The 72,089-nt window shown below is 36.4% G+C and overlaps 1 protein-coding gene across 1 annotated transcript; it reads left to right on the forward strand.

Moving 5' to 3' along the window:
• The first annotated feature begins 1,831 nt into the window (after positions 1 to 1,831).
• LOC129274285 (E3 ubiquitin-protein ligase HECW2-like) lies at positions 1,832 to 50,232 on the forward strand. The gene is made up of 24 exons (XM_064108274.1): positions 1,832 to 1,841; positions 2,715 to 2,935; positions 17,819 to 17,961; positions 19,499 to 19,593; positions 20,030 to 21,360; positions 24,617 to 24,794; positions 27,663 to 27,791; positions 29,020 to 29,173; positions 30,006 to 30,085; positions 31,931 to 32,049; positions 32,792 to 32,977; positions 33,725 to 33,886; positions 34,539 to 34,653; positions 34,803 to 34,899; positions 35,474 to 35,557; positions 35,957 to 36,081; positions 36,290 to 36,410; positions 37,796 to 37,909; positions 38,527 to 38,679; positions 39,122 to 39,350; positions 39,858 to 40,004; positions 41,700 to 41,814; positions 43,601 to 43,799; positions 47,141 to 50,232. Exons 1-24 carry the CDS (start codon positions 1,832 to 1,834, stop codon positions 47,250 to 47,252), a joined length of 4,419 nt encoding a protein of 1,472 aa, XP_063964344.1. The 3' UTR covers positions 47,253 to 50,232.
• The last annotated feature ends 21,857 nt before the right edge of the window (positions 50,233 to 72,089 follow it).

Below are 72,089 nucleotides of genomic sequence, written 5' to 3' on the forward strand. Positions count from 1 at the left end.
ACTGATAGAAATTAATAGTCGCGATTGTTCAGTTATGAGCTCATAGGAAAATGAGAGACAATAAATCACTCAGTGGATCTAGCATTCTAAGGAAGTGATTAATTGTTGCCGGGCTTTTCCATTTTATTCTATTTATGTATGGTCCTGATTGATTATGACTTGTACATCAGGGGCCCATCTTTCAAAGTGGAAAATGAATAAGTTGGAACAATTTGGAAAGTGATAAAATCAAACCTGGCATATTTACATTCATGAAAATAACAAAGGAACATGAAATAGCATTAGGAAATTGTGAATTCTATGCATTGAAGATTTGATATAGTCTCATATATTATTAAATTTTAAAAATGAAAGAATATAATAGGGGCATTGATTATTTAGTGAAAAATATCAAGTGCAACCAAATGAAAAAGTCAGGCAGATCTATATTTGAAATGAATAATTATCTCAATTAGTGATAGTGGGGTTGTGATGCAGGAAAATTCAAAGAAAAATATTCAAAAAGCAAACAAATATCTTGTATCAATATCTGAGTTCAATGTCCACTTCCTGCAACTTAATGTAATGCGTAGATAACCAGTGAAGATAAATTTTGTAGTTGATATGAAAAATAAATAGTTTTACCATTATGGAAAATTCCAATCATCTTGTTCATGTTTGGGTGCAAAGTGTGTCAACGTGAATATCATGAGGATTAATTTTGATGACAGACAAAAGAAATTAAATGAAGTAGAGGGAAGCCATAATAATTACTTTAGTCTGGCAAGTGGTATTGTCGTACGCAGGATATATTTGACTTGGTATGGTATTCTTCATGTGTCTGAGTGTAGGAGGAAATTTTGCGAATCGTGTATATTGTATTGGAGATGGACAAAAAATAAAGTTAAAATGATGGAGACTTCTAATGTTTTTGCATGATCAAAAGGGATTTACCGGGCAAACTTGTGAGCAGGATTTCTCTTTCAACTTTGTATGATGATAGTCATCTCGTGTCTTGATTGTAGGAAAACATTTTATGATATGGAGACCTAGTTTCTTTTAAAATAAAATGGACAGGTGTTAGTTCATGACTTGGAAACAAGATAGGATTAGCTTGTTACATCTGTAATCTGTATAACTAAACCGAAATGTCACTATTTTTCTGTAAACTGTATGAAATGATTGCATATAAGGTAATATTCTTAGTCTCTTTAGTCTCTTTTCTTCTCCCTTTTTTTTTTTGGGGGGGGGGGGGTTGGTACAGAATTATGGGAAATATTCACAAGTTGTACAAATATTCTTTTACTATTTTTCTTTTACAATTTTTGAATGTCACAGTGATCCCAAATCACAAATGAGACCGAAGAGAATACATTAAAACAATCATCTGTTAGTATGAATGCAAATTTTTATCCAAATAATTTTGTAAAACAATGGATAACTGCTGAGTTATGAGCAAAATACTGATGGTATTCCGCCATCTACATGTAGCAATGCATTGCAGACTATCTGACCCAACAAAAGCTGTTTATACACAACATTGTCCTCAACTCGATACAATTCAAAAATTCAACTACATCTTGTTACAAATGCAGCACATTAGCAGAGGGATAAATGTGGAGAAGTGTCCATATTTGCAGAGCTCTCCGAGAGCATGCGCAGAAAGTAAAAAATGCCAAGAGCGTGCTTCTTTGAGCCGCCGGCAATGTGTGTGCTTACCACGTCAAATATGTGTGTATTCAACAGGGATTTTCACCGATACATCCATTACCACGGTTAGATCTGGGTGGTTTAGTCAAGTTTGGGGATATCGTGTTTGATACGGCTCCAGGTCGTTGTCTCCGAGTAAGAGATGCCGACAAGTAGCCCAAAACAGTGAATGCTCTTGGGATTTGTTTACATCGCATTTGCACTCTTTGTTTATGAGTGTGTTCAGAATACAAGGAATTTCTGTAAAGCTTGTAGAAATTGGCATCCGGGTATACAGACTTATGGACCCATGATATACTGCTACTGACGATGGTGGTATTGATGATGATAGCTATGAAATATGATGGTATAATGGTGGTATTGGTGATGATGATGACGATGATGACGACAACAACAATTATATTGATGATGATGATAATTATATTATAGTCACAATGATAAATATACTCTGGAATTTCAACTCATCTGCTAGCACAGGCCCAAATTGGCTCTCCAATCAATCAATGGGTCGTGACAGAAATCTAGCTCAAGTTCCAACTTGCTGCCATTTAAGTCCTGGTTCCACTGGCCGACGGACACAAAACCTATTCGTAACGGACACAGCGGACAAGCAAAATGTTGGGGTGGCTCTATCCGTTTTCATCCGCTCCAGACAATGGACAAAATGGGCGAACAATGAAATCATGGTGGACGGATTGCTCGATGGATATAGAGCGTATGCAAAGAGTACACAACGGATACATAACGTTTTCCAATGGATGGCAAGATTCTTTTCCGTTTTACATCCTCTCTGCATCTGTAAGTGCAGTGGGACCAAGCCTTCAGAGAAGCTAAAACATACAATACCCATTCAGCCTTCATATTCTATTAATTCAGACCATTTTTGCATGTTGCAGGAAAAGGGGGTTTACTCATTCAAACCCATCATAGCTTTTAAACCCTTTACGCAAATCCTTGTGAAATCTTGTGTGTCTCTGTCTCTCACTCTGATTCTCTTTTTTGTTCTTTCTTTATGATCTCCACAGGAGTGAAAGCAGAAGGCTTGAAGAAGGGAATCATCTTCAACCCCCATCCTTACATCAAATTCAGCATCCAGACTAGAAGACCGGCCAAAGACCAGCAACAACAGCAACGTACCAACAACCACCACCACCACAACAACAGCCATCACAGCAACACCCAACAACACCAGCAGCAACGCACAACAATAGCAGAGAATACCGTCATGCCGGCCTGGCAGGGCCAGGTAAGTTTTTAAAAAAATGGTCCTGTTTCATAAAACTGGTGATAATAATACATTTGAAATAGTAGTTTAAAGCTACTGAAATCATTCAATTTGATTGGTTGATAGTAAACTTGTAATAGAAATTCTGCATTTGTTTGTCTTGAAATATTACCCTGTAATATCTTGCTTGTCTTTCTCACTCTCTTTTCTTGCTATCTCTCTCTCTCTCTCTCTCTCTCTCTCTATTTCCCCTCTCTCATTATCTGTCTCCTTATCTATCTACCTTTCTTCTTCACTCGATTTATCTTTCTATATCTCTCTGTATCTTTCTATATATCTCTCTGTGTGTCTATCTATCTCTCTATCACTCTCTCTCTTCCTTTTCTACCTTTTCCTCTCTATCTTTCTGTTTGTTTCTCATTTTATCTCTTCATTTCTCTGCAAGCGTCTCTTTCTCCCAGTATTGCTGTATATATGTCTGTCTCTCGCTCCCTACTTATATGCACATTGGTTTGGTGACTTTCACCAGTGCCGCTATGAGTTGTTGATAAGGTCACATGAGATCCCTGCAGTGGAGAGTCTCTTGACTTTTAGAGGATCCAGTCTTTGCCTCCTCTCTCTCCTTCCTCTTCATCTTCTTACCCCAACCAGGGAATTCCTAGCAGTACATCCATGCCCTTCTAAGGAATCCTGACAATCTTTTGAGCTTGTACCACTTTCACATCTACAAACTGCTTAAGATTTTGCGTAGCCAACAGCATTGTACCTTTTCCATCAGAGTTAGTTTGACCCTGAACCTCCTCTTGTCCTTGCCAATATTTTTGTTGCTAACCTAGTAAGAGGCTCTAGATAAGAAAGGGGTTTGATATGACAGGGCACTGGAAGAAAAAGTTGTTCATTAGGATGCACAATATAACATCAAGTCAAACTATATTTGGCATCCTCATATTCTGTTAGTAGGCTTTGCCACTATTATGAATGGTCAGGTGAAAGAAGGTTACCATGACAACTGACTGGTATCTCTCACATGACATATTACGCAACGTTTTCTGGAAAAATCGCCTCAACAAAATGCATTGGCTGACAACGTGCGACATCTTAAGTATCCTTAAAAGATGGATAGATTCTGATATCAAAACCGTTGCTCAAGTGTATATTGCTACTTATCGAGCCGTCCAGTACAGGGCTCGGCTATCATTTCCAAACCATTGTGTAACTCCCACCGTCCGAAATCCAATTTCATTGCTCCCGACAACGTACCTCCGGGGCGCTTTTCCATCCACGAGTTGTCCCTTGCGTGAACGCAATTTACAAATTCATGAAATGCATCAGGGTGGATGTATGTTTCACTATGCTGCCCTCGCTTGGTTCCGACCTGCTTTTCTTCATCATGGCAGCGTGACGTTGTAAGTCATCCGTCGCCCAGACAACAGTCAATCCATAGCAGGATAATGAGGCCTTGATGAGAAGATTTAATGTTTGTGTTACATCTTGTATGATTTAGATCTCTCCCCTCATATCCCATTCTCTATTCATGGTTATTCTTGTACTTACAATTTTTTTTAGAGCCCTCGCTAAAAAGTTATCAAATGAAATTGCAAAATGTGATCATGTTGTCCTAAATGGGTTATACTACCATACCTGGCTGACTAATTTGTGCAGTATATCCCAGGTTTTGGTGAGCTCCCCCCCCCTTCCTTCCTCCCTCTTCTCTTTTTCTACTCATGTGACTATAAAAGGACATGATGATATAATCAAGATGTCATCTTAGATTAGATAAAACAATTTGATCAGGTTGATTATGACCTTAGTGAGAAGCGGGGTGTTGCTCACACAAAAGAAATCATGAGGGACTAAGTGAAAGTGATTCCTCAACAGGGAAATCACCGGTTCCTGCGGACATGGATGTTCGCTATCCTCGAATCGTTCCCTTCTCCTATCACAAACCCATTTCTCGATTTGGCACCATTTTGGGGAGAGGGGGAGAGAGGGAGGAAGTCCGATTAAGGAAATGACAAACCGTGTAGAGCAAATTGTGTCATGGTACGGTGTGTCAGATATCCATTTAACCGTTCTTCCTCCCCTGGTTTCCCCGTCTTATTTTGCCAAGACTTGTCTTGAATGGTCCATTCAAGCAAGTGGACTTGCATTCGCCAAACACTTTGTAAGGCTTCCCACCTACTCAAACACATAACATTAATAATGAGATGTCTCACTTGGGTCATTGATATTCTGGAACAACAATGTTGTCAGCATACCTCGATTCACCTTCAAAGGAGAGTCTCTCTGCTGTTACCATATTATCTCGATGGATGCTAGTATCATTATTGGATCAATCTATGGCAGATGAAATATTAAACAGAGCTTATTGTTTGTCTACTGTAATTGGTGTGATCATCGTAAATACATGTAGGAAGATTTCATGTTGCAGAATGTACTTGTGAGTATCTGATGGTATCGTTGAAATTGTTCATTTTTAAATTTCATCCTCTTAAATTAACACAGAAATCTAAGAGATTTTTTATTTTTAGAGAGAGAGTACAGCACATTAATAGTCACTCAGCATGAATTGCAGACTATCGATAGTTGATGTCTGGTTATTTCTGCTTAAGGCTATCTGTATTGTATGTTGATCACTCATCATTAGATTAATTGGCTATCAGGCCAATTACAAAACCATTCGATGAGGGAAGGAATATCATCATTAGGGGCATTGGCATGGTGTTAATCATGCAGTTAACATCATTTAATTTATGGAAGGATGGTTAAAATATTGAGTGAGTTTTAATTCATTTTTTTTTCACTTTCCTTGGGATCAACATGGCAGAGATCGTTTTCTATGGTTTGAAATGAGTTTCTTAAGAGTTTTCGAATAGGAAGAGCAAATTGAATTTTCTCAATTTTCCCTGAGACCAATGTTAGAGGTCTTTTGTAGGGGAGTATTTATTCCTTGTATCAAAGAATGCTTATTTGAAAGAATTTGTTTTTTCACTTTCCAACAATTTGGTTTATTTGTTCATATTACATAGAGAGAAGGGTGAAACTTTATTTTGTTATGGGGGCTTATTATTAGGCACCTAATTCTTAAAAGATAAATGCCAGTTGTGGTGATGATTTCAAATGAGTTCGTACAGGATCCAATTCCAATGAAATGACCACCAAAATGTCTGTTTGTATAAATAAAAAACATGTGCCAAAGGATTCTGGAAGAAATTGTGTAATTGCTGAGAAATTAGCAAATAAGCACGGGATTTGGGTCAAGCGTCAGGCAGACATTCAAAGCAATAATAATACACTGTCCCATGTGTGCTTATCTGTGTTGGTGATCTTCAGTGTGAACATTTTTCAGCGTAGATTTCAAGATTTCACAAAGTTCAGTTTATGTAACTGTACCAGATCTAGATCCTCAATGATATACTGACAATTGAGCCTGGTTTTGCTGACTTTCTCTTGAAATCAGTGTTTACTGCAACTACTTTCATTTATCTTTAAAAGTAAAATCAGCGTCTTTTCACTCAGGAATCCAGCAAGCATTTATTCATTACCTATAGACAATGGAAAATGTGGATAACCCTCTCTGAGGCCTTTGTAGCAGAATTCAAAAGCACCCTGCATCTTTCACAACGGTTGAACAACATTCACCATTATTTATTTTTGACGAATGTGAAGATTAACGATGAGGTGCTTACAGGGTTCCGGACTTTCAGTTCATGATATTTAGACATACTGATCCAAAATTCTTATTGGTACTTGTCGCACACCCATACATCTATAATATACTTAATGATAGATTTGTATTAAGAAGGTCTGGAAGGAAAGTAGATGGAGGAGGAAGATGGGAATTAGGTGAGGAGGGAGTATTGATTTTTTTTATTTGGGGACCTCATGTTTAATTCACATGATTTTTGTTAACCATATCATAAGAAAAGAGCTAGGTAACCTTGCATTTTTTGTTTGGATCAGTTCAATAATACTCTAGTTTTCAAAGATTTAGAATGAATCTCGAGCAGCACCAGATTTCGATTTAAACCATTTTTATTTTAATGTAAAGCTAAGAGATTTGAATATAAATCCTTTGAGGTTTGAAGATAAATCGTATGGATTCAAAACAAATCTAACTTTTGGCTGGTTTCTACAAATATCCACTCTGGATTGATTTCAAATCCTTGAAAATTACAATGTAACAGGAACTTATTGGTGTGGCAAATTTGGTGATACAAATGGGTATAATTACAAACAGAAAGAGGATGAAATGAAAATATACCTCAGGATGAATCGAATAAGAGAGCTTATTCCTTTCACTATTATACTTTTCACACTGCATTTCCTTAAACCCCATACTATCCTTAACCATACTATCCTTAACCCCATACTATCTTTTTTGGTTTCACACTTCCTTTCTTAACCCATACTATTTGCTTAGCCAAGGTTAACGCCTGAACCCCAGACTATCACACAGCTCATGAATATTGATGATTTGCCACACAGAGCGTGATTTACGTGCAATTTTGACTTCTGTGATTGGCTACTGCTTAACCCCACTTTTCCTTTAATAGCCCAGTTCTGTTTCACACTGCATCTCTTAGCACCGCAATAAGCTGGCTAACCCTGCTTTTTTGCAGGGCCAGATAATATCGTACTATTTACCGTGCTAGCCCACTTTGCTAAAAACGTAGTGTGAAACCGAAGTGGACTTAGCTTAACCCCGGGTTAAGGAAAATATGTGCAGTGTGAAAAGCATACAGCTGTCCTAAGTTGAAGTGAGTGATATACACCTTAAACTGCTAACACCTTCACTTCCACCTTCTTAACGAACTAAGGAAATTAATTTACCCCATCTCCCACCTCCATTACATTAAGATGGTTATCGGTGAGAAAGCGAAGAAAGATCCGTTTTATGGGGTGATATGTTAGAAATAAACCATGGTGCCTGTGTGTCACAATTTTTTGTGTTTCATGTAACTACTCGCTTTGTTTTAGTTCAGTTTATCAAGAATTTTTTTTTTTTTTCATTTGTATATTAATTTGGTAACTTGATTCTGGGTAGCCATTCATTAGCTACCTGATGGGTGTTTCATAAAGCTGTTCGTAAGTTAAGAGCGACTGTAAGAACGACTGGTGATCCCTTCGTGTAGTAAATGGTATATTAATTGACGATGGTCTAGCATGTAAGAAAGATCACCAGTCGTTCTTAAAGTCGCTCTTAACTTTATACGAACAGCTTTATGAAACGGCCCCCTGGTCAGTGTAAATAAAACAGATTTGCTTCCATTCCATGTGATTTGAGGATTTCAGACACTTGTAATGGTCAATTGATAACTGCTGCCAAATGTTCTTATTAAATGCTTCCACTGTTATGTGCCACTGAGTGTTCTTGTTTGTTTATTGAAGGCTGATCAGGTTAATAATACGTTAAGATTTGTGAGGATTAAGGATTTTTAATTGTTGAAATTATAAGAAATTCCCCAATCTGTGATCATACACAAAAATAGGTTTATGTTAAAATGTAGAAAATGTTGTTGATATATTCTATCACTTTGTACCCAATTGTTGAAATAATAATAACATAAAATACCCTTGATAAAAACAGGTATTATCAAATTAGATATGATCTAGATATTATTTCTGATGCAAGAGAAACTTACAGAGTTGGTATTATGCACATTTCAGTCGAGTTTGCACTTGCTAACTTCATCAGGGGAGCGTTTCATGAAAGGACTTGTCGGACGTTTTATCCGACAAGTCCCATTTTATCCGACAGTTACTATAGTAACAGTGCCTCTCAGCCAATCAGAATCAAGGAAAGATGTCAAATCTGACAACTTGTCAGACAAAAATGTTGATGAAACGGTCCCCAGATTGTAAGTTTTTACGATTGAAATGTATTTACACTAGACACAAACAGATTTTTCATGAAAATTCCATCATAGATACAGATTGCATTTCGATTGCATTTCTTTCGGGGGGATACCGGTTTCCTAATTGTATAGAACGTTCCCTTGGCATAGCTGCCGATAATCGGTGTTTAATCTTGTTTGCGTATGATTGCTCATTTCCCTGTGTCCTGCTCGGTATGTCATGCCAACGCTTTTCCCTCAAATAGAACGAACCAATCTTCAGAATGACAGCTCGTTCCTGCTTCAACTCCCATGCATTTTGTATTTAATAACACCATCACGTTTTATCCCCTTTCTATATGAATACAATCAAACACCACCCATAAAGTTTGAAATATTCCTGCTCCCTCCACAAAATTCCTAAAATTTTCATTTGCTTGAGCCCCTGGTTATATTTTAAGGATATCACCCCCTCAAAAAAGGAAAAAATACATGATTGGTGACTTGCAAAATATGTTGTTGGAAGACAGCATAAACATTATAACATGACATGCTTGTGCGAGGCAAAAATTATATTTGTATTATTCTTGAATGATAAAAACCCAAAATATCATTCAACTTTATAAGTTTTCATTTTTCAGGATGAAGCCGTCACTCATGCTAGAAATGCTTGTATAGGGCTTAATATGGGCTTCATATTGTGGAGCGTTGTGGCCCAGTGGATTAGTCTCCGGACTTTGAAACAAAAAGGGTTGTGGGTTCGAATCCCAGCCATGGCGTAATTTCCTTCGGCAAGAAATTTATCCACATTGTGCTGCACTCAACCCAGGTGAGGTGAATGGGTACCTGGCAGGAATCTATTCCTTGAAATGCGTGTGCGCTGTAATCTTAGTAATTACGGCTGCCAAGCTACAGCTGGGGTAATAATATCCAAGTCCTTTGGAAGCGCATAGAGACATTATTCATAATCGTGATATGCGCTATACAAGAACTGTTTATTATTATTATTATTATTGTAGGTCATTTTAATTTGCTTTGTTTTAATCCAAACAGCTCTAAATACTAAAGAGGCTTCCCTTTGGAAGGGTTCCTCATTATGTATGTCTTTAAAAGAAATGTTTTTTGTTTAAGTAAAAGAATTATATAATTTTTCAGATTTATATGGTCAAACTTCATTTTTTATTTTTTGTTCATTCTTTGGTTTATTTATGCTCACGACAGCTCTAATCATTAGATTCTCTCTTCTAGTTCTGAAGGAACTCTGCAGTCTTAAGGAGTCACTTAGTGTCAATCAGAAAGAATAAGAAAGGGACTTACCATGAAATGCGATTACTTAAAATGCAAGGAAAAGCCGCAGAATATTGATGAAGTTGTGGGAAGGCTTGAGTCTGGTCCCATCCAAGATGGTGGTTTTGATGTGTTTGTAATTAAAACCTTATGTGTAGAAGCATGTTGAATAAGATAAAATGTTTGATTTTATTTTCATCATTATTTCAGTACTCCTGTGGACTTCAAAGTGCAATCACTCAACTCCTTCCCTTCATCGTTGTCGGCTTTGCAAACTACGTAATGTCAATATGTAGAGTGGAATAGCTTGTGTCTCCCATAAAATGAGCATAATTGCATCCTTAGATAGACAGAGAACTCATGCATCAAAGAAGATTTGCATATTGCATCTCACTAAAATTCCTTCGAGAAGAAGGGGGGGGGGCAACAAATAGAATGGATGAAAGATTTTGAAGTAGTAATGGAAAAAAATAGATACAACCATTTGCTTTGATTTGATTTGATAGCATTTATTCCATTCGTCATAAAAACAAAACAAGGCACATACAAAATTAACATAAATTACATAGGAAAATTGCAAATAAGGGTTACAGTTGAATAAAAAAAAGAGTTTACATAATTTATAAATGAATGAGGAGGCAACTAGAAAGGGAAAGCCTTATTAGCGCTTTACAAAAATCTGGAAACTGAATATATATGATATTGTAAAATACATGATGTAATAAATACTGAATACCAGATATAAACATTGAACATAAAAGGGGGAAATACAAATTATAACACAATGACAATATTATATATCAATGATAATTACTAAAAAAAAAGGAAAAAAGGAAGAAAAGAAACCTGATCATACATTATTTTTAGATGGTTTCAAACATACACTTTAAATTGGATTTATAAGTGTGTTGTTTTCCAAAGATAGAAGGATGCACTACACAAAATTACTTGTTATAAGAAAGAGAATAGGAAAGATCGGGGAAATGATGGCGTGTAGTTGTGGATTTTTCAAACATATTTTATGTTTAATTAAAAGTTTGCTGAAATAAAAGAAGTAACGTTGGGAGTTTTGTGCAGTGACTGAATAAAAGGCACTCTAAGGAAGTATAAAGGTGCTTTTCATTGATAAAACATGTACAGTAATATGAAGCCCTGTGTACATCTATATAGGGAGCTGTGGATGTGAAGACCTGTAGCATTGCATATACACAAGTAACAGTTAATATGTGGTTGTTTTAATTATTTGTACTTGAAAATTCATCAGAAAACAAGAGTGGATTATTAGATAAATTCTCAAATTCATTTTTTTTATGGAACTTGGACCATATGAGATTATTTCTAATCATTTTCATGCCAAATTTCCATTTTCACTTTAATATCACAAACAAACCTTGTCTTTAAGTATAAATACACCGTTTGACTAATACATCACTCCTCTCCTAGCTAGGGGTCTTTGTTCCGATTCTTCCTGTCTTCTTTTTCAACAGCGCATCCAGACTCCCCCTGCAACTTCAATTAATCCCCCATTCTCCCACCTTTCCTTCCTCTGTGCCCCCTATCTGCGCCCCTCATCACAATAACATTACCCCCAATTGATCAACGCTCTGTCAACAACATTACATCATCTTGCCTGGAAAGTCGTCTTTCAATCGTTCCCAAATTTAGACTTTCCTAATTATCCCTCTCCTGATTCCTGTCTCCCCTATATTATTTCAATAGATCTGCGTTACAAAAAGCTATTAAAGAATGATAGTAGGAGTAGTCATTTATTTTTAAAACAATTGTCTAATACCCAATAATGAATTGCAATTTCCCCGCATCTATCGTTTGATCATTTTCAAATAATTGCCCACCTTATTTGTACACCCCCATCTCTGCATATATTGAAAAGTTCCGGAATCCAGCAATGCTCATACTTCACTCCTGCATATGTCCATTGCACAATCAATAAAGGTAGATAATTCGATAATTATAAATGGTGATCATGTCAGAAATTGTTCAAAACAGTATAAGCTAAATGATCAGCTCGTACAATTCGGTAATTAAACAGATGATGGAGTTGTAGTACCTATGTTTAACTTTGGTAAAGTTGTGCTTGCTCCCCCCCCCCCTCTCTCTCTCTATCTGGCTGTCACTGACTGTATGTCTGTCTGCCTGTCTGTCTCTTTCTCTCTCTCTTGCTGTATCTTCGTCTCCTATCTCTCCCTCTCTCTCTCTATCTCTTGCATATCTCATTCTTCTATCATAACTTTGTCTGAAGGCCATTTTGATTGTGTAATCTTGTTATTTTTATGAAGGTGGCTATACCTTGAGTTGGTCTGCAATCATCTTTAGATTGGTCTCCACCAGCCCGACTTATTAAACTCTTGATATTCCAGTTGATCAGCCCACATACATGTAGGCCCTCATTCTCAACTCAAGTTTAAGTCAAACCATTGGCTTAGTCTGATCTAAAATTATAGGAAGCTACAAGTGTCAAACAATTGTTTGCACTGTATCCTTCTTGTGAATTAACTGGGATATTCCTATCCAATCCAATAGTCATTTGATATAGCGCCTTTTTCTTTCGGTTACAAAGTGCCGCGCACACTCTACTCCATGTTTGGGCCTCTAAAACAATCATTCAGCACATCGGAATGATCAGCATAATAGTCCATGCTATCCTTTGTCCTCTCAGCAAAATAGATAGATTTAATGGCTTTCTTGAACTGGTCAACAGAGGAGGCAGTCAATGTGAAGAAAATTATTCATGTCAAGAAGGTTTGTGCTGGTTTGAGTACCTAATGTGATGGCGTAATGTAATGTGGAGCGTTTTGGCCCAGTGGATAAGTCTTCTGACTTTGAAACAGAGGATCGTGGGTTCGAATCCCAGCCATGGCGTTATTTCCTTCAGCAAGAAATTTATCCACATTGTGCTGCACTCTACCCAGGTGAGGTGAATGGGTACCCGGCAGGATTAATTCCTTGAATGCACTGAGCACTGAAAGGCAGCTCGAGCTAAAGCCGGGGTAATAATGATAATAAACAATGCGCCTCGGAATAGAATATTTCTAGATAGATGGCGCTATATAAATGCCTATTATTATTATTATGGCAAATTGATCATCTAGTCATGGAGTTTTATAGTTACAGAGAGCTAACAAAAACCGGAATGTTCAGAGTTAGTTTAAGTTAAATTGGAGTTCAAAATACAGGGCATAGAGATTGATATTGAGCTTCAATTTATTGTAACAAAAATAGCTGGAAATTTGAATGATTGGAGATGGGCTTAATATTGCATGCAAAAATGTGAGGGTGAATAGTATCAATCTGCATAGAGAAAATTAGAGGTTTTTTTTTGTTATACATGTATATGATCATATATCAAGTAATAATTTAAAACTTGCAGAATATATTGTTTTTTTTCTCAGAATGTAAAAATAAAGAACCCTCGTTATTTTCTCAGTGGGAATGCATAAGCACATGTCAATAATGAGTCTATATCTACCTAAGATATATGCCTTGGATCATAATAAGTTATTTTTAGTCATTAGAAATGTTGTAAGAGTTTGCATGCTTTTGAAATAATAGAGCTTTTTAAAAATACTGAAAATTTGCTTGAGGGATTTCAGATACAATAACAACTGAAAACCATATTGTGTTACCACGACACCAAACACCTAATTGCCAAACTAAATGAAATTGCAGAATTTGATATTGTTTGGCATTGAAAATCTGACACTCTATCTATAGATACATTAGCACTGGCATTGTTGTGGTTACTACATTCTTCAGGGCTTCGAAACCTGTCGCTAACACCAGCCAGTGTTCTATCTTCCCTGTTCCGACTTCAATATCTCTTGGTGTTAAGGCAACACCACGCACTGCCCTCTCCTAATGCACTCTAACGACCTGCAGGTGCTAGTGGATGTTTTCGATTTCCTCCTTGATGCGATACTGTCCTTCGGGGGCCTGTGGATATCCTCCCTCAGTCCCATCCATGCCGGAAAATGGCTCAGGACGCAAATTGATGACTTTGAATGAGTGGGACTATGACATCCCCATTCAGGGAGAGGAAGAACAACGATGACAGGTTTCTGTCAGGCATTCCTCAATTATTAGGCTGTTTTCAGCGAAAAACCCTCAGGATTGCAGCTCCTGTTGATGGACATCTTTTGTATAGAGACGATCTGTCATGATTGACTTGTAGATGATGACGATCTGTCATGATTGACTTTTAGATGATGAGATGTCTTCTGTCGTTCCCTCTGTACTTTTTTATTGCTTCCCCAAGAATGATCGGTTGTGGTTTGAAATAAAGAGTTCTAGTGTCTTTCAATAGTTGTGTTAAAGCTAAAAATCTATTGTGCTCATTGTTGCATTTGTACATCTCTTATGCAAGTTGTTTATTTTCTTAATTGAGTTTTATATTTTTTAATCGATCAAAAATGATTTTATGAACTGGCTCAAACTGTGGTTTGTGCCGCTATAAAAAAGTGCACACGGTTGGCATGATTTTACGAATTGGCTCAAACCCCCTGTTTTTGGTAAAAATTAGCAGCTTCTGAAATGCATACATGCGCTTCATTTCAAATATTGAAAGAATTAATACGAATTGCATACAATTTTATTTTTATATTATTAAAGAATAGAATGTATGCTTTAAATTGGTATAAATATGTGATCTGGTTTCTAAAAACCTCCAAACTTTGAACGCGATTATTTCGAAATCATGTTTTGGAGACCAGCTGAGGTTTGAGCTGGTTCGTGAAATCACTGATGATATGTATAATCCTTGGAAAGTATTCTCTTTTTGTGTATTGATGTAAATTGTGGATAATAATTGATGAGACATGGGTCTGTTTGTGGGATGCTACATCTCAAAATCTTCAGAAGCATTTTAATGTCTCTGATTTTCAAATATGTTGTGCCTGAACTAATGGGTACCATGTGACGGCATAATAGTAAAGATTAACATCAGAAAGTATACATCACTCTTTTATCTCTAAATATTAATTCCAAATGATGTGTCTTATGAGAAAAATAGTTTTCAGAGTGCTATCTATTAATGGATGTTTGACCGCCTTTCTTATATCATTTGTAAAGTTTTAAGAGTTATCAATTCTGACTGCTTGATGTAATTATGCTCTCTGTGGTATTCATTTATCAACTATTGGGATAAACCTCTTTTTCCTGAATAGCATATTTAGTTTATCTTCTCAAAGTTGTCTCAAAATGAGACATAGTGGTGATCCATGAGCTTCAGTTGATCAAGTTCTGTTTTTCATTAATCATATTAGTCTTCGACTCCAAATTTCTCACATTCTCACGAAGAGGAAAGAAAAGAAATCAAGTCGACATCATTAGGAATGACATGTATTGCTCTAGTCCGTCTGAAGTCTCCTAAAAATAGCCATATTCTGCAAAATTTCTCAGGCAAAGTATTTCAACTTAGTCACACCAAAAACTTGGCATGAAGCAAAGCCCCCTTGCTATTTATCTCCATATCTTCTGACCGTGTTTTAATAACGGGAGAGCAACAACTTGCCAATGCTTGATGGCAGAGGTCTAATTCGAACTTCCGATAAGAAAACACAGCTTTTCCTCTCCCGGTGTTTCTTTCGTGGCGCAACGACAAGTAGAGATGAGAGGAAGTCTTCTTTAGGGTATTATCATCGCCCAAGATTTACATCCTTGTAATTATTAAAACAAGATTTCACAGTTTGTCAGTATCATCAGGTGTATAAAACTGGTCGTACATGTGCATTATTGGAGCAATTATTTTAAATCTCATCTTGAAAATAGTACTAGTATAAAAAATAAGTAGCGAGTGGTGTGTGATATCAATGGTTCCTTCTTTGCTTATTGCCTATGCTATATATTTATTATTATCAAATTATTCACCTTTTGTATAAATATATAAAGGTCTAGGCAATTTACAAAAGAATATTCAAGGAGATGATGAATAGATGATGTATACAGTATAAGTCCAGGTTACCTTGGAAAAGACAAAGTAAAACAAAGTACTCTACCCCACATGCTTTTTGCTCCAACTTTAAAATATCCACAAGAATTGAAACATATACTTCAGCTTTCCACAAAGCAAAGTAAAATAGTATTACGATATTTGTAAGACCAAGAACAAATTTAAAATGTGATAGCTTCTTATTTTACGTCAAAGTTGGCATGTTTACAGGATTATGCCTGTTCAGTCTTTCGCTTTGATATCTTGTTGCTGAGCTAGACTTCTTGGTGGACTTGGCCATACGGGCTTATTGCAAACTGACAGGAGAAATTTAATGATTTGAAAAAGCATGAAACGAGAAAGTGCATTTGCCACATGCATATAGTCCTACTTTTGAATCGTTATAATGTTCGTAGGCACCAGTGAAGATACAGATATTAACATGGATGATAAATCCGAGGGAAAATTAAACCGCAACCACCTGATGAATATTCATGAAACCGTCTTTTGATAAGATTATAAATTCTGAATGCAGTGTGATGTAATTATTATTCAACCGCAATGCAATGCTGACTTACAAAGGAAAATGCGGTGGTGCATACTAAACACATGTTTCTTTACAAATCATTTCAAAGTTTGTTTAAACTAAATTATAGATACATGTATAGGATACAGGAAAGGATTCTCCCCAACCTAAAGCGCAGCACATCAGTTGATCAAACATGTTAAATTGTCTTGAAAGGGTGTCTGCGGTGCCTCAAGACTTCTCATCCTTTTATGTATGTCATCTGTTACTTTTTAAAGGGGAAATTCACCCTGATGAGAAGTTTGTTGTAAAAATATCAGCAAAAAAAAAAATTGTGAAATATTGGTGAAGGTTTGAGGGAAATCCATCAGAAATCAAGAAAGTCATTAGAATTTAACATTTTTGATTTGTGGCATCATGTACGATCAGCTGCTCCATATGTTATGTAATATAAAATGCATAAATGTCAATTTTTTAATGGTTCATGTTGACTAAAATATCTTTTTCTTTCAGGAGCAAGTGTGAAATAAATTGTCTGTTGATATGCTGATATAGAAATATAAAAATAAAAATTTTCAGGTTTTTTTTAGAAAATGACATTTCATTGATTTTCTATTAAACAATATGTATGGGGAAGCTAATTGCATATGACATCACTAATAAAAAAAATTAAGAACTTTTTTATCTTTGATGGATTTTCCTCACACCTTCACAAATATTTTATATCGTCTTTCTCATATTTTTACATTAAACTTTTTGTCCAGATGAACTTTCCCTTGAAGCAGTAGACATTATTTTTACATACCATGCTCGTGCTCCCCACTTAGTTCCACAGATGGAAGAGACAGAATCATCATGTTTCATTATCTGATGAAATTATCTGTATCTCGTCCCAATTGCTAATTTGCCTTAGATGGGCCCCACATTTTCCGAATCAATTGATTTCAGGTTTCTAGCTGAGAAAGGGAGGAATTTATAATAACCCATGATTCAGCATTAGGCCTACACTGCATCTTTCTTTGTCCCTGTTTAAACTAGGAGCAGACAATTGAAATCATCTGATCAGTCTTTTGTTTTATCTTTTCTTAGTGTTTTCTTCATCCATCTATATATTCTCTTCCACCTCTGTCCCTCTCTTTTACCTTTATCTCTTTGTATTTCTGTTCTCCTGCATTTGTGTACCATCTTTACAAATTAGTTATTCATATTAATTACAATAAATGTCCAACATTTATATCATTTCACTTATCAAATAGATGATTTCACGATTTAATGATTCGTTCTTTCTCTCTTTGATATTTGACCTTCAGGAGTTCACCTTCAATGTGACCCGCGTGGATGTGCTGGAGATCGAAGTTAAAGACAAGTTCAACCGGAGCCATCCGGTCATAAGCCGATTCTTGGGCAAGCTTTCTATCCCGGTTCAACGACTCATCGAAAAGGTGGCGCTAGGGTAGGTAAACCTAAAGCAAGACAATGTATTAGTGTGGTGGGTCAGTGCATAAGTCTCCGGAATTTGAACCTCAAGGTCCCGGATTCAAATCCAGCTTCAGCACTTGAGTCCATTGGCAAGGACTCCATCTGAATTTGCCACTCTCCACCCAGGTGTAGTTGGGGGTAATGGGTCCTGGTAGGAAGGAATTCCTTGAATGCTAGAGTGCCCGATCATGATAGCCGTGCTAAAGCCATGTTAATATTGTGCAATGCTTAGAAACAGTTGTATCGAGTGCTATTCAAATGTTGCTTAAAGCAAATATTCAGAAAGGATTCATTTAGTTATCTGTATACTTTGGGCAAAAGAGTGCTTGTAATCATAATATTGTAACAAACTGCCACTTATAAATTATAAGCTGATTCTCAGACAAGTTTTCAATCTTTAATAGTTCAATGAATATGGGCAAGGGTAGATAAGCACTCAACAAAATTCACAATTATTGTTAGGTGCTTGCTAGCACATAGAAAATGGATGAATAGATATGTATCAGTGGAATACCCAATTTATTTTGTTGATAGAAAGATAGATAGAAAAATGGAATAAAATTATTGACATACCATAAATAATGAATTATGTGAGAAATAAATTAGTGGTTCAGTAGATTTTTCACTTAGAAATTCAAATTATGTACAGGAATCAAGATTTGGCTTATAAATTTGTTTTTGCAATTAGTGAGCCAAGAGTCAGAACATGATAAATGATTCACAACACAGATTAAATTCCCTTTCCTGCATATAATTTACATGTACAATATCAATAATTTAAACAGTGCAGTGAACTTAGTGGAATGAGCAAATTATAAGTGATGTTTTTCTGTATTTCGAAGGATGGATGCAGCTCAGAATCATAGAAATCGGAAGGAAAGATCTATCAAACTGCAGGATTCATCCAGATACATTTTTTCCAGAAAACTGGCTTAGGTTGAATGAGTCATGGTGACAATAGTTGCATTATAGAAGGGTTTATGGCATAGGCAAGTCAGGGAATTATGTGTGATGTAGTTCCAGCTAGAAATGGTCACATTGCTTTCTTTTGTGTATTTTGATTCCAGTCTTGTCCTTTCTTACTGTCTCTCTCTCTCTCTTTCTCTCTCATACTCTCCAAACTCCTTCTCACCCCCTTCCCTTTTTCCCCTCCATCTCTCTTGATTGCTAGCTTCTTTCAAAGCCCTTTTAGTTTAAAATCCCATGAATATGTATATTCATTCGACAAAGCCAATTTCTCTAGATTCCAAAAATAGGGCCGGAAGGCAGTATTCAGGGGCCGCGAAACTGGGGGGGGGGGAGCTGAGGTGGGCTGCAGCCCTCTTCCCCCAACTTTTTTTTCTCCAAAACCGAGTACAAAAACGTGAAAATGACCATCCGATTGTGTTTTTTGCATGGTCAGCCCCCCCCCCCCCACTTTTAAAACCGTTCCAAGGCTCCACCTCCTGTGATCTTAATAACAAAATAAGTGCATAAAAAACATGGTTTTTCTTTATGATTTTTTTCTACAGGGAGCACACAGTGACGTACAGCCTGAATAAGAGGCATCCGTCAGACCACGTCAGTGGTTATCTTACCTTCACAGTCAATATGGAGGAAGTCCCAGGTAAGGACATTGCTTCTCCTCATCCTTGGTTGCAAGACTACAGTAGAGCAAATTTTACAAGCTCAAATCCCTCTGCTTTAGGAAAGTGGTCTTTTCGGAAAGACCCAATTTTCCATTCCTTGAATAAATAGATAAACATTAAAATCTTACGTAAATGAAGAAGTTATGACATTTAAAAAGGTTTGCTTAATTTCACTAACCAGTTCTATGTATACACAGTTTTTGTGAAGCAGATATCTGTATTCCAGTCAGTTAGCTTTTCTTATTTTCATTATCTTCATGCTTTCAACTTGAATGTATTGGTTATAGTGTTTTATGTGGGTGACGGTAATAGTTCTTTTCTTTCTGATAATAAATATTGTTAGTAGGCAATCTAATATTCTATTCTGATGAGTTTTAACATGGCTTTTTATTGTTAACATATTGTGCCCACTAGATGACTCTATCCCCAATGGCCACATGGGAGGTCCCCCAGAGTTTATCGACATGACCCGGTCAGCATCATTCCCAGTTTCCCTCAGCGTATCAGGCAATGCTTCTGTTGAATCATCACCACGACATTCCATCATCTCTGAGGAGTTGGAAAATGCACACAACTCAGTCGCAAGGTCGTCATCGGCGCCGGCGCATGCTGTGAACCACCAGAGGGAACCAAAAGCCATCCATGTACCACCCATAGAACCGCCGACACCCACGGACACCAGCATCGCAGCACCTATTTGGAATGAGCAGTGGTCACAGGCCACGCAGGACATGTCAGAACGGTCGCTGGATCAAGTTGAGAGCATCTCCTGTCTGTACTCTCTTCATGGTGCTGGAGACAGCCCGACAAGGGAACCATCAACAACAGTTACCACAAGTGGCACCAATGGTGAGAGTATACACCGGCCATTGACGATTAATATACCTGGTGTACAGAATGCACCGGCTTTAGTGTCTAGTATTGGTACTCAAGTGACTCCTTCCCCAACAACAAGACCAATGGTTAGTTTGGCAAGTCCGGAAATTGATCAAAGAACTTCACCTGAAGAAAATCAGGAAGAGATTAGGGAAAGTGTAGATATCAATATAACGCCTCCTGAGGAGAGTGCAGATGTTCCTGCAAGTCCATTAGAGGCAGCTTCCAGTCACTCGATCAGTGCACCTATAACAGTCTCGCGCAGGAGATCAACAGATGATAGTGAATCAGTTAGATCTCACCCATCTCTTAGTCCACGCTCTTCGTTACCGAACAGTTTGTCACGTTCGCCTGAAGGTAGACATCGTGCCTTGAGCGATATCCTGCTGAAGCAGCAGATCGACGAGGAGGTCCGACGGTTACGGAGCAGGTCATCTCTATCAAACTCTGAATCCTCACCTCACCAAAGCGAACAAAACTCTGAAACAGGATCCTCGCAAAGCGATGTTGCCTCACCGAGTACACCTTTCTCAAGTTCAGCCATTAAAGCCAATGGTGTGGCAGTCGAGAGGACTTCTGCAGACTCTGCAACAGCGGAACCTGATGCAGGGTCGGATAGCGGTCCAAGCATTATGCCAAAGGAACCAAGCGTGGTAGACTCTACTGATGGTGCTGCTATCTCACATACTAGGAACAATAACAACAGCTTATCGCAAGTAGCCAGCGAGAGCGAAGTTCCAGCAACCGTAGCTGGCAGTGTAAACGGGGAGTCCTCAAGGGAGGAAATACAAGCCATAAGCAATGGACCCGTGTCCACAGAAGGACAGACATCAAGCGTGAATGGAGAGGCCAACAAGAGCTCGCCAGAGGTAGGTTCCTTTCTTTTTCATCACTCCAACTTTCAAGATAATGCAATCCAATAACATTGTCTCATTTTTTCCACTGATGGTGTCATGTAAATTATTTGTTAACAACCATTCTGCCTAAATAAAATAGGTTAAATGAGGTAGAAAAGCATTTAAGACATGAATTTGATCAATTCAGAGAGAGAAAGGATACTTCAGAAATGTAAAAAAGAAATCAACTTTCAACTAAAAAACAGTGTTAATTTCAAGTTAAAGAAATAGTTACATGTTGGTAGGTACATGCAATATGGTTATGTCATATTCATAAATTCAGGTTGAATTGACCCAACTATTGAGCCATGACAAAATTCAGTATAACTATTAAAGACATTTTCATTTCTGCTTATTGCTTGCCTACAGTAAGCAAATCTGGAAATAATGGGTACTGCTAAAGCTATAAATAGACAATGTTTACAGAACTCCAGGCCATTTTGGCTTTAATAGTAGAGTCCCAAATAGTTATTCACCTGTCCTGCCCATCAAGGCTGTTCACATTTCGTTTTAAAAGCATTTCTTCACCATTTTTGAAGGGCATTTGTACCTACATATATATCTACAAGAACCTGTCCCCCTGCTATAATATTTCAAGAGAAATATTTTATCCAATTAGTGATGGTGGTGATGATAGTGATGATATTTTTAGGGGATATTTTTTTCCACATTGTGGCAATTGATGCATTTTGGGGCAATTTCTTTCGTTTCAAGTGTTACTATTTTGCTGAACAAGCAGTTATGCTATAAAAGTATATATCATTATTTTGCTGTATGTATGATATTGATTTTCTAAATGTTCTTGAATATATTGCTTGTGGCAGATTTTAAGGCAACTTTAGAAAAGATAGTCGCCCCAAAGCATTCCATTTTGCAAATTTGAGGGGCGCTTTTGGTTGACGTGAGGGCGAAATCACCAGTCGTTCTTGTGTATTTCTTATTCTGGTTGAAACAATGTGTAATTGAAAGTTATCAGAAACTTCTCCCAGGGCAGTGTGATATTTTTAGATAAATCTTGAGTTATTACTCTGTTGTTTGTCGTGAACAACCCACGAAACAAGTCCATTTACACTTCAAAATAAATGGATTTAGTGCTAACGTGAACACTGCCCTTGCTGATAATTATCATTATGATCTTACATGTAGCTGTCAGCTAAAACAATGTGCAATTGAAAGTTATGGATACCAGTCCCAGGTCAGTATAGTGAAAGATAAATCCTGAGTTATTACTCTGTTGTTTGTCTTAAACAGGCCACTAAAGATAGGTCCATTTACACTTCAGAATAAATGGATTTAGTGCTAAGTGAGAACACTTCCCTTGTCAATATTTATGGTTATGGTCCTGGTTTATACTGAAAACAATGCTATTGAAAGTAATTGAATCCCGTCCCAGGACAGTCCAGGGATATTTTTAGATTATATCTTGAGATATTACACTGATGTTTGTCTTAAACAGGGCAGAAATAATATAGGTCCATTTACACTGTAAATTATTACAATGTAAAAAAGCTTTTTGAAATCAAAAAGAGTTATTTTAGTTATACTTCACATTACTGTAATGTTTGTGTTTGCTCATTTTTATCGGTGGCCAAACACTTGTGTCACTCGTCATTGCTTTTTTCATGTTTTATACACTGAAATGGAAATGAATGATGAGCTTCAGTTGTACATGTAGTCATAGACAATTTTACCTTTGTGTCTGAGAGTGTGTTTTTGAACTGCTGAGTTAATTGTAAACCATTAAGTCCCAGTGCCCATGGATTATTGTATTTTTCTTTAATCGGTGTCATTTCAATTAAATTCACACATGAACTCCTCAAAAAAAGCTTGGAAATCTGACTTTGATAAATAATTTCTCCTTTGTTTTAGTGAATATTAATGTGTGATTGATACCAATGAATAGATCATTTAACTCTCTTTAAAATGATACCCTACATGATATTATTATGGTTCACATGGAGGTGCAGTGCCTTGAAATGTTGGGCAAGGTCAAAATTCAAGTTGCAAAATGACAAAATATTGAAAGTCACTGTTCTTTTTTTCCATAGTGATGAGTGAGTTTATCAGCGGTTTCTTTTGTTTTCATGTCCTCTCTGAAACCACTGAAAATCAAAATGGGAGAAACCCCAGCACTCAATTGTTTATATTTTATTTTTTTATGTGAAGCACAGTTGTGTAATAGAACACAATGATATATTTGGAGTAAGCAATTATTGATGAAATAAGTGTTTCCAGAATAAATGGCTGGAACCCCTCCCCCACCAATGGAAAAAGAAGACCAAGCAAGTGTTTTGTTATACAGTGTGAATGACCCTATGTGCTCACCCGTATGACCCAGTGCTATTTATGACGATACAGATCAAGCCAACTACAATGTTTTCCCTGGATCATATTTTTATAAACATTTTGAGTGGGATTTCAAGAGATACACATTAACCACTAAATGCTTGTTTATGCTCAATATCCAACCTTTTTTCTGGGGGGGGGGTGTAATCTGGTATCTGAAAAATGATAGTATTACATTTACCATTTCAACCACTTAGCTGTAGACACTATTCAGGTTTGTAGAATGAATCCTAAATGTTTGGTGGAGACATACATATATAGTTCATATACTTTTGCATCAGCACAGAAATTCTCTTGCAATAAGTTTGCACATTCATCAGTACAATAAGTAGTTTTAACATAAATAGTGCCACATTAATAGTACTAGTAATAATGATATTCAGTTCTTTTATAGCACATATCACATTGCAGTGCATGTCCCTACGCAATTATAGAAAATTAAGAAATTAAATTAAGTTAGTATATATATTTGTGCAGATACGACCAGTTGTGGAAGTTGATATTTTAAAGCGACTCACATCTCCCCGCCCCCCCCAAAAAAATAATAATAATAAACTAGATAGAATAATCTTTTTTTTTTTGTCATGTCATGTTTTAGTACATTTGGGCTCCCGTGGACAAGTGTGAATATGGCTCCCAATCAATTCAGAGTTTCCAATGTACAGTATATACACACATACATGGGGCCCATATAGAGTCACAACCATTATGTCAATTACCATGGTAACAGGGCTCAGCAGCCAATCACACTCAAGGTTTCCTTGGAAGAAACAACAGCGGCAAAGTTACAATAGTTGTAAGTTTTTAGGAAACAGGCCCCTGAACTCTAATATGATTGACATATAGTGATTGTTCTCTGTTCCTCCCGCCCATTTATTCCCAGGGTTCAGCAGCTACGACCCCAGTGGCTTCCACCAGCAGGGAAGACGTGGTTCCCCCCATGGGCACACAGAGCTCAGCTCCACCAGTTGGTAGCAGGACTAGAAGGAGATCGAGCCACAGGAACAGTGCTGTCTGGCAGAAGCGGCAGGGACTCAGGGCTGCAGCGGCTGGCTTGCATGGTGAGTGGTCGTGAAGGGTATTTCTTGTTGCTGCTCTGTTGCGAGTGGTAATGTCATGGGGCCTTTTTGGTAAATGTTGTGTTTCGTGTTGCTGCTGTTGGAGAGTGGTAGCATTGTGGGTCCATTGTGGTAGATGTAGTGTTTCTTGTTGCCTCATGTTGGTGGGTGGAAGTGTCGTGGGGCCATTGTAGTAGAAAGGGTGTTTTTTGTTGCTGCTCTGTTTGTGGTTAAGAAAAAAAAATGATATGAATATTATTTGTCTTACAGAAGACAAATGGTGTGATAAGTATTTCAACAGGGATGCATGGTGGATTCTAGACCTACAATGTCTTAGATCAAGAATCAGTTGTGTATTTAAATGAGGGAATATGTTTTGACTTTTGAACAAGGGATTATATTATTTTGAACAGTACCATTTTCACAGAAGCTGCAGGGGCTATGAGTTGCTGCAGCCGGCCTTTATCGTCTGCAGTGTATGTTGTTATCATGTTGTTGCTTTTTGTGGTAAGAAACATTTTTTGATGTGAAATTTTGAGTACATGTAAGTGATATTTGAACTTTATTATTTGTAAGATGTGGTAGAGCTGACTTGCATGGTAAATTGTAAGTATGGTGTTTGTTTTTGCTGCCACCTTGTGAGATGTAACATTGTTCCTTATGTATTTTTATTTTTCCAAAAATCTTCAATTTCATTTGAATTTGTAATAAAAAACAGGGTTTTGTTTACCACAGTTTACAAACCCCGATGCCCCCCCCAAAAAGAAAAAAAAAGATAAATAATAAATAAAACAGAAAGGGGAAACAATTTCAGCAGCCTACATTTTGGGATCTTTTTTTTGTTCAATTTTTATTCATCAAAGATATACATGTAAGACCATGATGAGTCCACCATTGCCATGGTGATGATAATTGATAAAAATACCCTATCCCATTCCCATAATTTTTTTCCCAAAGACTAGTTCTTTGTTCATATTTCAACGCTTACAGTTACATCCAAGACATTGAATGGACTAGAACGGAGGATGGACCAATTAATTAGAAATTAGAAAGCACTCATAAATCAAGGCTTTGCCAATTACAACAGGGAAAAAATACAAATAAATTAATGTTTTTCTCTCTTCACTGTCACATTTCACGATGGTTCAATCCCCAACGGACTGCAGTGAATTTGACTTCCAGGAATTAGATATTATGTTTTAAGCGGGAGATTGTGAATTGAATCAAGGACTATGGATGCTATTTTCTTAATAAGACACAAGAAATAGAAGGTTTTGATCATTTACCCCCTTTCATGGATCTCAATAAGGATATCCTAATTACAGAGAGGGGGAAAATAACAAGGGAAAGATGCTCAAAATTGTGTCTGATTTGGGATGGGAAGGCTATTTCAGCTCCAATTATGGCGTTTTAATTGAAATTTGGCAGCGAGAGATTGATTTATAACCTTGAAGCGGCAAGCATCTCGGCTTGACGTGAAAGGACAGGCATTCCAAATTCAAAACTTAAAGGAAGGGATCATACATTGGCCGGACAGTTTAAGACAATAACGGGATGTGATAATAAGCTCATTTGAATAAATAAGGAAATAGTAATTTGACTATCTTTTTATTATAAGCTTTCATTAAAATCATGCTAGCTGAATACACATCTTATGTATTAAATAATTATATTTCTGAAACTATTAGGGGCCTGTGTGAATGCATTCATGATTCACTTTTATATCAGAGTCATTGCACTATGTATTGAATGAAACCTTCCAGATGTATGGTTTATTTAAATTCTGAGTTATTGTTAATAGTAATTTCCATTCCTTGCTTTTCAATAATACACCTTTTAGCAGAGTTGATGCTTTCTTATAATTGTTCCATTTCAATTTGAAGAAAAAAATATTCTAATTGTGGTTTATATAACTTTGTATTACACTGCTGAAAGTATTAATGCCATTTCATCATACTCACAGAAGCCTGGTGAAACTATATTGCGGACCTTTTGTTCTATATTGTATATAAATGTATCAAACGTGGTGGGAATTAAGGCATGTAAACAAAAGCTCTCCATTGTCTAATTACCTTCTGATCATCCATTGTTTTTCATAGTCAAAACATATGCCATGGTATATTAACAGGTAGAGAAGGAAGTTGACCTTTACGCTGGAAAGCCAATTTTACCTGGAAATGTTTGGCTTTCTCTGGCTATCATTTTAAACAAGTTTTCAGTATTTGACAATGTAAGGCTTCTTGTTTGTAAGAGATAATTCACTTTGTACTTTTTTACATTCATGTACTTTCCATTGGTAGTTGCACTTGATGTCAAAGTTGTCATATTATGCAAATTGTTTTGTGCAACTGGGTCCCAGAATAAAATTTATAAGAAGGCTTGTGATACATGTAGGAAGAAAATATGAACGAACAACACTGAATGGCTCCTGATTGGTTCCTGATTGGTATTGGCCATTGCAATTTCAAACTGATTTCAGATTGTAACCAAGCCCTGGTCTCTTGTAATAACGGTTTATTTCTTACCAAATGAATAAATTTGGTTATGTAGTGTGACCTCTTATATCTTTATTTACAGTGACTATCCCTGGTACAAGCACCGATTCATCTATCCCTTAATAATAATAATAATAATGATACATGAGATTTGTATAGCACAATTTCCATCTTGATTAGATGCTCAAGGCGCTTCAGAGCAGAACAACAACAAAAGCTAATTTACGTATAATACATGTCTGAACAATATTAAGTCAATGTCTATCAAAAAGCACTCTTAAACAGGTATGTTTTCAGGTTGCCCTTGAAGGTGGTCGCTGAAGTCTGTAGTCCTTACCATAAGAATGAATTTGATTTGAATTGGATTTCTTTGCAGTGACTATCCCTGGTACAACGTCGGAGAGTTCAAGCACCGATTCACCTACGACCCCTGTATTGACCCCAGGTCATCGAAACACCTACCAGAGATACGTTCTTCCCGAGGAAGAGGATCCGCTTCCAGACAGTAAGTCAAGGGAACTACCACTTACATCTTTCTTATATGCTTTTCAAACTACTTTTTTTCCTTAAGCCTTAGCCCCACCAATTTCCCGGGGTTAAGCTTAGCCCACTTTGTTTTCACACTACGTTTTAGCAAAGTGAGCTAGCACGGTAAATAGTACGGTACTATCTGGCCCTGCAAAAAAGCAGGGTTAGCCGGCTTATTGTGGTGCTAGCACCACAGAGATGCAGTGTGAAACGAAACTGGGCTAAGGAAAAGTGGGGCTAAGCAATAGCCAATCACAGAAGTCAAAATTGCACATTGATCACGCTCTGTATGGTAAAATCATCAATATTCATGAGCTGTGGGATAGTCCGGGGTTAAGGCGTTAAGCCCGGCTAAGCAGATAGTATGGGGTTAAGAAAGACAGTGTGAATCCAAAAAAAGATAGTATGGGGTGAAGGATAGTCCGGGGCTAAGGATAGTATGGGGTTAAGGAAATGCAATGTGAAAAGCATATTACATCTGACCCCCATTTTCTCTATCGCTACTTCAGTTCATAGACAGGCCATGGTGATTTTAGAGCAATGCAACCTTTTATATAAGCTAGAAAACAAAGTCAAATCATTTTAGAATGGTCCTTGATGCGGAGGGGGTGGGGGGTGGTCTGACCTGCATCCTTTATGGAATTGTCGTCATGCAAATTGAGAGAAAGTAGCTGTGACCATAAACCTTACTTCATAATGTTCAGTAAGTTGGCAATTACATAAGATGAAACAAGACATTTTCTTATAGATATTGAGATACATATACAAGTTCTCTTTACCTCAACAGCAGTATATGGATGTATGTTGTTCTCATCTATATTGATTTTTATGGCGGGTATTTTGATGTATGGTTAATAAGTTAGGCCATGGATTAAGCCTTTGCTGAGATTAAGTAAAGCCAAACATGTCAAAACTTTGTTTACATTGCAGATTTTCTGTATTTACAGTGTTATTTCATCATGCATCAAAAAATGAAGAAAACTATACTATTTTAGGTGGATTATTATTCCAGAACAGTCATTTCCGGTAATGATTTGAGTGTCAGGTGTACAGGTCAATTAAATATCTCCATTTAAGATTCATGTCACACTTGGCTTTCATAGTTAAACCACAGCTTTGGAGCTCAGAATATAGGGCTATATGGTTTATGTTAACAGAAAAAAATCTCGATTTTTTTTTTCACTCCTTTTATTCACTCTTATAAGATTGGGAAGCGAGGATAGACCAGTACGGCCGAGTATTTTATATTGATCATCAGAGCAGAGCTACTACATGGACCAAGCCAGGACGCAACCAGACTGGTAGACATCCCAGGGATACAAGGGCTTCAGAACAAAGCAGGCAACAGCTTGATAGAAGGTATGGATTAATGGATGGATGGATGGGTGGATGGATGGATGGGTGGATGGATGGATGGATGGATGGGTGGGTGGATGGATGGATGGATGGATGGACGGATGGATGGATGGAGGGAGGGAGGGAGGGAGGGAGGGAAGAAGGGAGGGAGGGAAGGAGGGAGGGAGGGATGGATGGATGGAGGAGGGAGGGAGGGAGGGATGGATGGATGGATGGATGGGAAAATAGATAGTTAGATAGATAGATAGATAGATTTTTGTTATCTATTTTGAATATTTATTTGAAATTCCATAATCATTTTTGAAAAACGTTGATGAAGCATTAGTGAAACCTCATGCAATCAATTGCCTCATCTTCCTGGCAAGTTTACGTGTTGACATGCAGAGAACTGAATTCAGTTATTTATTTATTATTGTGGTTGAGAATATTGTACTGCAGAGGATTAATATGATGGTTTGAGGATTAACCTTGTTATATATGATACCTACACTAGAATGTGATCAATTTGTATTTGGTTTATCTTAGTGCATGATGCAATATTCAACCAGACCCCCTATCACAGAAGCTTCAAATGATTGTATAATTAATTTATATATTTGATTGTATCAGTGCACAACATGATAATGCACGCAATCATGAAACCATACTATGATCAACTGAATATCTTTAAGATATGTGTTATTGAGCTGAGCTCATATATCATAGAAAAAACCATTGTGTAGAATCACACCGATACATCTGATTCAGGAGTAATTGTTAGCATGTTGCCAATTTGTCCGATGTGACAGACCTTAGAGTTGATGGTGATTAACTGTATTTCATTTAACCTTTGCAGGTATCAGAGTATCCGAAGAACCCTCCAAAGCAATGACAGCGATAGCCGGAGAAACAGCTCCGAAGGCCCTTCCCAGTCCAGTAAGTAGCCTACATGTATGATCACACCCAGTAGGCATCAAATAACATGCAGGATATTAGTAAAACATGTCAACTTTGGGCTAGACATTGTTCCATTCCGGGAATAAAACTGACATGGGGGCAAGGGACGAGTTTGCCGATAAGGAGCTACAGCAGTCAGGGCATGCATTCCTGTCATGTTCCATGTTACCTCACCTGGGTCGAGTGTGGCAAATATTAAATAATTTCTTGCGAAAGGACATGCAGCAGGATTCAAAACCAATACCTTGCTATGTGCAGTATGGAGCTGTATCTATAAGATCATGATACCTGAATGAACTGTTTATATACATGTACCAGTTTACTGGTATATCATATTTATCATATATGTAAGACTGATTGATCTTGCAATGTTATTACTATTCAAGTGTGAAAAGGGCATAGATGTATGCATGATATGATTCAAATTTGATGTGCTAGTGTGAACAGAGTAGGCTACATACTATGTCTGTGTTACTTATGGCTGTGTAGCCCTCAAATTTTTTGGAACTACAGTGGCTAAATCTACTGTTGGATGTGAAGAAAAATATATATTTTGTCGAGAAACTGAGATAATTTTTGTAATGATAAATACTTACATAATTCAGGCTTAAAAGTCTTGATGCTATGGGATGTGGATTGCTCACATTTAAGTTGACAGTAATAAGTGGAAGAAAGCATTAATCTGAAATTCCTTTGTGGAAGACAAAGATGATATTGAAAGTCGCGTTTAATTAACATTTATTTCCTTGTGTGAATGGAGTGTATTATGTGTAATTGAACATATGGCTGTATGGTATGCCAAGCTGGATATTTATTACACTGATAAACAGCTATCAGCTGTCATTGTGCAACCAGGGAAACTTCTAGGTTGCGGTATATAGTGCACTAGTTCTAATTCTCTGGATCTTCCTTGAGTGCATACTGTATGTATAATGTCGACTGAACAGGAAGTGTTGCTGTGCAAGAGTTGTTACACAATCATCATCACAGACAATAGGATTCCAGGGATGTGATTGATAGACTGGGGTTGTGGTTGATCATGACGCGATCATCGCCGGAAGCAATGACGTGAGATTTGACATGAATTGGATTGTCGAATGCATATGGAAAGCTCAGACTATGTTTTACCAAGAATCCATGTTGCAGTGAAGTTTCTTTGGATGTGATGTGAAGCTTCAGTTGTTCCGATGACGTGCATTGGGATCTATAGTAAGAATGTTGTTCTAGAAGCTTTGATGTGAGATCTGACATGAATTTGATTGTGGAATTGACATGCAAAGCTCAGAGTATGTTTTACCCAGAATCTATCAATTTTTTGTACATTGATATGAAGCCCTCATTGTTATGATGATGTGCATTGGGATCTTTCATTAAAAAGTTGTTCAAGAACTATTGATGTGAAATCTGACATGAATTGATTTGTGGAATTCCTATGGAAAGTACTGGAGAATCTGCCCAAGTCAAAGCCTATTAGACCACATAAATCTGTTTGATTTTTAGAATGAAATTACACACATATCATGCTTATAAAGGCTTCTACTTCAGGCAATTATTTCCTCATGGAAGGGCGACTTAGGCAGAGTCTAGCTGTATGTACTTACCCGGAATTGATGATGTAGTCAAATTTCTTTGGATATTGATGTGAAGCCTGTGTTGGTGTGATGACGATCATTGGTATCTATCATAAGAATGCTGTTATTGTCTTGTCCTGTAGATTTTTTCGGTAGTATACCTTTTATCGTATGAATCACATTCTGAATCCTATGTTGGTGTAATGATGTGCATTGGATTTATTGTAAGAATGCTGTTGTTTTTATCCTGTAGGTTCGTCAGAGAGTATACCTCACATTCAGAATCCACGGAATCAACAATCTCTCATGGAGTCGCCCGCAGTTCTCTTCATCACCAGACCAGATTTCTTCAACTTCCTGCATTCAAACTCGGTGAGTAAACTACAGGTTAAGTCAGTCATCCCGGTTTTAAAACTGGTTTAGTTCCCAACTACGAGGTTGCCCAATTCACCTAGAACTCACAGAGATCACCCTCAACCCCCCCCCCCCTTCCTCCCTCCACTTTATCCTATTCGGTGCATCCTCCTCCCTCAACACAACCCTCCTAATCTGCACTACTTGCTTCTTTCAGTCAGCCCTTCCCTACTGACCAGCCACCTCGAACTTAAGCGCCCTTCTCAAAACATGATCAATATTCCTCATCATCATATGCCCATACCAACGTACTCTGTTCGCCTATGACATCTGATCCACTGTCTATTCAGTATTGTTATAGTATGATGTAATTTTTCAATGCAACTTACATATATTTCATCTTGGGTGTTTATCTCGACATAAGATTTCTCTCTTCACTCAGTCCCTAGAATGTCTTATTTTTGAATTGCCATCTCTATTTTGGTATCGTCTTTCTGTAATTTTTTTTTGAGCCTTATTATTGACATAATTGTTTTTATGCTGTTATATACTCCAATGATTTTTTAATTTTCTGCATTATTAGTTATCTCAAAAAAGGTATATTTCAAAATTAGCTACATGTACTTATAACATACATTCACTGAGAGACCATACACAGTGTTGGCGGTTTGCTTTCCCTTTAAGTTGTACATAAAAGCAGAATATTATGTTATGTTCATTATGTCGTTGAGTTTAATTCTTTTTGTTTTATTTTTTCAAGGATGCTAAAAACACATTCCAGAAGAACTCGTCTGTCAAGCACATGGTGAACCGAATCAGGAGAGATCCCGGAAAGTTTGCTGATTATCAGCACAATCGTGATCTGGTTGCACTCCTCAACTCCTTTGCCGATCCTCGTGCCGATCTTCCGAGGGGATGGGAAACCAAGAAGGACAAGTCAGGCAAGGTAAGTTACACTTCCTATCCCCCATCAGTTTGTTCGGTTTTGTTTACCCTGTGAAAGCAAAGCATACATCAGGATAAGGACAGAAAAATATTATTAAACTTTGTCATATATGATTTCTGATATTATTTAGAATTCATCTAAAGCTAGGCTCACACGCTGTTCGATTCATCTGTGACAAGCAAAAAGTTTTTGTTTTGGGGGGGTCAACTTTACACAACCTATTGCCTGAATCTGTTACATTGGACAAGCTTTAATATTTCTGTGAATCGGGATTTCTCAGGCCCTTTTGTTTCATTTTCAAGGCTCTTTTGAACATTTCGGGGGGTGAAATCCTCCCAAAATGCTTTCATGTGTAGTTATTTCCCTGGTCTGTGTTTCATATTTTTTACTCAAGTTTTATTGTGCCCATCCCGAAGACACTGATATTCCTGCAAGGTCATGAGTGGAATAAGGATGATCTCTGCTGTATTAGGAGTTGTCGTGTGACATCATAGCACAGAAGAGTATATTCACTTAGGCAATCTGGCGCTACGTCATTTAGCAGGACTCCCGGTGTAGGATGCTATGCCTCTTTTCATTTCAGCTTTCCTGAAGTCCCCATTGTTGTGTCTATGGCGACTAAGATTGATTTGTAATGAAAAGCTTCTTGCAAGATTCCTACGGTAAAAATTTCTCTGACTTTTGACAAAATGTCTTTACTAGCCTTGCATTAGAAATTCTCTAATTATTATCATTGCTATTTTTCAGGATTTCTTCATCGACCATAGTAACCGTGCCACAAGTTTCATTGACCCCCGTCTTCCTCTTAATATCGTGGATACATCAGGAGCCATGTTGGTTCCCCCTAGAGGCAGGATCAGGAGCCGCAGTGAAGGGGAAGATGAATTACAGAACAGTACCTATGCAATCGTGAGTGATTAAAAGATCTTGATCTTGTTGTAGCAAGAGTTGTAATCATACAAAACTTTAAAATTCGAATGTTACTCTATTTTTTTGCATTTAGGACCTGTGTATGATTTTTTTTAGTTGTGTTTGATTGCAATTTCACCAATGGAAAATGTAATATTTGAAGCCTTATCTCACTGGCATTTATTACTCATATTGGCAACATCAAAAGTTTCCATCTTAAGTTTTCAGAAATAGAGAGACTTCTACAGACTGTGATTAAGAATTATAGTTTTGTCCAACATGTGTTTAAAAAAAATCTTGTCTCCGTACTTTACCACAAATACTCCAGTTTGAATAAACCTCTGTGTTCTGGTCATTCTCAGGCATGATGTATGACTAACCTCAATTATTTGTTGTATTTTAGAGTGTCATTAACTTCCACTATCTTGGGTTTTTTTAATAAATATTATATGTTGTTTATCATAGTTAAAGAGATCTCGACTGTGAAACATTGTTATACTTGAACCAAACATTAAACTGTTACATCATTGATTTTTATCTTGTAAATACATTGTATCCATTACAATTCAGTATCTGGACTGCGACGAAGGAAATATTCAATAAAATCCTTCAATCAATCAATCAATCTTCCACTTGTTTGATCTTTTTACAGCAAGCAGCCCACAATGCCAGGGGAAGCAGGGGATCAACAGGACCACCTCCCGTTGTACCAAGACCGGTGGAAACCCTTCGAGGAGGGTCATCACGCTCTGAAGAAGTCCCCATGGGTAAGAATCCTCATCCATATTTCTTGTGCTACCTTTTATATAACTCTTATTGTGCCAGCAACGTATATGATGTAGTTTGTTAGTTGCACGAATGCGGAAGACTGAAGTATTTCTTTTCATCTGTTCTTTTTTTTTGCTCATTTTGACAGCTTACAACGAGAAGGTGGTAGCGTTTCTACGGCAACCAAACATCATGGACATCTTGGTCGAGAGACAGCCTGGTCTTGGTGCTAATCAGAAATTAAAGTAAGTCAGTGTAACTATTAAAAAATATGGAGGTGATTGCATCACCATGACCATCACCACGAGATGGTGTGCATGGTGATTAGTGGTGGTGTGATGAGGTTTATGCTGCTGCTGCTGCTGCTGATGATGATGGTGATGATGATAATGATGAAGATGATGATGTCGATAATGATGATGATGTTGAAGATGATGATGACGATGTTGAAGACGATGATGAAGATGATGATGATGATGATGATGATGATGATGACGACAACGATGATGATGGTGATGGTGATCATGATGATGATGATGATGGTGATGATGATGACGATGATGATGAAGATGATGATGATGTTGAAGATGGTAATGACGATGTTGAAGACGATGATGATGACGACAACGATGATGATGATGATGGTGATAATCACGATGATGATGTTGAAGACGATGATGATGATGATGATCTTGCTCAAGACGATGATGATGTTATTGTTGAGAGTGATAATGGTAATGGTGTTGATAAAAGCCATGATGATGATGGAGGTGTTGATTATGATATGTTATTTTTTTCATTCTTTCATTTCCTTTACAGAGACAAGCTTGTTCAAATAAGGAAAGATGGTCTAGAAGCTCTTGAAAATCTATCAAATGACATGGAATTAATTATGCTATTAAGGTACGTCATTGATTATTGTTGGCCTATTTATATAACGTCTGTTTCAATTTAACTCTCGTGATTACTTAGAAAGTATAATTAGTTTTGGAGTATTTTGCAGATCATATGGCATAGCAGTCACTTTATGAAACAGTTTGTTTTTTCTTTTGATAGATTAACTGAAATGTTTTGACAAATTCAGCTTCAAAGTAATTTGTTTCTCTATAAGATACTCCTTTTAGCAAACTCTGCTTGTTTAGTTTTTAGACTTTATTTTGATTAATTCTGCATTCCATACATATCTTTACATGAAAACTTCAGTTATTGAGATCTGCTCTATTTTTCATTATTCTATATTTTCACATTGGTTTATCCATCCATAAATTTTGTCATGATCCATTCTGTATTTTATATTTACAGTTTATTTGAGGAGAACATTATGAGCTATATGCCCAACCCTCAACAAGCCAATGCCTTGAGATCTACGTTAGCACAAGCAATATCACCACAGAACTCACCTCAACATTCACCTCATTCTTCTCCAGGTAAGATGATGATGATGATGATGATGATGACGACGATGATGATGATGATGATGATGGTGGTGGTGGTGATGATGATGATGATGACGATGACGGCGGTGGTGGTGGTGGTGATGTTGATGATGATGGTGATTTTGCTTGTAATAGTAGTACACTGTATGTTTAAAGAAAATTTAACATCCATTAACTTTTACATCTCTTTGTTTCACAGTTGTTGGGCGTGCCAATGCCAGAGCACCCGCCCCGTACAAGCGAGACTTTGATGCCAAGCTTAGAAACTTCTACCGAAAGTTAGAAGCCAAGGGCTTTGGTCAAGGCCCAACCAAGTTAAAGTGAGTCCAAATACCATCGCAAACTACTGATGATACTTGTTAGTTATGAAGCGCATATGGACGAGTCCATAAAATTTCCTACCCCTTATATATGGAGCCTTTCTATAGTGATTTGTCTGTTTTCTAGTTCATTTTGAGGTTATAATGCTCTCAAATCATGGCCTGAGCAATTCATGAAGTGAAGTAAGAATGTAAATAAATTATTTCATGGAATTGTTTGTATATCTTAGAGACCAAATAATATAATGGGCATTTAAGATATAGTGCCCTCTATCTAAAAAAAAAAGTATTCTGACACACACTTTTATTACCCCAGCTTTAGCTTGAGCTTTCTTCCAGCGCATAGTGCATTCTGGGACATGGCCTCTCTGGAGTTCTGCTCTTTAAAGGAGAACTGTAGTTCTCCAGAGACATCCCATTACAAATTGAAGTTTTCTTTGTAAATGAATTTCTTAGTACATGATGAAAAATGTATCATTGTTTCATGTGGAAATATTTAGAGTTACTTGCTTTTGAAATGTCTATATTTTAAAATCTGGTAGTTATGTTATTCCAATTCCTTGAGCATCATGTTGAGCATACAGAAAATATCAAGAATCAGAAAATGTACATTTTGAAGAATAAAAAAATCAGGCTTGTTTCCTTTTATTGTGGGACAGCTTGGAAACAACTCTGTTCCTGGCCATAAATCAAGAGTTTCCTTCCTGGTTTTACAATGAAATATGATTTCAGTCGGTTTACCCCCAGGGATGTGTTCTATGAAGTCTCAAGTATCATCTTCAAAGTGTTTTATTCAGGCCATGGCTGTCAGAAGCTAACATGAATCCAAAACAAATAGAACCTTGTGTTTCAATGGACTATTCATGTGGGGAAACTTGTGTGAGTGTCTTACATGATGGCTATGTTGTTTTATAATTTTCATTACTGAACAAAGTAGCTAGGTTCACATGATGTTGCCAATTTAGAGATCAATTTCAAGTTTTATACTCCGATGATTTGGCTTGTAATTTACTTGCATGAAGACGCAGTAAAATCTTCGCAATCTGTAAGTTTAGTCAAAGAATAAAAATTACTTTGGTTTACACTCTATCCACGAGCAGCGGTGGGATTACTCTTCATTTTGAGCCTTGTGGACGTGATAATCAACGTACTTGAAATAAATGAAAATTAATATCCCAGTATGCCATAGACTTAGTACACCCAATACTTCTCTTACCTTGATTTATTCATCGATTAGGAGTCTTTCTCAAAAGTCAAATGCTAAAGATTAGATATCATTTGGACGATTGTCGTAGTATGAGCTCACATCACTGATGATAAGCTATCATCGATGATTATCCATCGTATGAATATAATGTTTTATGTAATTTTGCTTGTTTTTTCAGATTGACGATCAGAAGAGATCATCTGTTAGAAGATGCCTTTGGTAAGATCATGGCTATCAACAAGAAGGACATCCAGAAGTGCAAGCTCTTCATCTGCTTCGCTGGAGAAGAAGGGTATGTTACTCCTCCTCTACTACTTGAATAAGATCATGTATATTGCCCTATTGAGTGGAATACTGTATCCCATGAAGTATAGCCATCCAATATAATTATATTTATCTTTAATGAACATTAATCATTAGACTTTGCAATACGGCACTATATTGCACAGCAAGTTTTGTACGTAAGCATACAGCATATATGGCTACTATGAGTCAAGCATTTTACTTATAATAGTTGGCCACTGCATTTTTATTACTGTACCTTATATTTACAATATGTCTAAATTCTATTATATCTGCTTTATTATAAAATTGTCACGTAATGTATTTCATTTTGTCATACTCTGTTCAGTGTAAATTTATTTTGATTGTACAATAAATGCAGAAACTCCTACACAAATAAATTGGGAATGAATCAGATATTTATGCATGTACTATGATATTGCACAGGCAAATCAAGTAGACCAAATTATGTGTTAATAATGCACCAATAAAATGCCCTGTATTCGAAGTGATGATTCTTAAATCAGCATAAATAGCAGCAAAAATGTACCCATGAAATTGGCTAAAACTACAGAATTACAATGTTTAAGATATTCATTTAGTTTCCATCTTTAATTTTTTTCCCAGGTTGGATTATGGTGGTCCGTCAAGGGAATTCTTCTTCCTTTTATCGAGGGAGCTCTTCAACCCATACTATGGTTTGTTTGAGTACTCAGCCATTGATACCTACACTGTACAGATCAGCCCGATGTCGGCCTTTGTTGATAATTATCTAGAATGGTGAGTGTAACAAATTCAACCCATTGAATGCTGAATTCTGTAATTCCCATAGGAATTCACTCTCCTTATGATAGCACAGGAAAAATGAATACGTGTCTTTTAATTAGCACGAGATCAGGTCACCATTTGTGCATAATTTAAGTGAAATAATTTGTAATACCAGTTGATAATGTAAATTCCATTTATTTTTCAAGCCCAAACTAACTGTTTGTCGAGACTTCTTTAATTTTAGCTAATCGGGAGGAAAAAACACAGTCATTGCTCTATCAAAATACTACAACCGTTTCACTGACTACAAGGTGTCTGATATTTACCTTACCAACATATCCCTATCTCATCAAATCCTTCCTGGGCTGCCTATGAAATTTTCACAGCAGTTGTGTTGTGTTGGAGACAAATGAATGACATACATTTCTGTCTTTATATCTTTATCCTTCTACAGGTTCCGTTTCTGTGGTCGTGTAATCGGGTTAGCGATCATCCACCACTTCCTCCTCGATGCCTTCTTCACACGGCCGTTCTATAAGGCCCTCTTGAGGCAGCTGTGTAGCTTGACCGACCTGGAGTCTCTGGACAGTGAGTTCTACCGTAGCCTTCTATGGGTCAAGGATAATGACATCACTGACCAGCTTGATCTGACCTTCACAGCAGATGAGGAGGTCTTTGGACAGGTGAGACACAGTTGATATTATCTTGGGCCTGTATCTGAAAGAGATGCGTTCAAATGCAGCTCTAGAATTAAAGCCTAAGTCCCTAATACATTATGTAATTGTTTTAAAATCAAGTTGTGTTTGATTTTGGGAATTGTATCTGATTTTAACTCTACCAAACCCCTGTACCTTGAGCTGTTTCATAAGATTGACTGTAAAGTAATGCTTGGCTGTAAAGTGTCTATTTTTTAGCCCAAAATTTTAAGAAGATATTGATGAAATATAACTGTATTCTTAGTAATTAAATTTCTACTAAGTTACAAAACTAATAAGCTTTGCCTGAAAATGCGTTATTAACTTTTTAGCCGATGATCGTATGACTTTTGTATATTTAACAGAGGCATTATTTACTAGATTTCACATGAAGAACAGTGTTTTTCTGTGAAGTGAAAGTGATGCCATTGTTGTAGTTGATATCAATCAATGTGATCGTGAATTTTTTTTCACTATTTTGATGCAACCTTACAGCTAACAGAGAGAGAACTAAAGCCAAATGGATCAAACATCGCAGTGACGGAGAAGAATAAAAAGGAGTATATTGAGAAGATGGTCAGGTGGCGTATCGAGAGGGGGGTGGCGGAACAGACGGAGAGCCTTGTCAGAGGATTCTATGAGGTAAGATAATAATTGCTACAAAGAACATACATCAATTTATTCTAAATAAAAATGAGTAGGAAGCTAACATTTAGGATTTCTTTTTCTGTTCAAGTCATCTCTTTTTATCAAAAAGGATGTTGCTTATTAAAGGAGGTGCCGCATTTGGTGGGTATTTCATAATGCTCTTCGTAGAGTTACGCACGACCTAACGCATGACTAGAAACATGTTCTAAGGTGCCAAGTAAGGTACTTAAGCATGATAGGCAATCAAAAAAGAGTCACCAGTCATGCATAAAGTCATTCTTAATTTATGAATAGCATTATGAAACACCAGCCAGGAGGGTGTTTCACAAAGATTTAAGAATGACTTAAATAGCACTTAAATGTTGACACGTATCTCAGATGCAACGCGCAATCTAATTGATCAATACGCAGTAGTGCGCATCCTCTTTGCATGATCTGACCAATGCGGTTATGCCTTTTATACCACACGCAACTAGGCATTTAAGTGCGACTGTAAGTCATACTTAACCCTATCTAGGCCGGGGGGGGGGGGCCTCTGAGGCCCCCCCTCACCCCCTCAACGAGTCGCGCGATATTTTCGCCGCGCAAATTGTTTTGACCGTGCTGCTCGCAGACTTTTTACTTTCAAGTCTTGCGCAACTTTTGAGACCAATTTTGCGTCACCCAGGTACGCGGTTCCGAAATTACGTAGCGTTATGTAAGTGCATGTCAGACCAAAAATTGCTCAAAAACGTGATTTTGTGTACAAAGTCAATGTAAATTGTGTTTTCAACCAAAAATCATAAATGTATGATTATTTTTAGTTTTGCTGGTCTAAATGTATGTATTTTATGCTGTTTATGATCTTAGAAGAGTCCCCAAAGAATTTTTTTGAAAAAACAATGAAAAACAAAGGGTCCAAAAAACAAAGAAATACATAAGAAATTGCAAAAAGCAATATAAAACATAAAAAATTGATCTGATATCACAATTTTTTTCATGTAAACTTGCTAAGAACACCACAAAGATTTTCTATGCCAAAAATCAGAACATTTGGAGCTTTATTTATGGAGTTAGAGGAAAAAGTATGATTTTGCATACTAATTACGCATGAATTAGCATAATTACTTTATAACAATTAGCATGAAATAAATTACTATACAATTTTGTAGATTATATCCCAGACAACCTGCGTGCCAATTTTCGGCGCGATCGGCCGAGATCTCAAGGGGGGGCCTGGGAGGCCCCCCCCCCCCAGCCATATGAACTCCCAAAATACCCTGGCCTAGATAGGGTTACCGGTAAATCCTTGTGAAACACCCCCCTGGATGTATTAGCCAGCACATGCCAACATACATATTTCTGTTTCTGCATAGCAAGCTTTTTTAAACTTCATTCCTACTTCTTGATATCAGTAATTAAATTCCTAATGTTAACAATCTTTGATACCAAGAAAAAGGATAATACAATAAAAGAGCTTGCCATACATATGTCGGGATTAGGACACTAAAACAGTCAGCTATGACAGTCCCTGTGTATTTCTTCGATAAAAGTTGTGACGTTTATGGCTTTCCATAGTTGTAAATGATCAAATCGATTACTTTATCATTCAACAGTCATTTTCAGGGCTAACCACATGGTGAAGCATATGGCTCTTCATAATCATGATTCTTTCTAAACTGGGGCCATGTTTTTCATTATTCTTTTTAGGTTGTTGATTCCAGACTGGTATCAGTGTTTGATGCAAGGGAGTTAGAGTTGGTGATTGCTGGTACGGCTGAAATTGATGTTGCTGACTGGAGGAGGAATACAGAGTATAGAGGAGGTAGGTAGAAATGTAGCAACATTGTTGCTTCGACATGGTGCCAACATTTTGCTCCAACATCAATATGTATTTGAAAGGATACAGATTATAAGAGACGTAAGCAGAATGTGACATGGAACATGGTAGCAACATTGATTTTACATGGAAAACAGATTATAAAATACATACTGTAAAAGATGCTGCAACAAGACAGTGTTTTAACAACATTGTGGCAACATATTGCTTTTGTATCAATATTTGGATTTCATTTGGAATACTAAGTGTAAGTACAGAAGAGAAATGTTGCGGCAACTTTGCAGCATCATTTTGCTAAATATATCAAGATTCTATTCTGAGAAGGAATGCAGTTTACAAAGGAAATAAAATGAAATGTTGTACAAGCAAATCTTTAAAGGACAAGTCCACCCCAACAAAAATTTGATTTGAATAAAAAGAGAAAAATCCAACAAGTATAACACTGAAAATTTCATCAAAATCGGATGTAAAATAAGAAAGTTATGACATTTTTTAAAGTTTCGTTAATTTCACAAAACATTTATATGCACATCCCGGTCGGTATGCAAATGAGGGAACTGATGACATCACTCACTTTTCTCCTCATTGTCCTGTGAAACAAAGTTTTATTTCTCCCTGAACATATTGAATTACCATTGCTTAACATTTTATGGTTCAGTCAAGATGTTCCTTATGGTCAAATCTGCACAAATTGAAATAATGTATAATTCGAACAATAAAAAACAAAAGAAATAGTGAGTGAGGGACATCATTGATTCTCTCGTTTGCATGTGACTAAATTGTGCATATAACTATTTTGTGAAAAATATGCGAAGCTTTAAAATGTCATAACTTTTTTATTTTACATCCGATTTTGATGAAATTTTCAGCATCATGCTTGTCTGATTTTTCTCTGTTGATTCAATTCAACGATTTTATGAGGTGGACTTGTCCTTTAAAGATTTGCTTGTAATAATATGATAATATTCCGCATTTATATAGCGCTTAATACATCAGAACGACGTCTCTAAGCGCTTTACAGACATATTATTACCCCGGTCATCGGATCCTTGCATGCCCGCATACAATGTATGCACCTTCTCCACTCCCTGGGGAGCATTCCAACAAGAGTTCCAAGACTCAATTACTAGGCATACTATATACAGGCTTTCACATCCTATTGGGTACCCATTTAACACCTGGGTGGAGAGTGGCAAAGTGTGGATTAACGCCTTGCCAAAGGACGCTAGGCCATGGTGGGATTTGAACACACGACCCTCTGAGTACAAGGCGAGAGTCAGAACCGCTACACCACGACGCTTGTACAACATTTCATTTTATTTCCTTTGTAAACTGCATTCCTTCTCAAAATAGAATCTTGATATATATGAGGTGGACTTGACCTTTAACTACACCTTCCATCATCTTACATTTGATCAGAATTCATTCCAACTTTCAGTGCCCCACACCTCTTCCTTTGCTTCTGTTTTTGTCAAGTTTGCATAATCTAGGAGTCTCTCTTGACAAGCATGTTAGCTTTTAGTGACTCCCCCACTTTGTGTAATATTGATTGTTATAACATGTATTATAATTTGTATTTTATGTGGAAATAAATGAATGGCAAAAAGAAGCTGCTGAAAACTGCTTATCTAATAAAAGAGAGCCAATGGAGTAAATAAATGAATGAATGAATAGATAAATAATAAATAAATTATTTAATTAATTAAATAAATAATAAATAAATGAATAGTTGGTCCCAAAACTAAGTATGCTTATTATTTTTTCTTCCAAGGTTTCCACGATAAGCATCATGTAGTCAATTGGTTCTGGATGGCGGTGGAGAGGTTTGACAATGAGAGACGGCTTCGTCTGCTTCAGTTCGTCACGGGTACATCCAGCATTCCATACGAGGGATTTGCCGCCCTCCGTGGCAGCAACGGGCCAAGGAAATTCTGCATCGAAAAGTGGGGGAAGACTTCATTCTTACCAAGGTATGTAATCACAACTGAGACATGGATCATAACAGAAGTTTTAAATAAAATCATAAAGTGCAAAATTGTCATTTCTGTGTTCTTTAGGTATGGAATCTGTTGGGTGTTTCATAAATCTGTTAGCAAGTCATGATCGACTTTACAAACGACTTGTGATCCTTCTTTGTGGTAAATGACACACACCATATTTCCATTGGTGTTGATATAGTTTCTAAGAAAGGGTCAGCAGTGGTGTGTAAAGACACTCGTAACATATTAAGAGCTTTGTAAAACATCCACTTCAAAGTGAGCATGTCGGATATCCCTCTCACAAGGCATCTTATCAGAATTCAGAGCTACTTTACGAATCTTCTCTCAGGCATTCTGCAAGTGACTTCCCAAAGTTAATCTTCATATTTATCGTAAACAAAGCCATAGGGAATGGGAAAGGCGCTGTGCATCTTAAAAGGTAAAAGACAGTAATTGCAGCAAACAATTATTTCATGAGAAAGTCTTTTAAAGGAGAATGAAACTCTTGGAGCAAGTTAGCTTTTGTGAAAGCAGAAAAATCAAAGAATAAGATCAACAAAAGTTTGAGTAAAATAGGACTAGCAATAGAAGAGTTATGAGCATTTGAATGTCGAGATCACTAATGCTATGGAGATCCTCCCATTGGCAATGCGACCAAGATCTATGATGTCACAGATGAACAACTCTCCCCTTTTGGACACTGAAAATGTACCCCAAAACATCTCTTTTTGCTCATTCTAATCATATGACAAACGATTCATCAATGATATAATGTTGTGAAACCTCTGTACTTGTCCTGTCATAAAGAGAACACCTCACCTTGTGATAGACTCTATAAAAGTGAGAATATAAGTGAAATAAGTACTAAAGTAATGAGGGAGTTGTACGTGTGTGACATCACAGATCTTGGTCGCATTGCCAATAGGAGGATCTACATGGCATTAGTGATCTCAATATTCAAATGCTCATAACTTTCTTATTATTCATTCAATCTTCCTTAAACTTTCAACAATATGTTTCTTTGATTTTCTCTTTGATATGGATTCAGCTGGTTTCAAGGGTTTCATTCTCCTTTAAAGTCAAGGTTAATTTCCACTGTATCATCATAGATCTAGATCTGGTACATTGTGATAAACTTATCTTTGTGAAATCTTGAAATTTTAGCTGAAAACAGATAATTCTGATGATCACTAACACAGGAAAGCATATGTGGGACAGTGTATTAATATTGCTCAGAAAAATATCCGACATTTGATGGAATTCAGTGCTTATTTGCTCATTTCTCAGCAATTATGCATTTTCACTTGGCACATATTTTTTATTCATACATGCAAACACTTGGATGGTAATTTTATCGGAATCTGTTTGAACTCATTTTGAGATTGTTACCACAACTGGTATTTATCTTTAACAGTGGTCTTTGGCATCCCTATTGTTATGTCTGATTAATGTGAGGATAAGTGACTACAAATGCCCAAAATAGTCTTATGACTATGGAGAGAATTATAGAGAGATGAGAAGGTTATGGTGATTAACATTCAAGTATTTATTTTTTTTTCTGGGAATTCCTGTTTATCTTGGCTCACGTTAAATGGATTATGATTGAATTCTTTCCTTGTTCTGGTAGTTGAACAACTCATAGATTAGTCCAGAATTATTGTGAACTGATCAACACTTCTTGAAGCTTCTCAGCACTAGCAAGTTGTCATGCTGTGACAGTTACAATACTAATAGTCAAAGGGTGATGCTTCTTAGCAAACCAAAACAAAGGATTTTACTGAATTTTTTAGAGAAAGGCAAGTTAGTCATTGCTGACATCTGTCACGAAATGTTGCACTTATCTGTGTACTATGGCAAAATGAAGTATGTGAGATTTTAACTAAGTTAGGAAATTTAATCTTTTCTAATCTTGATAAATATAACATTTGTTGCCTGCTTCCTTTTTGCGTTTTCTTGCGGCAATGGGATGTTACGAAAACAATTGCAAGCAATTGCAAGCCAATGTTAGTTTATTTCATCAACACAAAATCTTGAAATTGAATTAAATTGTTTTTAACTGATCCCCATTCTGCCTCTTGCTACAGAGAGTTCAAATTTATATGCTTTATTTACAATCGATTTTTCAATTACAAACTGGAAATTGAGAGTTTGCAGTTGATTGTAAAAAAAAGCTCTCACATCACCCTCATAGATTATGGACTGACATAAATCTAGATTAGACTGCATGCCACATTACCTCAATGTCTAATACACTTTACCTACATGTCCCATGATGACCCCATTGATTGACCTCCAAGTCTGTAGCTGTAACCAAGTGAATGGAAAGAAAAGTGCAAAGTAAAGGGGAACTGGTACAATGGGTATCCACATCTTAATAAATGACAGGATTAAGGCCAGGGGATTAGGAGATCAAGATTAAAGGATTTAGACTTACTCACTATTGATTGTGAAAGGTCTGTGGAGTAACAGTTTAACTCCTGTACTAAAAGGTTTGTTTCATTCAAAGGCACTTTAAAAGGGTGAAAAGAATGGAGCTTGACAGTGAAGAAAGGGGGATTTAACCTCTTATTTACTTATCATTCTTTGTATGGGGTAACTGTTTATACCTCTTATACCTGAGGTTAGATATAGGACTGGTAGATTCCCCTCCTTTGGGGCTTCAACAGGTGCAATACTATGGTGTCTGTTCGTACAATCCTTCTGTGGATGTTAAGCTTAAGTTTACAAACATTATTTGTTGTATGTTGCAAGCCTATTCTCTTGAAAAGTTAATCTTAGCTGCCCACTTTTCTTCTTTTTTCCTGTACAATATTATGATAATGTCATGTATTCTGAAGTATATTTATGAATTTCATTGATGTCAACCCGGAGTCATCCACACAAGCCTGTTGTACATTGACCTTTCACCCCTCCCCCCCCCCCCATACATACACTATTTTTAATCTTGCTTTACATGTATATTTTTTTGCATAGTGTGGAAGTAAATCTTATTGGAAATCAAATACTGGAATGCTCCAGCATTGTACAAGTGTGAGTCAGTCTGTTTTGTCTAATGTAAAAACAGTAACATTTAGACATGCGCTTTACTGGTCTTGACCCTTGCAAAATAGGAAACATAAGGAAAACCCAATAGGTGATTGTAATTTTGTTTTGAGTGCAGAATGGCTATATAAAGTGGAAATTTTCTTAACAATGTCGACTAGCGAATGTAAAACTACCTTAAAATTCCAGCTTTTCCAATATTCATTTTAATATTTTTGATTGGCATGAAAGGAAAAACAACTGTGAAAACTTTTGTAAGCCAAGATGGCTTTCCTCTTTGTTCATTTCAGAGCTCACACTTGTTTCAACCGACTGGACCTGCCTGCGTACCCAACCTACGCTGTGCTGATGGAGAAACTGGTCATTGCGGTGGAAGAGACAAGCACCTTTGGAATCGATTGAGGTGATGAAGCGCACGTTTGAGACAAGTCTTGGATAATAACATGGAATGACCAAATTTAGCAGAGCGATCAGGATGAAGAGAGATGTATGTTGTTTAAGTTGGATGTGAAGATGGTAGGTTGGTGAAGACAAGAAGGTTGGGATGCCGTTGGTGCCATTAACAAGTCTTTGAGGCTGAAGATGAATTTCTCATTTCAGGCCCGACTGGAAATGCCCATCTTCAAGAGATGAAATTTGCCTGTTATCCATGTGGTTATGACTTTCTTGCATTTAGGTGGAACTGAAGAAACCTGTGAAAATGCCCATCTTCAAGAATACCTTTATCTGGGATTTGTGTAGGTTTCAATTACTTATGATTGAGTGGAGATGAAGAAACCTGCAAAAATGGCCATCTTCAAGACGACCATTGTATGCCATTCATGTGAATCTGGTTTGTTTGTAATGGAGTTGAGATATGCATCTGTTATCTCCAGAGAGCTCCCAGAAGTTTTCCCTCCTTGTATGTGTAAACCTCATAGTTCATGTACAAACCCGATAGAACAAGTGAATCTGTTGGCATGGGGACAAGAACACTTTCTGAGGACATCGGTCAAGAGAGGACATGTTTCTTGGAAAGATGGGTATGAAGGATGCAGGAGGATAAATATTGTGTAATACGCCTGTCCTTTGTCATATATCCTCCTCAGTATCCTATACAGTAATAATAGAGAGGGTTAGATGATGGGCTGCCTGACATGTCAGCTATCTATTTCATTTTACCAAAGCTATCCTACCTCTTCTGCAATATGATAGGATATTGTGTAAGAAACAAAATGAGGTTGAATTGATATGGACTATCAGATATCTCCAAGTTCATCAGGTGCAAAGAAGATCTAATCCCACCAAGTTTTTGAAGTACATGTATCTCCCTTCATTATGGGTCGCCTAAACTATGACATCATAATATTGTTCCCATGGACTCCATACATGCAATCTCGTGGAATGTTCCCTACTCTGTAGTCTCTGTATCATCTCATGGGGAAACTGTCTTTCATCGACGGTAGGCTGTAATACCTGGGCCCCGTCTTATAAAGAGTTGCGATTGATCTGATCAACCACAACAATGGAAAGCCAGCAACATCAACCTCTAAACTGCATGTTTGTTCAAAATATTTTCCAGATATGATGTATATTTTATACATTCATTGCATTCTTGAAAATTTAGTGTGATTCTCTTTATTTACAAAGGACATTGTGCAAATTTCCTCTAGTAGAAATTATGACAGTGATGGATTTCCATCTAGCTGATGTTGATCAGATCAATCGTAACTCTTTGTAAGACGGGGCCCATGTACATGTAGGTGTTTCATGAAGCTGTTTTGTAAGTTACAAGCGAATTTACGGACGACTGGTGACATTTTCTTAGGAACTGAAATCAATGCCATTGGAAATCTGGTGTGTATCAGTCACCACAAGAAAGGATCATGAGTCATTCATAAAGTCACTGGTAACTTACGAACAGCCTCATGAAACTTTCACCAGTATTAGAAATGGAAGACCAGGGCCCAGTAGCAGAAAGTAGAGCAATTGATTTTACAATTGATTTGTATAAGTGATTGCATGTATTGAATGAAATCAATCACAAAAATCATCCATACGATTAATGCGTAAGAATGATTGCACCGTTGATTTGTATAAGGGATTACATGTATTGATCAATGAAATCAATCACAAAAATCATCCATACGATTAATGCATAAAATGATTGCACAGTTTATTTGTATATGTGATTGTATGTTATGATCAATGCAATCAATTAGCCTTACGATTAATCCATAGCTGTGTCACAGGGCCCTCAACTTACCATGAAATATGATCCTTTATCATTCAATATTAACTGTATCATTGGAAAGAATATATATCAATCAGAATGATCTAACCATCCTTGCTATGCTGTGCAGCATCATATTGCAAATACCAACCATTTCGGGACTGAGTAATAATGTTTTTGTTGAAAGTAATATACACCCAGGAACATTTGTTCACCTGGATTCCTAACATTCTTTTATTGTGAGAGTCACCGGGTGTATATTTCATGACTATAACCAACAAGCTCAAAATCAATGTCATATCCACATATCATTATCAGTCATCACTCATCAGTTAGTAATATCAGTCCATTTGTAATGTACCTGGCAGGAATTGATTTCTTGAAATGCCTGTGCTCTGTAAATGTCTGCTGGGCTAAATCAAGGGAAGTGATGTCCAAAGACCTTTGGAAGCACATAGAGACATTAGATGAATATGCACTACGTGTATGTGATTTACAAGAATTGAATATTTTTATTATCATCATCATAATAATGAGCAAGAGAGGAATCATACAACACATTTAAACCTTAAAACAATTGTCTATATTGCATGGCCATTGGACAATGCATCATCAGTTTCGGTTAAAGCTATAGTTGTTAATGCCAAGATTACTTCCATTTATGGTAATACAGAGGTAGATACTAGAAATCAGTTGGTGAACAAATAAGTCTGATGTTCTTTCGCTTTGACTAAAGCCAGCCGTCTCATATTGGCTGTTCTCCATGGCCGGTTGTACCACGCTAATCAGTGTTTATTTGTCTTTCATCAGTGTATATAATGTTACATTTTAGAATTTATTTTTGAAACTTTTTATTCAATTTTTGTTGTTGCTTTGGTATGGTTTGATTATCCCACCAGTTATTTTATACAGCATTATATACAGCATGTTCTCCTTTGATCAGTGTTATGATCTGTTGATACAAGAATTCACTCCTATGAATATGCAGAGGGGAGTATCGATATGCAATCTCCTGAAAATACAAAAAAAAATAGTTCCAAATATAATTGTAGCAAAGGGAAAGGACATTATTTCAATGTTTTATAGCAATCTTTAACGAATCTCTACAGTTCATTTTGTCCATCATTCTTAATTACCATATGGACCTAATTGATAAGAATATTCCTATTGAAGAAAATTAAGAGCCAATATATATTTTGGTAAGAAATAGTCTACAGCACTAAATCAGAACTTCAGACATGCCACCATTCATAAATAAAATTAATCATTAGACATGTATTCCATCAACCTGTTGGCTGGAAGATATGCACAAACACTGATCAAAATACCATTTCAATAATCTTCCATAATGCAGTTTATGGTAATAAATCCACATGTACTGCCAAAGTAGACAAATTAAGATGTAAATAAGACAATAGGAATGAAAATCATGTGTAAACTAATTGGACATTCTCACTGAAAAAAGATTGATAAAATGTATATTTATGAACACTTTATTGATTGTAATGTACAATATACAAGCAATGTATGAGGAATTGGTAATGATGTATGGGGACTATTGACTTTATCATCTCTAGTGCATGTATGTATATCTGATCAAGAATATGTTATGTGGTATTTAAACAAAAGACAACGTATTCAGCTGTTTACATTTAATATATTATCTTCATTGTTATTACTATTATTATCATTTAAATTCTATTAATGCCTATCTCTTTAAGAGTATATGTTATTGTATTATTGATGTTATTATGAGATATTGTATGCATAATTTATGCATGCAATCATTTCTCTTTGTCGATGAATATTAACAAAAGCAGTACTTCCGTGAACACATAAGCATGATAAATGGGATGAATTGGAGGAAATTACAAGTATTGTATTTTCATTTCTTCTTTTGGTTTGTTTTATTATTTTGCCAGTACTTTGAATAATTTATCTATAGATATTATTTCTTGTACTCCATAAAACTTCCACCAAACTATGGTCGTAAATTAAAAGTAAGTTTTGTATTTTGCCTTCTTGAGAGGGACAACATTTTCTTCCATGACATGGGATTGGTTTTGTAGCTAAATCCATTATTTTCTTGTTTCAGTAAAATGAAAATATGTATTATGGTATCTTTGCAAACATCATACAGTAAACATTCATAACAAGACTATTCTATAGTGAAATTGTTGACATGATATTTCAAATTCAAAAGTTATGTTTCTTTCATTTTTCACTTCTTCTGTAGCTATTTGATTGCAATGTCATGAATTTAATTGATAATGTCTATAAGAATTATGATTATAAAAGGGGGAACATTTTGCAGCAAATTATATTAATTTGGATAATTGCACATTTTAGAACCTACTATTTATTAACATCATTAAATTTGGTTCAGTAACAAAAGAAAAGTAGAGATTACACCTGTATGTGAGGGGAAAGTTATGCCCCCTGTGAGTAATATATCCCATTTATATTGGGACTCAAATTATGAGTTATTGAACAAAGTAGCATTGTAAATAGCAGCTTAGTGAATGAGCTTAGACTGAACTGGTTATCATCAGGTAATGGCATTCATTTTTTGTTCCTCCTAAAATTTGGTTTTGACTGGGAATGGAATTGTTATAAAATGATCAAATACAAATCATGGTGTATTTATTTTGCATGCTATCAAACCATGGTGAAGATATTTTTTGCGATTCTCTTATCCAATACCATCTCAAGGTCATGAGAAGGTCGTCTGTCTTTTCCGCCATTTATCTAGCCTATTGTGTAAGATGCTGTCACTCGTGCAAATTCATGCAAAATTAGTATATCCTATGTAAACTTGCAATTCAAAATTTATATTAATTTACATTTATATCTGCAATCACTATATTCTACATTCGTATATATTATAATTTTGTAAAGCTATTAGTTATTAGTGAGATTTATATCCTCTTTATTTTAGTATTTATTTCTAATATTTCTAACATAGTATGTATCTTGCAAGTGTGTTTTGTGTCTAGTCGTACAATGTATGATATTCATATTTCGCTCAATTCCATTCTGTAAATTGGCAATTATGTAATGTACTTTAAGATCCCTCAATACAATATATTCCCTATCCCTAGCCTTAGTTTATTTACTATCGAGTGAAGATTTATACCTGATTACTGCAATTTTTTCATTTCTCTATCATGCCACCCCATATTTCTTCCAGATGATTATTTTTATTAATATTCAAAGTAAATTTCCTTGAAAATTAAGGACCACAATCATCCTAGCCAATTTCAAGACAATAACTCACTAATACCTATTTGATGAGAGTGATAGACTTTATATATTCTATGATGGATATATTGACGATAAGGTGCTTGAGACAGAAAATTCCCAGATTTAACCCCGAAAAATAGTTTGAAATACAATGTTAGATGGGTACCTGTATGCCTGACATATCTTTTCATCCATCTCTAGTGTTTGAGGAGTTTATTTAGTCTGTGTGTTGTTTATTATCATATTTGGTGAAGGGTATATTATAGAACTATAGTTATAGGAGAGAAAAATCATTCTTTAGGATGTTGCAGGGAGCTTTTTCACAATCAGTTGCAAATATCAATTGCAAGCTAATGATTGATATAGTAATCCTATCTATAATAAATGAATTCATATATTTTGTTGCAAAATGCAGACCAGTAATCGATAAAAAATTTACCATTATTTTTTTTTTGGAGGGGGGTTCAATTGTTATTTTTCAAGAGTTATCATTGATTGTGGTACCCGGAATTGGCTTGTAATTAGTTACTAGCTTCTTGCAACATACTCAAAACTTTGAATGCATTGCTGATACAATTTGATGTCAAATAAAGACATGGAAGCTGTAAACCCATATCGAGGAGTCTTGGTCATTGTAAAGTTATTCCAGGGGGGTCAGTTACACAAAGAGTTTGAAGCTTGGCTTAAATTCCGAACTGCTTCTATTAAGAGAAGTATGAATTTATTTGCTTTAAAATTGCTCTATCAACCAAATTTGTGATTGATATGGGCGATCAATTGCAAATAAATTGTAATGTCTCCCCCTCCCCCTCATGAAACAGCCCTACACTGATGTTCATATGACCTTTGCCTGATAATCCCTTAATTGTACTGAATTGAATGTAATTATTTAGTTGAATAAATGTAGCTTTGAATAGTCGCATTTTATGAATATGGGCTATGTTATTTAAAATCAGAGATTTTGGAAAATGTAGCTTTCTCTTGTAGTATCATTTCCAAAATAAGTGAAGAATTATGAGTAGGATCATTATCTGAAACCTAGCTTATTGAGCTGATCGCACTGAGTTATAAGAGAATAATGATTGCAAACGTGTACATTTTATGTAATTTTATTGGTATGAATCTTGTCTGTAATTAATTATATTTCTTTGATTGAAATATTTGAGAGCCTGTACAGAACGTAATTATGATATGAACATTCAATATAAATATTGACCTGTAACTGATGAGGATTATATGAATTTTTATTACAGTATAGTATGATATGAATGTAATATAAGTGATATTTCAAATTTTGGGGAGAATATTACATGTGACATTTTCACTAAAACTCTCAATAAATGAATTACTGAAGAACAGATATTTGTTTCATGCTCATGATCTGTAGGTGAATTGTATGCATATACTAGTATAATGTGCATGTCCAGGTAGGTGTAAAGCTGTTCGCAAGTTATGAGCAACTTTATGAACAATTGATGATCATTTCTTGCGGTAAATTATGTGCACCAATTTTCATAAGTGTTGATTCAGCTCGTAAGAAAGGATCACCTGTTGTTTGTAAAGTCGCTTGTAGATTTATGAAACACCTACCATATGGTTAAGAGAAATGGTAAGTGGGTGGATGGATGGATGGATGAATTAATGAATGAATTAATGAAAGGCAATTCAGAGAGACAGACAAATAAGATGGATGGGTGGATGGAGGGAGGAAGGGAAGGGAGGAAGGAGTGATGGGTGGATAGGTGAATGGATGGATGGATGGGTGGATGGATGGATGGATGGACGGATGGATGGGTGGATGGATGGACGGATGGATGGGTGGGTGGGTGGGTGGGTGGATGGATTGATGGGTGGGTGGATGGGTGGATGGATGGACGGATGGATGGGTGGATGGATAGATTGATTGGTGGGTGGATGGATGGATCGGTGGACGGATGTGTGGGTGGGTTGGTGGATGGATGGATTGATGGGTGAATGAATATGTAGATAAATGGATGAAGAGTTTAGGCAAAACTAAACAGAAATGAGAAAATGTTGACATTGTATTAAATGGTGTCTCACAAAATGAATGATGCTACGGATGATATTATGGATGTCATTATTCTTCATCCATCTTTGTTTGAAATGCTCTGATTTTGCAGTTCCTTCCCCTGTTATTTTATTTCAATAACGGAAGCAGGATTATCTGAAACGGGTCAATGACATTAAACCTCAGTCTTCTATATAAATCAGGACCATTAATTTCCTATACAAGTGTTCAAAACTCTTTTAGTGTTGTACTGTTGTACCGTGTGAGTAAAAAAAAAAACTTGACACCTCACAAATACCCAATTTAAGAAGAAAAAAAAGACAGAGAGAAAGAAAGAAAGAACGAAAGAAAGAATTTAAAGAAAGAAAGAACAAAAGAAAAAAAGGGGGAAGAAGAGAGAGAGGGGGATTAGAAATTAAGCAACAAAAAGAGCGAAATGATTTGTGTATATTTTTCATTTGATTTTCATATGTATTTTACCTTGTTTTACTGGGAGCTACAACTCACAAGTTCTTATGAACTTTTCAGTAGTTTCCGTTTTCTCTGATACATGTAATTTTCATTCTTGTACATATTGTATATTGTTTTTTATATTGTTGAGAAAATAAAATTGAACTTGAACTTGAACTTGAAAAAATTGAGAAAGGATAAAGAAAGGAATTAGAAGAAGGAAGAAAGAAAATAAATTGTCGAAGAAGAAGACCAATAACAACAAGTAAAAAGAAGGAAGATTTTTTTATCATGAAATATTATAGCTGAATTTCGTTCTTTGATGCAAAAAACTCGAAAATGGGATACGAAATTTAACTACTGCGATTGTTGCCTTAATTTCCAAAACGGAAGATAAATATGCTTAATTCTCAAAATATAGAGTTTAATAGGATTCGTCTGTAGGAAACTGGCCAATCATTTCCATAGACCAGTTTGGAAGGAAGTGGAGGACACGTCTTTCCTGGACATTAAAACATCACAGAGAGGATGATGATATACGGTTACGAGTTTGCAATGTTTGTCATCTTTTGGGGCATACTAGAACCTATAAATAGTTCGTATTTATTTGGGTTTCCTCCGGAGTCGGGAAAATGAAACCTTATTTCTTTATATACCCTCGCAGAGAGAAAAAAAAATGACGAAAAAATGCAAACCATGATATAAACATACATGGATGTATTCCGTTTGTCGGAAATAACGATTGCATTTATTTCCAACGATATGAGCGTGATGCTCAACAGTTTATATTGAATTTAATGATTCTGCAAATTTTAATTGATAATTCGATAATATTATGGAAAGATTTTACGTACGAATTCTCCATTAAGGATAATAATAATAATGATAATAATAATAATGATAATAATAATAATAATAATAATAATAATAATAATATAATAATATTAATAATAATATAATAATAATAATAATAATAATATGCCACATTTATACATTTAATACAATTAGACTATCGATATAATTATTAAGACGCTGGTACTCCGAAAAATGTTATAGTCCAAGCTGAACAAAATCACCAAATGTCATTAAACATCTCAAAATTGAACCATTTTTTTATCGCGATTTCCGCCATAAAACCGGGAATTAGTACTAAAGGATTTTTTGTTTGTCATTATCAGTTCTTTGCTAATTCAGTATTATAATAATGCACCCTTGAAGAAGGTCTTGGCACATATTACATGAGGAAAATGCAAGCTAGCAAAACGGGGGGGGGGGGGGGGGGGGGACTAAAATTACATCTTTATTTTTACATAAAAAAACTTCCGTCAATCTGCATGATTATGGTCTGGGGTCAATACTCGTCAATATTTCGTTGGAAGATATTGGTAAAAATACGTTTCGAAAATCACTACAACATCACACACTTGTTTTTAAGTTTTTGACACTAAATGAATTTATAATTACCGAAACTATCTAAAAAAATGTGACGGGGTACCTGGCAATATACATGTAGGTACTGATTGCAAATTAGGCTGCATTAGACCTATACTCTTATTAATATTTTGATATCGTTTTGGCTACAGCACGTCAGCACACTTTCCTCCTATAAAGGACAAGTCGACCCCAACAAAAAGTTGATTCGAATAAAAAGAGAAAAATCCAACAAGCATAACACTGAAAATTTCATCAAAATCGGATGTAAAATAAGAAAGTTATGTGGCAAGTTTGTGGCAAGAAAATGGCCGAGACGACGTGGCCTTTGTTTAATACCCCATAACCCCAGTTTTACATTTTAAATGAATAAAAAAAAAATCAATTTAGTTAATGAACTAAGTGCATCATTAACACGACTGCAATATGCAAGGGGGTGACCATGTAAACAAAAACCCCATCGTGGTCATTTTAAGTTTTTGTACACGTTTATTGAACAAGTGCCCCCAACCCCCGGTTTTGTAAAATAAGAAAGTTATGTGGCAAGTTTGTGGCAAGAAAATGGCCGAGACGACGTGGCCTTTGTTTAATACCCCGATCAATGTAGAAAACATAATGAACTATATGTGTATACCAAATTTAGTAGACATGGTAGAGGGTAATTCACGCAACGCCTTGTTTTGTAAGGTCATGTTTCCATTGATCATGTCTACCCGCACACTCCACAAACATAACGGGACACGGGACATTCTTACTTGTTAATCCATTGGGGGATAATCCGATAATCCATTAACTGTTTTAATTGTTTAGGGAGAGGTATGGGTGACAACAAGGTCAGGTACGGAATTTAGTGAAGAATTATTTGACTGTTGAAATGTTTTTTTTTTTATTGATCTCTTCACACAGCGAAGCAAGATTTTTTTTTTCTATTGATCTCTTCACACGGCGAAGCAAGAATTGTTTTTTTAAAGTCAACGCCAAATTTCTTCTTCTTATTATTCTTCTTCTTCTTTCCCTCCTCTTTCTTCTTCTTTTTCTCATTCTTCATTTTCTTTATAATCATCGGCTGCCTTGAACGCCTGGTACTATATTTGCCAAAGTCACAGTATGTTGTTGGTAATATGTGTAATTAACGGTGACAAATAAATACGAATTTTATTGGTGCTAATCTCGTTTAATCGCCTTTTGGAAATTTGGGATGTCCTACACCCTTTGAAATATAGACCTACATCAATTGCCAAATTATAAAAACAAATTACATACACTCCACCGGCTGGGGTCGTACCACATAGGGGGCAGGGGACAACCTACCCTCTTATATTCAAGCAGTGAAAAAAGGGGGAGAACAAAGTAAAAAGGGGCGGAGAGAAAATGTAAAATGTAAGGAGAAGCCGGAATTTGGTGGATGAAAACATGACGTCACCTCATACAGATCAGTGGCGCTAGCCCACGGAAATTTCCGTGCGCTAATATAGCCACTGGTCTCCCTGGCGCTAGCCCACTTGAATCTGGAATGTCGCCCTCTATCGTATTGAAAGTTATCAAGGTTTCAGAAAAGGCTTATTATTTCACGTTTTTATCTATCTTTCTAGAGTCCCCCGGTCATCCGAAAAATTCAACCCTATAATAAGTGCAAAAACTATCCTTTGTAAGTGACTGTTCCAGGTTTCCACAATTTAAGAAGCATCGGAATCGGGTAAAATATAAAATTTAATATGAAACATGTAATTGCCTTCCAAGTTCCATCCCCTCCCCATGCATGACCCCTTTTCATAGCTAAAAAAATTATTTACCCCCCCCCCCTCTCGGGCTGCTGGCCTGCAAAGCTCTGGGCGTTGTGGCGTGCGCCTGTAATCCAAGCTATGCGGGGAAGTTACAAATTGATGTAGAGGTTCGAGGTTCGAGCCCTGGTCACGTCTTTCGGATGGTGACGTTAAAGGTCGGTCCCAGACGTAAATAATCATATCTGATTGATACACGTCTGACAAAAACTCAAATACACACACACACACACACTCTTGTAAAAAAAATTAACTGCATTTTTCTTAACTCCCTCTCCCACCGCTCGTTGGACAGGGTGTGATGTAAATTTGACGGGCAAAAAAAAAAAAAAAAGGTTTTACTAAAATATGTAGGTCATTTTGGTCCCAAAAACATGACATGCAAAAAAAAAAAGAATAAATGAAAAAAACGATAATAAATAAATGATTAAAAAAAAAGTTTTCACTAAAGAGAGAAGGTCATTTATGGAGAATAACAACGTGCTGAAGCACCCCTGCTTCCCAGGGCCATGTTGTTGGACTCAAATCACACAAAAAACGCGAGAAATATTTTTACCATTGAGGTACATTCGCTTTTGTCGTGTTTTTCTATGAATATCAAAAATGTCTTGGTAATTCAGTAAATTCAATATATTTTCTATACTTTCGGTACACCGTTGCGTTACGGTCGAAAATCAATGGGGGCACTCTTTGATGACGACACAATCTACGCTGCCTATTTTTGCGCACGCGCACACCATTGCCGACCAATAGCAATGTGCATTTCCGGTTTTACTTCGAATTCGTGAAATAACAAAGATATGCGGCGGTCTCAACGCTACCGGTGATAAAGATGCTGCGTAGAAAATCACATTTTTAACTCTTCGTGATGCCTTCTGAGAACAAGCAAGTCCATGTTCATCGACAAAGTATTCCTTCGAACGGATAATCAGTCAGAGAATGCCAGGGGAAAGAAGATTTTGGAATTACAAGCAGTTTTCGTTCAGAACAAGATAATACTTTGTGTGCACGCCTCGCTGTGAACTTCCAGGCCGATGGGAGCCCGTGATGAATAGGCCGATCGTCGCTTTGATCGCTTGAATTCAGCAGCTAGCAGCTGTAGCAGGAGCAAGCCGACTCAGAATCATGGCCTTCACTTCTTCTTTTGTTTAAGTATCAACAAATCGCTGTTTGGCGCTGGAAACTCTTTATAGCAAGTTAACGATAAACGGATTTTATTTTAACCATTTGATTGAACTTGGATTGTGAATTGTGTTAGATTTGCAAAACAACTTGAGTGACCAAACGTTTTTGAAAAGCATCAACAATTTATACCAAAACGAATCAGACAGAATTTATCGTGTGATTTTCTAAGACTGATGCCTCTTCGACAAGTACATATCATGAATAGATCTCGAGTGGTTCCTGATGGAACTACAAAGAAATATAGAGAGGGCAACTTCCATTCCTCGTATTCAACGATCAATGAACTTGGAAGGTAAATTTTTGTTATTCTTTTTTTTTATGTTTACTGGGATGATGCTTAACAAATAACACCATGAGGCATGATGATAAAATAGCATAACGTTCAATTAGCCTGCAATGTGACTTGTGAGTGAGTCTAAGTTAATACTTGTAGTAAATAAATTAAGCCATATTTTGTTTGCTTTGATGCTTTAAAATTAAATAATTGTTCAAAAATTTTCATTTTAACTTTGGCAGTTCGGGAGATGAATTTTATGAAAATCCTAAAGGTCTATTTCTTACTAGATTTTTGTTTCCTTATTGGTTCCTCGCCTGATATTTGAAGATCAGCTCCATCTTTTCTGGGGAGTGATTTTATCAAATATCAGTTCATTCCAATCTTATTCTGTAACGAAGATCAGAGTTATGTAGTCGGAGCAAGATGAAATCTGTAGATCTACGTCATGCACGTACAACCGGCAATATATGAAAATAGTCATGGAATTACCCAAGGCCAAGGCAACAATACATCAACACCGTGTCAGCACTTAAAATATTAATCCATTATCCAATCATAATCAATATTTATACTATTTATAGAGAAAAAAAAGATATGTATAGTCTAGAGTTATTTTTAATCTGTAACATTGTACTTCTATTCTAATCAACACCCCTTGACCCTCTGCACATACAATGTACAAAGTCAATGGCGACAAATTACAAGTTCATTTGTACACATGGATGTGTAGAGGAGAGAGGATGATGTTTGCATACTATTAGCTGATACTACATTTAGTATGGTTGGACATATTCGAAGTTCAGATGATTTACATTTGGATCATAATGTTAATGACTACCCCTAATCTTCATTCATTTTTTTTAATCACTTTAATTTCATATCACCAACACCATTATGTAACTTCCAATATAAATTTACATACTGTTAGGCCTACACTGTGCATTAAAGTCTATGGCCCGTATTCTGAAGTCGGGTTTAACTTAAACTGTGGTTTAAAGTTGTGGTTTAAGTATGGGAAGCAAAAAGTATCAAATTTTTTATTAAGTTGTATGTTTCTTATGTTTACTGTGCTCTTTCCTGATTCATCAATGGTGAAGACAATCATCTATTTATACTTCCTACACAATTATGAATGATTTTGAGAGCAGAATGAGCTGACGTATGATATCTCTAACTGTTTATGTAACAATTGGCTGTCCATACTTAAACCACAACTTTAAACCTGAGTTTAAGTTAAACTCGACTTCAGAATACGGGCCTATGTGCCTGCATTGTGTGGTTCAGGGGTACATGTATAGGGACAGTGATTTTCCGTTTCAAAAAATTGCCTTTTCCGTTTCAGAAAATCTCAAATTCCGTTTCAGCATGTCAGAAAACGGAAATTCCGTTTCCCCATAGACTTAATTTGTACAGACGGAAAAGTGACAATTCCGTTTACACATTGAATAGCAAAATCACAACACGTACACTCGTACTGGTCAAAATTTGTATCTGCTACTGTACCAACAACACAATAGAATCCGTTCTAATCGGATCTATGCGGGTGCATAAAATATTTTTACAAACCCATTTAGCATGCATACATCTGTACATCCTCACCTTTCACATTATTAGCATTATTTCACGGTGAAATGATATTTCATCGATAATTTTGGGGTTTTTTGGACATCGTTATCATCTGTCAACGGCTTTTGCCAATCCGCCTTCTTGGATTTTAAGACCATGAGATCGTGCTGTTACATCTTCAAACGTAGAGGGCAGCAACACACGACCGTGTAGTTTAACGATATGTGTGCATGTGAAGCCCAACCCGGCCGGCCGGCGACGGGTGCGGGGTACAATCAAGTGTGCTGATGTCGAGTGCAGTCACGATGTGTGAATTGTCATGATAGTATTAGTAGCGAAGTGAGATCGTGTTTTCTGGGGTTTTGTGGCAATTTAATATTCTCATTTTGTTGTGATTTTGGAGTAATTTATGTTGCTATTCTGTGTATTTTGAGGGAAAATACGTTTTCTGTGATTTTCCATTTGAAATGCCACTTTCCGTTTCAAAAGGCCCTTTCCGTGAATTCCGTCCGTTTTCCGCAATCGCGGAAAATCACTGTCCCTACATGTATATACATTTAGTCCTTGCTAAATCCATACTTTCTAAGCCATCAGCTGTGAGCTGTATTGCCTCCATTCATCTTCATTTAAACGCTTCAAGTTCATGAATCAGTCCATTGATGCCCTACCTATACTACAACAAACAAAGAATTTTATGCGCAGATCTTTAACCACAAGAAGAGGCCATATACAGTAATCTCCTGGCACACAGATGGACCTCTCACAGAGTGAATCCCTTCATTGTGCAACAAAGAGCTGCTTAGTTACACTTCATAGAAATTGTGTTTGTGTGTGTGTGATTTGGGGGGGGGTGTCAGTATTTGATTTGATTTGATTTATTGTTTCACATTCCACAAAAACATACATCTTGAACATAATTATGAGAAGATGACAAAAAATACATAGTTGTAGTGTTTTACAAAGAAATACAATATCGTGAAATATGAGGAACCTATTAAAAAGCAAAGCTTGTAGACATATAGGTTCCCAGAAGAAAATAATCAATGATTAACAACTCCTAACGCAATGAAGCGAGATAAATCAAATGTAGAAAAATAAGACATTATAAAGAGTTCAACATGATAGTCACTCGAGCAAGGCGCTTACCCACTAGCGTACGATTGTAAAAGAAATATTTTCAGCCTTACAGTATTACATGTACTAGTGTACATCTAGGTTTCGTGATACATGTTTATCCTGGGACTGGGGGTAAAAAACTTAAAATTCTAAGTCAAGCCCCTGCCATTAGTGTCAAGAAGAATAGCATGAAGTTGATAAAAAGCCCTCGAAATTTTGTATAGTTCAGACAGACCTATTAAGCTCAGCTACTACTACAGCATACTTCTAGTATTTGTGGTAAAGAAAAAAAAAACTTGAAATGAACTATTGGGGGAAAAGCCCAAACCAGTGCAGAAAATACTACTGTCTGTATGTTCATGCTGCCTGTAGTGTTATAAGTGTTAAATACATGGTAGGTTTATTGCACAAATATCCTGATCTCCCTCTATATATACCGTGACTTGGATCTAAAAGTTTTGTACTCATCATATAGGCACATTAAATTATACCCCCTGTACCAACAGGCACCAGCACATATACCATGAAGCTATACAAGCTCCATGCATATATATACATGTACACTGAACATTGTACCTTTTCTCATACTGCAATCAATCTATCGACTATCATGATGTTTAAAAAAACTGGAAGAGAATTATTATGTCTATTTGAATCTGAAAAGTTTCCAATCAACATTTTTTTGCAGATCATGGTACAGTACATACATGTACATTGTATGCCTATACTGCCCATTCTTGAAATGATATGATAAAGGGAAGAAAATTTCCAAAACTCTGTTTTTTAAATGTTTTTTTTTTTGTGCAGCCTGTTCTGAACTTTGAAGTTTGCTGCTTTTGCATGCAGGGCTGAAATATGTTGCCCCACATGTAGGGCCTACCATGTATTGTAGTCTTTCACAGTGTCTCAATTGTGTACGTACTGCACAATAATCACTCTGTAGCTTCAATGTATTAAACACACAAAGTAGTTATGTTCAGAATATAATGAACACAGATTTTTCTGCTTATTTCCATGACCTGTTTAAGATTTTTTTCCTTGACATGGGACACATAGTGCCATCAGAGTTGTAGTGTTCAAGTACCAATTGTCATAGTGGACATGATTAAAGGTCTGAATTACAAGACTAAATGGCTATCCTGGACGTTCGCATTGAGCGGAGGGTGAGTCATCGTTAGTTACACGTTGTATCCCAGGAGTCCTGTGAACTTTGTTTCCATTCAAATTTCAAAAAGTGCTATTTTGCCATTCTCTGTAGATGTACCCGGGACATGTGTTTTTCCCCCATTTCAAGGTTTAAGCAAACACTACAGTACGTGTACATGTAGGCAGTGTCGTGCTATATATGTATAATTTCTTTTTTCAAGAGTGATAGGATGTTGATACATGTACCTGTATATCAAAATTATGAAAGATTGTACAGGAGTATTAAATCAGTATAAAGGCTAGTTTACTGAGCTAACAAGCTGATGAAAAGAGAAATGTAAAAAATGAAAAAAGGGAATTGACACTTTATTAAGAGAGGCTTTGAATGTCTGCTTGCCACGGTACACGTGAAATAATCCAAATGAAATACAAAATATGCATTTTTCGGTTGCAACTTCATGTATAGTATTTCCTTGGCTTATTGTCCAGTCCAGTGGTTTATTCAACCTGCAGTCAGAATTTACCGGTTGTCATTTCAGTCATTCCTGCCAGGTACCAATTCGCACTACCAATTCACCTTACTTTCAACTGCAGCACAATTTGAATGTGACATTCCTTTTCTTGCTGGCAGAAATTACAAGACTGGGTTTTGAACCATGACCCACTGTTTGAAAGGCGAGAGTTAGAAAGTCTACCAAACCACCTACATGTACATGTATGCCTTCAACAATTGCATACACTTGTAGGCTATATGTACTGTACTTACACATCATTGTCTTACAAATCTAAATTGATTGAGGTTTCTCTCCCCTTCTCATTGCATTCATTCCACTCTCGTGTCCGATGAAACATTACAAAGATTCCCAGCTCAAACTCCATTGTAACTTTTCCCAGGTATTGCTAGTCGTTTCCATTCACTACCAAAAACACAATCAATAATATTTCAGTATTTTATTCAGCTTTTATTGATCTGTTGATACTTGTGTGTCTGAATGCCTCATCACACCAACTTTCTCATGCACATGCCGTGCATTTCCACGTGGATTTTCTCAAAAGCAGTCCAAAATAAAATTGAAAATATCTGATTGTGCAGTGCTTAGCACACTTGTTATAAGCACTTCACCACTGTGATGCAATTATGTTTTAAATGCACATGTAATGTTGATCGAGCATGGCAAAACTTTGTTGATCCTAATTTATTTCAGGCACTTCACATCGCACTTCTTCAAGCAAAACAAGTCTTTGCATTTCATGATAATGTTTCTTAAATAAATGATAAATATTGTCCATTTTCACTTTGAGCAAATTTGCGTAATGACATTTCCATTCTAGCAAGATTACAAGAACCATGGACCTACTGTAACATGCAAGAAAGTTTGAAATCTTGAACAAAGTCATACTAGGGAATATACGCTCATGGATCTAATATTGGATGTTGCTTTGAATACAATATTTACTGTATGAGGAAGTGAAACTCGATACATTGATAGGTAACACTTGTTGTACATGAGGTTCAGACATATTGGCAGCACTTATGTAAAGGACTGCTTCACTTTATAACCTTCAATGGTTCATCATGTTCAGATAAAATACAACACAGCATGGTGTATGGTGATAGCTGGTATTTAGTTTGAATACTATTTGAACTTACATACATATAGGAAAGCCTGCTAGAGTGTGATGTTTTACATTTTAAAATGTGACAAAGTCATATACAAAGACCGAAACAAATGTCATAAGTGTCGTTGTTGTAGGCTGATCATTCATAACTGTCTCAGTAATAATGTACATGTAGGCAGATTGCAAATGGCGTATTGGAAAGTCCTGCTAGGCTGCATTATAATTCTTTAGCCTATCAAAATTCCCATTTACACTTTATTTCATTGTAACCCGATTATCAGACTTCAAAAAGAGGGAAAATAATTTTTCTTATTACGCTGTCAATACAGCTACAAATTACATCTACCACATCAGATTTGAAAAATAACGAATTCTTCAAAAGTTATAGCCAATCACATCTCTTGTACATACATTGTATACACACATGAAATAACTGACATTTGGATGTTTGTGAATGATGAACCAGGAAACTCATTCTGTACATGTTTATAAGGTTATGAACTGCATGGAGACAAGTGTCTAAACTCTTCTAATCCAAGGATTAAAGTACTCTGTCAATTGAAAGAAATGTGAGCGAGTTGTAAGAATGCTGAGAGATCTATGAAATGCAGTCAGTGTAATTGTATTTAAAAAAATGTAAATTGGGCTTGGCCTAGTATACATGTAGTAGTATACCATGCCAGGCAATTGATTGTTTAACTGTAATGTGTGCTTGTATATATGTAATGTAGCAAGTTATTGTCCAGATATCATATCTTAAAAATGCATATGCTTGTGCTTTTCTTGTTTTAATAGAGTAGGCGAATTCAATATTTAAGAGCATTGACTGGTATTTTACTTACTGTACTCTGTAGGCTTGTACAATACACATACATGTATGGAATTTTTTTCTTATGGACATTGTCAGACAGTCAAGCATTTCTTTCAACTGCCAGGAAATTACAGACGAGCTGGGATACATGTACTGTTGTCGACCTAACATATTTAATCACCAGCATGCAGCCGACCCGAAAAATAATCTTAAAATACCTGTTTTTAAAGAGAAACTCTAAAACCTCAAATTAGAAAAAAAAAGGACCCCTAAAAGTTATAGTTATCACACACAACATAAACATGCACAAAGAGTCATGTCCATACTAGTGTTTGTTGCTTTGCAAAATTCTGTTGTTGTTTCCCAAGAATCTGACTCTGACTGCTAGACGAGTGCCAGGAAATTTTAGAAAATCAGGGATACATGAAGTTGGCGTAATCTCCAACATGCAGCTGATACAAGCATGTCACTTCTGTGTGATGCTGTTGCTATGTGCACAAATCTTTATCCGTCTTTTGAAGTGATGTCACAAGAGTGGCGGTTTAAGAACCACAAATTGCTTTGTACAAGTAAGTCACTTTGATAGTCGTAATTACTGCCTCAGGCTATGGAAAGAGCACTGTTTTGTAGTCTGGTTTGGATAGGTACAGGTTGGCCGAGCATAGACCTTCTACATGTAGGCCTATCTGGTGATTGTAACAAGGTTTTCCCTGGTTTAATGGTCAGATAGTTGAGCTCCAATTTTCTGCTGCTATATCAGTCCATATGTATTGTCTATTGTCCCCCCCTTACCCCGTTAGAAATAAGCATAAAAAACAGCACCCAAACAAAATTGGTCTGTACACAAGGAGTACACCAATGTCAGGTGCTACAGTGTATGGTCAAGATATTAATTCCACATTTAATTAGCACCAATTTGTTGCTGGGGATGGCCAGTCACCTTGCCTTTTATTGTATTGAAGCTGAAATATTTTAGAGTTTACACATGTATTTTTATAGTAGTTCTTTGTGTCATTAGCTGTCTTGCCATACTGTTAATATTGTGCAATTCTTGTAACTTGTTTCTTTCACTCTATGTCTCGTTTGAAACTTGTTTCTGTGTGTGAGCTTTGTACGCGATCTTTTGTGTTTGGTGTTCTGAGAAAACTTACATGGCTTACCTGGCTTGACCAGGCCGAATGGCTCTGCGTCATCAGAGGCGATGGCCTCTACTGGTCACTTTCCAATGGTCAATTTGAATGGTCAGTCCATGGACTGGACAATCGATGTCCAGCAGACTGAAAGGGATAAAATGAAATCTCAATAAACCTTCTTTATTCTAGAAAATATTTTGGGTCCATTTATTCTAGGATAAAAAAAATTGTCCTTTGGCTTTTTCTCTCTCTCTCTGATTCAGATTTTAAATGAAATTTCTTAATTTATTAGCCAAGGTCTGTAGATTTAATAACAACACAAGATGCAATGAATTACATTTCATTTGCTCGTCATACATGTAGGTCTACATATATTTTACTCTAAATTCTCAAAAACATTACCTACCCCTCCCATGTTTAAAATTCCTTATTACAGATTTGTAAAAACTGCTTAACATAAATTATTGACCTTGCTTTATAATTGATTTGATGTAAATTCAAAATGAAAAAAGTACAATTCCACAGGTGTTGGAACTTGGGGGACAGATACATGTAATTACAGTACTTGCACAGGTACACTGTACTTCATTGTGTAATTGCTCAATTTTTTGTAGTCAAATCCTCAAAGTCAAAACCATTACCTTTTCAATCTTAAATGAAATGCAACCTTGTCATGGACATTCTAAAATGATTTATTTTTATCAAATTGAAAAATAGACAAACGTGGGTGTGAGAGACGAGCCCAGTTTTCTTTCATTATCAGGAGTAGTTTATTGAAGTTCAGGGAATATAAAAGAATATAGAAAAGAAAGACAGAGAGAGATGGAAAGATCAAAGATTGGGCAATAAAGAGAATTAGAAAGAGAGGGCAAGTTAAAAAGAGAAATGAAGTTAACCGTGAAATTCTTTAAATTCTCCTTAACCAGTGACACGTGCAAAAGGAACATGTACATTGACACCCCACAGCTCTTTGCATCCACCCGCGCTAATCAAAATTGAATGTAATGTAGATGTTTACCTACATAATAAAAAAATATATGAACAAACAAAAAAATTAGGGAAGAGGCAAGAGGATTAAGGACAGAATTTTATACAGGGTATATGTATTTTTCCATCTTTGTACTTTTAAAATTTTTCTTTGCTGTTAATAATTTTTTTCACATTTGAATTGTGTACATGCAGTAATGGAAAAAAGTACATGCACAAGCTGTAAATGTTGTTACAAACAATACTGGAAATAGAATTTGGTACGTGTACTACATGACTACTCACTGTCTACTGGTTTTCAAATAAGAACAGAGCATTGTGCATACTTGTTACTATTTGGAGGTGTGTGTGGGGGTAAGGTGTGATCTTAAGTTAGCAAAACAAACCCTTTTCCCAGTCGCCTTTCAGAGGGTGTTTTGGCATCAAAGGTTGCCATGGCAACTGGTTTCGAAAGTAACACTGGATCTCTCAGATTGGCAGCCCCTCTGAATTGTAGACCAGGTAAAATATTTCTCAGGCTAGTTTGTCCCCAGTTTCTATTCTCTTTTTTTTTCTGTTGTGTTTTTCATCCTCAGGCATTTTTGTAGAGAAAGAAAAAAATTACCAAGGTCCCTGTACCCATGCAGCTTGTTCAATAGTGTTTTTTTTTCTGAAATGAATGTATATAGTGAGTGGGAACAAAATCATTCTGAAGAATTTTGTTTTTATTTTTGAGAATAGAGATCTCCAAAATGAAAATACATATTATGTACTGTACATGGAATATTTCGCCCATCCCTCAAAGGCTCAAACCAAGGATCTTGAAGCTCCTTGCTCAAACTACTTTCATACATATACACAATTTGTGTTGTGTGTTGAAAATATTATAGACTTTGCAAACATTTTTTTTTTCTTTGTGACTCCTTTCCCTGTCTGATTTGTGGGGGGGGGGTGGAAAATTGGCTGAGGTCCATGATTAAAAAGTTCATTCTTTCCATTTCTTCTCTTATATATACAATTTGCAATTGTGCAATATGGCATTGTTTAAATGTATTTTACATGTACTGTATGTAATATTTTTTGTGAAAATTTTGGAAGCAAGTTGTTGCCAAATCGCTGACAAGATGACATTGCTCTCTTGGGGAAGTCAGTGACTTCGCTTTAGCATGCCAATGTGAATTGGTGTTCCCCTACCACTCTTGGAAGACAATACAAAAGTCATCATAATACTGTTTGTAAGTGGGGTGGAGGAGGAGTAGCCCACTTGCAAATTAAGAGGTCTTCGACCCCATTTGAAAAACAATTTTGGAGACCCTCGGTGCTCAAAGGAGGAGAGAGTCAGACAGGAATGATTTTAGAAGAAACAGATTAATGCAAATTTTCAAGCAGGCTATTGTCCAGTGGCACTTGACCACCGACAGTTGACAAACCTGATCCTATTACGAGGAATGACTGAGCTGAGTACCGGTATATCAATGCCCAAGTTCTGTTTTGTGATGATTTCCTTATTATTGATGGACATGGGTTTCGTGCAATTCTTCAAGGTTTCTTATATTTGTAGGAAAAGACGGGAGTAAACAGCTTGTTGACTGAAAAGGAGGAGGAGTGTGTTTTGTAATTTCCTGGTCAGTGACTGACTGTTTCTGGTAGGACTTTGTGATCTTTTTGAATTGTCAGAAATCTGTTGTTGTCAAGAGCCCAAACTGCTCTTCAAGAATGTTGAATGCCCCCCCTCTCATTACGTTTGTTTGATATGTCTTGTACACAAAGCAGATCCATAAAAAGGCTTCATATGTGGGACCTACGTCAATACATGTACAGTTGCACAACTTTAGTACCTGCATAACAACAAATTTAAAAGCTAGGTAAATATAAAACTCAAACCCAGAAGTTGTAAAAGGGTATTTCAGAGAACTGGGTGAATCATTCTGTTTATCATTAAATCCTCTCATTCTTGAAAGTTGCATGTATACACATTATGTCAGTTTTGTACTGTTTTGATTTGTCCTATTGAGCATCCCAAGTACATCTTAATGCACAAATGAGTCCTACGTCCTACCAAATACTGCCCTTTTGTAAGGCATTTATTCTCATCACCATGTCCCGCTTTCTGCCCTCTGGTTTCTTACTACAGTGCGTCCCAAAAAAAACTATACACTTTTGAAATGGCTGCCAAATAAATAATGTAGCACTTTGGGGGAAAAGACTTATAGGTATGGAAAGCCAATAAAGTCAACTTTCAAATGACACCAAAAAGCTGGAAAACTATTCATGCTTGAGCGAGCACTGCCCACTGAAACAAAGGGTATGAAAATTAGGGTGGGCCGGAATTAGCCTTCCAATTTCTTTCAGGTTTTTTTGTTTGGTACTTGCAAAGTTGAGTGTTATTTGGTGAATTAAAGTCAGTTGTGATCAGTTTGTTGTTTGTGAAAATTTAATGCGTTATTAAATTGAAATTTAATGCATGAGTGATCATGAATTGCAATTTTTAGTGCACCATTTTGTCTTTATCATGTGGATCTCAACAATGTGTTCATGACAGTCAGAAGAGGGGGTAATATGACTTAGGTAGGTGAAGTACGTTGATGGGATAAAGGTCAACAGAACATTTAGCAACCCCTCTTTCCATCTCAACCCCCCCCCCCCCCCCCCTGCTTCTCTCCTCCTGAGAGACTAAGCTCGGCTAGGCTGGGCAGGAACTAGCCTTACAGTTTTTTTGAGTGGTTAGTCCTTTGGAACTTGCTAAGCTAAATGAATGAGTGAGATAAGTTTTGGTTTCTTAGGCAAATTTCATGAGTTACTAAATTGAAATTTAATGCACGAGTGAACAGGAATTGTAATTTTAGTGTAGCATATTCATCTTGTGGACCTCAGAAGTGTGTTCGTGAGAGTCAGAGTAATGTGATGGTACCTGTTACAAGCAAGAGGCCGAGATATGCTAAGACTTGGTTAAAAGGGCATTCCTCTTCTTTTTGTCCTTTTACAAATTAAAAGTCATATGTACCCTCCCCTCTCCACCTCCATTTCCCAGCCCCCCCCCCCTCTCTGTCTCACTTCCTGGATTGTAGCCTATTCAAAACTTAACTGCCAAGTGACCGGTGGCTGATGGTCATTTTTTTATTGAATGATTACCAAGAAATTTAATGATTATGATGATTAATGAAATAATTTATTGAAAAAAACTGAATGTTTGATTGATCACATTGCACATTGAATAAGTTGATTTACTGATAAATTGTTGATTAAATGATTGATAGGAAAAAGTTGATGCCCCAATTCAGAATTAATCTTGAAATCAACATTCTGCTCTGGACTTCACGCGTACATATCAATAGCCATCAGTCTCTCAACAGGAGGGGAGGGCGGAAAAGAGGTAGGGGGTGGGGGCTGAATGTTCTGTTGACCCTTATTCCATCAACCTACTTCTCCCAGTTAAGTCCTATCTCACCCCCCATTCTCCCGATTCCCATGAACACATTGCTGAAATCCACATGATAGTTGAAGTTGAAATGCTGCCCAAAAAGAGATCCAAATGATAAAGTTGAAAGTGCCCAAAAAGAGATCCAAATGATAAAGTTGAAATGCTGCCCAAAAAGTGTAATTTGTGTTCACTCCTGCATTAAAGTTCAATTTAATAATTTATAAAATTTGCTTAAGCAACCAAAACTGGTCACGGTTGATCATTAATTTATCACGACTCTTAACTTTGCAAATTCGAAAGGATTTGCCTCTCAAAAACTGACATAAATTGGAAGGCTAATTCCAGCCCACCCTAATTTTCATACCCTTTGTTTCAGTGGGCAGTGCTCACTCAAGCATGAATAGTTTTCCACCTTTTTGGTGTCATTTGAAAGTTGACTTTATTGGCTTTCCATATACGTAAGTCTTTTTCCCCAAAGTGCTACATTATTTATTTGGCAGCCATTTCAAAAGTGTATAGTTTTTTTTGGGACGCACTGTATATGTAGCAAGCAAGCAATCATGCTTTTTTTAGCTGTCCACCACTATAAACTCAATCTATTTTTTGAGAAATCAAATTATTATTTCAGTTATTTCATTATGTCAGTTTACTTTTATTTTATCTTATGATTATTTTTTGGCAGGTGTTTTTCCCCTTTTAAAATCAAGTGGTGACATTTTTAAAAGGATTTATACTCTCAAATCCCAACACAATGTCTCTAACTTAAAAGTCTTCAGTTGATCTTTGTCATTGCTTAAGCCATTGAGTACCGGCCTGATTTGGCACGTGATTTATGACTCATTTCCCAATCCA

Source organism: Lytechinus pictus, chromosome 13 (genome assembly GCF_037042905.1).
Source record: "Lytechinus pictus isolate F3 Inbred chromosome 13, Lp3.0, whole genome shotgun sequence".
NCBI lineage: Eukaryota > Metazoa > Echinodermata > Echinoidea > Temnopleuroida > Toxopneustidae > Lytechinus > Lytechinus pictus.

Excerpts from the sequence above, each read along its gene's own strand:
- LOC129274285 (XM_064108274.1), top strand. Across the intron at positions 29,174-30,005 it reads AGGCAACAGCTTGATAGAAG|GTATCAGAGTATCCGAAGAA; the intron begins GTATGGATTAAT and ends TAACCTTTGCAG. Across the intron at positions 38,680-39,121 it reads GTTGATAATTATCTAGAATG|GTTCCGTTTCTGTGGTCGTG; the intron begins GTGAGTGTAACA and ends ATCCTTCTACAG.